Source organism: Triticum aestivum, chromosome 1A (assembly GCF_018294505.1).
Source record: "Triticum aestivum cultivar Chinese Spring chromosome 1A, IWGSC CS RefSeq v2.1, whole genome shotgun sequence".
In the NCBI taxonomy this organism is placed as follows: domain Eukaryota; kingdom Viridiplantae; phylum Streptophyta; class Magnoliopsida; order Poales; family Poaceae; genus Triticum; species Triticum aestivum.
In genome coordinates this window covers 501825253-501897341 of record NC_057794.1, presented here as the reverse complement: position 1 = coordinate 501897341, position 72089 = coordinate 501825253, and the positions used below count along the sequence as shown (strand labels likewise).

General features: G+C 42.3%; 2 protein-coding genes, 1 long non-coding RNA gene and 2 pseudogenes across 4 annotated transcripts; 2 read left to right on the top strand and 3 right to left on the bottom strand.

Moving 5' to 3' along the window:
* The first annotated feature begins 25857 nt into the window (after nucleotides 1-25857).
* LOC123060707 (uncharacterized) lies at nucleotides 25858-46417 on the top strand. 2 transcript variants are annotated; one of them, XR_006428110.1, is made up of 8 exons: nucleotides 25858-26047; nucleotides 26216-26351; nucleotides 27260-27356; nucleotides 42598-42749; nucleotides 42905-42989; nucleotides 43104-43662; nucleotides 43788-44056; nucleotides 45025-46417. It is a non-coding gene; the product is annotated as an uncharacterized lncRNA (long non-coding RNA). The 2 variants fall into 2 exon arrangements; XR_006428109.1 differs by lacking the exon at nucleotides 45025-46417 and having other exon boundaries at nucleotides 43788-44987.
* LOC123060697 (putative disease resistance protein RGA4) lies at nucleotides 26466-30967 on the bottom strand (annotated as a pseudogene).
* Nucleotides 37543-42380, bottom strand: LOC123060688 (disease resistance protein RGA2). Its single transcript, XM_044483510.1, has 2 exons — nucleotides 38847-42380; nucleotides 37543-37966 (listed from the first exon to the last, which is right to left on the bottom strand). The coding sequence occupies exon 1, from the start codon at nucleotides 42264-42266 to the stop codon at nucleotides 38874-38876; it is 3393 nt and encodes a 1130-aa protein (XP_044339445.1). The 5' UTR covers nucleotides 42267-42380; the 3' UTR covers nucleotides 37543-37966; nucleotides 38847-38873.
* A 3662-nt stretch (nucleotides 46418-50079) lies between the features above and the next one.
* On the bottom strand, nucleotides 50080-55208 carry LOC123162046 (putative disease resistance protein RGA3; annotated as a pseudogene).
* A 7138-nt stretch (nucleotides 55209-62346) lies between these two features.
* LOC123161957 (calcium-dependent protein kinase 14) lies at nucleotides 62347-64798 on the top strand. Its single transcript, XM_044579791.1, has 5 exons — nucleotides 62347-63420; nucleotides 63529-63644; nucleotides 63730-63897; nucleotides 63985-64212; nucleotides 64305-64798. The coding sequence occupies exons 1-5, from the start codon at nucleotides 62475-62477 to the stop codon at nucleotides 64398-64400; spliced, it is 1554 nt and encodes a 517-aa protein (XP_044435726.1). The 5' UTR covers nucleotides 62347-62474; the 3' UTR covers nucleotides 64401-64798.
* Nucleotides 64799-72089: the final 7291 nt, after the last annotated feature.

Here is a 72089-nt window from a genome sequence, read left to right as displayed (position 1 = left end):
GAACCAGCCCCTGGTGGGCTGGTGCGCCCCCCTTGGGCCTCCCCCTGCGCCTAGGGTTGGAAACCCTAGGGGTGGGGGCGCCCCACTTGGCTTGGGGGGCAAGCCACCCCCCTTGGACGCCGCCCCCCCTTGAGATCCAATCTCTAGGGCCGGCACCCCCCCTAGGGGCCCTATATATAGTTGGGGGGGAGGGCAGCCGTACCAAGTCCCTGGCCCCTCCCTCTCCCCTCGTAACACCTCTCTCTCTCTCTCGTTGGAGCTTGGCGAAGCCCTGCCGAGATCACCGCTGCTTCCACCACCACGCCATCGTGCTGCTGGATCTCCATCAACTTCTCCTCCCCTTGCTGGATCAAGAAGGAGGAGACGTCTTCCCAATCGTATGTGTGTTGAACGCGGAGGTGCCATCCGTTCGGCGCTCGGTCATCGGTGATTTGGATCACGACGAGTACGACTCCATCAACCCCGTTCTCTTGAACACTTCCGCTCATGATCTACAAGGGTATGTAGATGCACTCCCCTTTCCCTCGTTGCTAGATGACTCCATAGATTGATCTTGGTGATGCCTAGAAAATTTTAAAATTCTGCTACGTTCCCCAACAATAATAGCCATTGCGCCAAAGCGACTTTGAATACCTTATCTGTTGACAAGTAAATCCGGAATTTAAATACCCGGCGGCTCTTGGCCGATGGCGATTTAATATGCCTCCATTGTAAGCCAGAATTTTTATAACCCGGCGGCTTATAGCCTTTGAGAAAATCAAGAATTGATAACCCTTTTGAGACACCAATTTTAATCTTTGATGATGGGCTAGAACTTAATCATTTATGTAAGTCATAGCTCTGTAAATCCTGCACAGAGTTTAAACAACATATGCCCTGGCGACTTAACATCAAAAGCCAGGGCGGGTAACCACTCAAATGTAGTCTTATCCTGCACATAAGTAAATCACAAGATCCCTTGGCGGTTTACCGCAGGGCGGATCATAATATCCCACATATAACCATTGTGATATTTAATTTGTACTGCCGGTTTACATGACCTGTGCAGTAAGGGTGATAACCCAATCCTTAGAAGTCAATACTTCCAAATATATGATGATTGTCACATGCTGGCGACTTATCGTCCAAAGCCAAGCCGGGTTTAAACGAAACCACACTTATATGCTTCAGATATAAGCAAAAAGTCTCAAAACCCAAAAGATTGTTTGCAAAAACTTAAAACAAATAAAAATCAAGGTTTCTGATTCGAATACGATCAGTAAACCGTTCCAAAGGGGTTAAGCTAGGATTCGAATACGATCATGTAGCCCCAGTGGCTTTGGCGTTGCGCCGATCAAGAGGGTACCGACAACTATGTTCTCTTTGGTTCGAATACGACCTATGTTTGAACAGGAAGCCCCCAAATGACCTTGAGAGGTTTTTAACGACCCTGATTCGAATAAGATCCAAGTCGGGCCCAAAAGGGGTTAAGCTATGATTCAGATACGATCAAGAAGCCCCCTAGTGAGTTTGGCTTTGCGCCGATCAAAAGGGTTACGACAGCTATGTTCTCTTTGGTTCGAATACGACCTATGTTTGAACAGGAAGCCCCCAAGTGACCATAATAAGGTAAGCCGTAAGGCAGGATATCCATGTTTGAACCGCACATCATGGCAGCAAGTTCTTTTTGGCAACCTTTAATTTTTTTGAGAACTCGAATCTTGCGAGAGATTAATTCTTTTTGAACCAGAACTTTGAACCGGATTTTAAAGCTTTCAAAACTTTGTGGGGGATAGATTGTCCTTGAGCCGGATGTTTGAACCGGATTTGAGAGCTTAAAAGCTTTGTAAGAGACAAACTTACCTTGAGCCGGATGCTTGAACCGAATTTGAGAGCTTCAAAGCTTTGCAGGAGAGAGATGTCTCTTGAACCGGATTTTAAACCGGAATCTTTATTTTGAACCGACAATTTTCTGACGGTCTTTAAATTTTCATCAATATGGCGGTGTCCTCCGAAACCGGGTTATCATTCCCTCCAATGACCCGGAGTTCCCGAGTCATGTCATTGTAGCCCCCAAGTCCTAAGACTACTCGAGGAGTTGGCTTGAGACTCTCCATATTTGACCGTGATATAAACCGGTATGAGTCCTTCAACAGCGCAATGATATAATAACCTCTTTTTGCAGTAGACAATTTGTCCTGCATTGGAAAACTTGCAAGCCAGAGTAATTGCTCTTTTAAAGAAAGCAATGTATAATGTAAAAATATAATGGATGGATTTCAGCTGATATGCTAGGCCAGAAAATATCCACTGCGGTGTTGATGATCACCATTGTGAAGCTGAAATCAACCACGGTCGAGTCGGCCGCGGGAGCAGATAGATGAATCGACCGCGGTCTTGTAAGCCGGCGCGGATGGGCGAATTAATTGCAGGCGGGATAAGCCACGCGGACGGCGAGTCAATCGCGGGCGCGGTCTCGGCAAGTTGACATAGATCGAGCTACACGGGCGGTGGCTTGCGCACACCCGTTAAACAGCAAGCGGGCGCAGACGCCGGTGCGTGATAACGCTAACGCACTGTCCATAAGCACAGTATGGCACCACCTTTTTGATAATCATTGTCCTGCACAAAATATATTGCAGACAAGAGTAATTGTTCTTGGAAAAAACAATATGTACTAAAAAATATAGTTAGATGGATATCACCTGATTTGTAAGGATGGCAAATGATCCATAAGTAGCGTCCATATATATCCTCCAGTAATCTCAACGGCAATTTTAACCACTTTGTCCAGAGTAGGCCTCCAAGACACCATTCTTTAATTGATTGCTCGTTGACTCCATCTCCCGCAATTTTTGAATAATACTCCCTCCGTTCCGAATTACTTGTCTTGGATTTATCTAGATATCTAGACAAATCCAAGACAAATAATTCGGAACGAAGGGAGTAATCAGTAGGCGATCGCAAAGAAAGCCCTGAAACCACTTATGTTTTCTCCAGCATGTCTACGTACTAACTCACAAAGTCTCTGCGCAACAGCTAGCCTTGCTCATAACAACTGCTGAAGTGACATATTGCTGAAGCGATCTTCCCCTGTAGTAATTTCCTTGTTTTCCAATGGCAGTAGCTTCCCATCAGACCTAGGGAGCCACGCCATAGTGCTTGTTTCTCATACTCTGAGTCCTCACGTCTTGTTGCTAGCAGATCAGTAGATCAGGAAGGAAAAAACTACTTGTATTGATTTTGTAATACATGTCCATGTACTATACTCCTTTTGATCAACTCCACTGTTGGGGCTGGGGCTGGCTTGGTCATCCATCGCGGAGGAAATCAGGCGCGATGGCGACTTGCCGAGGCCTTAAGCGAAAAAACAAACCGGAGCAGCGGCTGAATCCACGGCAGCAGTTGTTTCTCGCGGCTGCAGGTAAGAAAGCGAGGTGGGTCAGGACGCCGCAAGCTCACGGAAACGACGGGTCGATGAGGCTGTGGCAGGCAGAGCCCGGCTCAAAAACGACGGCTTGAACGATGAGGAGTTAGGAGCAGGAACAAGGAGAAGCGAGAACCACTTAAATGGAGGATTCTATTGTATTTCTGCCTTTGTTCCGCATAAGAAAGGTCGCTACAAAGCTGGAGGCAGAGGCATGTTGCCAGAAACTTGAAAGCGGCGGCAAGCAGAATCATGATAACGGAGCGGCTCGACGCGCGGCGAGGTCGCGGGCGGCTCGATAGCTGCCGCGAGGCCACGACGGTGGCTCGGCGCAGGCGGGTCCGCCATGGAGCGGCGGCTGGCTGGTTGAGGCGAGGGAAACTTTGAAACAGAGTCACAGGGACGAGGCCGTGGGCGACTCGGCGTAGGACGAGGAAGGAGGAGTAAGGCGTCGACGGTCTGTGGCGCGGCCAGCGAGGGCGACTCTCTGCAGAAGTCCGACAGGACGGTGACCCACAAGCTGGGGCGGTACGAGGCCGAGATGACAACAGGCGATGTGAGTCCGTGCTCGAGGCCGCTGTGGCTCAGGGTCGAGGCGCCTTGACATGGGTGTGCAGGAGCCGGAGCCAGCGAGGGGCTTAGCAACTCTGGTGGCGCGACAGCGGCCTGAACCTTGGTCAGGGCAGAAGTGGATCAGGGCGGCTGAACGGGGCGTCTCCCACGGCGGCGAGGGAGACCGACCGCAGGCGGAGCAGCACGAGGCCCAGGCGGCGGGGCGTTGTAGCAGTAGCGGTCGACTCGGAGGTAGTCGACAGACTGAGGCCGCACCCGTGTCCACAACGGCCAAGGAGAAACGGGTCTGGTCAGCGCGAGATTGGAGACGGCTCGCAGTCGTCGCGCGCCAGACTGAAAACGGCTCGGAGATCAAATCCTCCTCCGAGCTGCCGTTGGTTTGACTTTTCCTCGTGCTAATGGATCAATGGATGGGTCACTTTTGCCTTCACGTCTGGAACCAGTAGCTATGGCTGATGGAGTAGCAGCAGTATCGCGACCGGTCAATTTCTTGGGAGTTGCATCGAACATGATATCTATGGCTGATGGAGTAGCAGCAGTATCGCGACCGGTCAATTTCTTGGGAGTTGCATCGAATATGAACACAAAAATCAGCAGACGCCTTCAATCGGCAAAACAGGCTGCAGTGATTTGTACAACTAGTAATCGGAGTCTCGGACACGCAGCAGAATCTTCAAATTTGATCTCGGCAGCTAGCAACTTTTACAGGGCCGCGTAGCAGCAAAGATCGATCTTCGGTTGACCTCGGAGTCAAAGCGTCGTAAATACATTGCTCGTATAGTAAACCTTGTCTCAGATTCGGCGTATTGAAACGACGACGGACAAATCGCGTGCAAGAGCGGCAGACAAACCAACCCTAATTCCTTTAAACCTTAAATCTCACAAATTTTCAAATCTGAACCGACAAACTTGACACTGATGCAAATCGGTTCAAACCAGCTTTTCTTCATCCAAAAAATTGTGAGCCCCTCGATCCCTAGGAGAGATCCCTCCAAGAACCCAACACCATCATGCGCAAGCCCCACGGTGGGCGCCAACTGTCGTGAAATTGTCACGACAGATGTCCTAGGTGTCAGGACTTAGTCACGAGGCCAACGCATTTATGTGGTAGCTTGAGAGGGGTTGAGCGGAATCGAGAGACGCAACATAAGACAAGAATTTAGACAGCTTTGGGCCCCGGGAAACATCATCCGGTAATAACCCTACATGCTGTTTGTGGCTAGATCTCATTATGCTCATGAAAGAGTCATCGGTAAGCCGGCTCTTTGTGTCTAGCCCTAGAGATTGTTTCTTCTTGCTTGTCCTTCTTTGGGGAGCCCTGCCCCTCTTTATATATGTTGAAGGGGCGGGTTACATGACTAGTCCTAGTAGGATTATGATTACTCTATTACAAGTGGAGTCCTAGTCTTGCTTCCTTTGTAGGAGAATATTCCTTATGCCTTTCCTCTTAAGCCGGCCCACCATAACATGAGATGGTCTTCTGGGCCTTGGGCCTTGTCATCCATCTGAAACACCCGCCGAGTCACTAATGAGCCGCCAAGATCGGGCGGGTTACCCGTGAGTCGCCAAGCTCCGGGCGGGTCACCAGTGAATCGCTAAGATCCATCCGGGTCATATATACATCCAGCCGGGTTACACCGCGGGGTATATCCCCGACAAGTACCATCTTATAAACCTCAGTGTTTCCCATTGTTTCCCTGCAACACATATAAGGTAGTTAGTCATCGGGTTAAGTAAGGGTTCGCATGCTATCAGTAAAATATGTTGATGATAAATAAGCACATTGCAGATTCATCAGATTAATTCAAGCCACATGGAAACCCATTTATCCAAACAAAGCATGATTAAGAACTAGGAAATATAGCACTTGTATATGTTTCTCATGTATTAAGTGCAGCCAAATTCGATTTATTTCTCACATGGTATACAATAACAGAATGCAGCCACATCAATTGAACATCGCATTGCAGAATTGAACCAATCAGTTAAATAAACACCACAACAAATGAACCAAACGTTAACTAAGCACCACATTGCACAAATATAACATACTCCTAATAGAAGATCAGACAGTTAACCAAACCAAGCATGCTTAACAACTTAGAAAATATAGCAATTGTATTTGTTTCTCATGTATTTAGTACAGCCAAATTCAATTTATTCCTCACACAGTATACAATAACAGAATGCAACCATAACAATTGAACATCGCATTGCAGAATTGAACCAAGCAGTTAACTAAACAGCACAACAAGTGAACCAAGCCACAACAAATGGACCAAGCAGTTAACTAAACACTAATTGAACAATATAACATACTCCTAATAGAAGATCAGACAGTTAACCAAACCAAGCATGCTTAACAACTTGGAAATATTGCACCCTAAAGAATTGAACATCACATTTGCAGAAATGAACCAAGCAGTTAATTGAACACCACATTGCACGACATATAGAACATATACACTATAGTAGAAGATTGCATGGTAAAAGTAGATAGCACAATTCACTAGAATTTGTTAAGGAAAGGCAGTAGCTAGCAAACTGAACATGGGTCCTTATAGTGAGCTAATAAGACAAGCTACTCCTCATTGTCGGAGATATCGACGATGATTGGCTCCTTAGACATGGAAGAGGGCGAGGCATCCGCATCGTGGGTGCCCTCGTTGTAGTGGTGAGTTGCTTGAGCCGCTCCAGGCACCAACCTGCTGGCTCTCGAGATGAAGTAAGCACGTGCACGCTGAGAAAACACCTCGTAGTCTTCATCGAAGGCACCGACAGGGGCCCCGAGAAAACGCCACGAACTGTCGTTTAAAGCATCCAACCGCGTCGCGGCATCTGCGCGCGAGGCGTCAACTGTGGCCTCGACAGCGAGGTGCTCCTCCAAGATCTAGGCGTCGGCACAAATGCCAGCCATCGCGACCTCATCCGTGTGTGCGGCAGCGATTTGCTTCTCCACTGCCAAATGCTCCTTGATGTCCTGGCTATACTGCGTGCACCATGGTTTAGTCCGGCGCTTATTTGGTGGAGGGGTCGGTGATTTGGATGGAAGGTGTCGCGCTCGCGCCGACGGACGGGGCATGTGGGATGTGGAAGGAGGAGGAGGATGGGGGTCGGGTGTGGATTACCTGCCTAGATAAGCGAGGGCGAGCAGTGTGAAGGAGGGTCGCTGATGACCCACAAGTATAGGGGATCTATCGTAGTCCTTTCAATAAGTAAGAGTGTCGAACCCAACGAGGAGCAGAAGGAAATGATAAGCGGTTTTCAGTAAGGTATTCTCTGCAAGTACTGAAATAAGTGGTAACAAATAGTTTTGTGATAGGATAAATTGTAACGAGCAACAAGTAAGAAAAGTAAATAAAGTGCAGCAAGATGGCCCAATCCTTTTGTAGCAAAGGACAAGCCGGAACAAACTCTTATAATAGGAAAAGCGCTCCCGAGGACACATGGGAATATCGCCAAGCTAGTTTTCATCACGTTCATATGATTCGCGTTCGATACTTTGATAATTTGATATGTGGGTGGACCGGTGCTTGGGTGCTGTTCTTACTTGAACAAGCATCCCACTTATGATTAACCTCTATTGCAAGCATCCGCAACTACAACAAAAGTATTAAGGTAAACCTAACCATAGCATGAAACATATGGATCCAAATCAGCCCCTTACGAAGCAACGCATAAACTAGGGTTTAAGCTTCTGTCACTCTAGCAACCCATCATCTACTTATTACTTCCCAATGCCTTTCTCTAGGCCCAAATAATGGTGAAGTGTTATGTAGTCGACGTTCACATAACACCACTAGAGGCTAGACACCATACATCTTATCAAAATATCAAACGAATCCCAAATTCACATGACTACTCATAGCAAGACTTCTCCCTTGTCCTCATGAATGAACGTAATTACTCACAAAGCATATTCATAATCAGAGGGGTAATAATATGCATATAGGATCTGAACATATGATCTTCCACCAAATAAACCAACTAGCATCAACTACAAGGAGTAATCAACACTACTAGCAACCTACTAGCACCAATCCCGGACTTTGAGACAAGAATTGGATGCAAGAGATGAACTAGGGTTTGGAGATGAGATGGTGCTAGTAAGGATGTTGATGGAGATTGCCCTCTCCCGATGAGAGGAGCGTTGGTGATGACGATGGTGATGATTTCCCCCTCCCGGAGGGAAGTTTCCCCGGCAGAACAGCTCTGTCGGATCTCTAGATTGGATCCGCCAAGGTTCCGCCTCGTGGCGGCGGAGTCTCGTCCCGAAAAGTTCTCTCTTATTTTTTTCTCATCGAAAGACTTCATATAGGAGAAGATGGGCATCGGAGAGCCACCAGGGGGCCCACGAGGTAGGGGGGCGCGCCCTAGGAGGGGCCCCCCCTCCCACCCTCGTGAGCAGGGTGTGCGCCCCCTGGCCTTCATCTTTAGCAAGGATTTTTCTTTATTTATTTTAAGATGTTCCATGGAGTTTCAGGACTTTTGGAGTTGCGCAGAATAGGTCTCTAATATTTTCTCCTTTTCCAGCCCAGAATTCCAGCTGTCGGCATTCTCCCTCCTTATGTAAACCTTGTAAAATAAGAGAGAATAGCCATAAGTATTGTGACATAAAGTGAAATAACAGTCCATAATGCAATAAATATCAATATAAAAGCATGATGCAAAATGGACGTATCAACTCCCCCAAGCTTAGACCTCGCTTGTCCTCAAGCGAAAAGCCGATAACAATAAATATGTCTTCATGTTTAGAGGTAGAGGCGTCGATAAAAATAAAATACGGACATGAAGGCATCATGATTATTCTCATAACAGCAACATATATAGATTTTGTCATATGATTACTTATGTTCAAGTGATGATCTATTCACAATGCAAAAGTATAAATCATAAACCTTATTGGGCTCTGACAAACTATAATTTCAGTCATTGAAGCAATTGCAATTTATCATAACATCGGAAAGAGTCTATGTCAGAGCTAAAAAGCAAGTCCACATACTCAACTATCATTTAGTCCTCCATAATTGCTAACACTCATGCGATACTTGTGGTTACGAAGTTTTAATCGGACACAAAGAAAGATAGGGGCTTATAGTTTTGCCCCACAACCTTTTACCTCAAGGGTAATGTCAACAATAATGGGTCATGCTCCCCTACATCCAATTAGATATATATATATATCATGTTCTTTCCAACATGCTGAGCTTGCCAAAGGATAAAATGAAAAAGAAAAGGTGAAGATCACCATGACTCTTGCAGGAGGTAGAAGATAATAATAAAGGATAGGCCCTTTGCAGAGGGAAGCAGAGGTTGCCATGCGCTTTTATGGTTGGATGTATAAAATCTCAATGCGAAAGAACGTCACTTTATATTGCCCCTTGTGATATGAACATTTATTATGCAGTCCGTCGCTTTTATTACTTCCACATCACAAGATCGTATAAAGCTTATTTCTCCCACACCAATCAATCATACATATTTAGAGCAATTTTTATTGCTTTGCACCGATGACAACTTACTTGAAGGATCTTACTCAATCCATAGGTAGATATGGTGGACTCTCATGGCAAAACTGGTTTAAGGATTTTGGAAACACAGGTAGTATTTCTACTTAGTGCTGAGAATTTGGCTAGCATGAGGGGGAAAGGCAAGCTCAACAAGTTAGAGGATCAATGACAACATACTTTATCTCAGATATAAGAAATACATAACTCATTACGTTGTCTTCCTTGTCCAACATCAACTCTTTAGCATGTCATATTTTAATGAGTGCTCCCAATCATAAAAGATGTCAATGATAATATATCTATATGTGAAACCTCTCTTTCCTTATTACTTCCTATTAATTGCAACAATGACCAAAGCTATGTCTGCCAACTCCCAACAACTTTTAATCATCATACTCTTTCTATGTGAAGTCATTACTCTCAATAAGATCAATATGAACTTTTTGTTTCTTTTTATTCTTTTCTCTTTTCTTTTATTCGCCCAAGATCATGGCAAAATAATCAAGCCCTTGACTCAACACTAATCTTTATTATATATAGCTCACGGACTCGATTACATAGAGAGATCATAAAGCAAAACTCAAAACTAGATCATGCCATAAACTTTATTCTACTAGATCAAGATACTACTAATAGGATCGAACTAAGAAAAATGGTAAAGATAAGAGTTGTGATTGTGATACGATATCGGGGCACCTCCCCCAAGCTTGGCAGTTGCCAAGGGGAGTGCCCATACCCATGTGATTATATCTCCTTTGTCGGTGAATAAGGTGGTGGTGATGTTGGCTTAGTTGATGGCTTAGGCTTCTCCCTTAATTTGCGCTTGAGGACGACATTTTGATCCCTCAGATCATCAATCTCCCACTCCAGGGTTAATATCTTTTTGCATAAGTCCTGCTTATTTTCCTGCAAGAGACAAAAAGGGATAAACTCGAACTTGGGTTTCTTTACCCTGTCAGGGAGACTTGACTTTTTGAATTCCACGTGCATGTCCCCAAGTTGAGGTAATGGTGCTTCATCTTCATCTGAGCTCATCTCCTCCTTCCCCTTGGGTTCATAGTCCTCTTCTTCCTCCGTGGTCCATCCATCGTGTTCCACATCTCCATAGACCTTTGGATTTGCTAAGTAATCATCCACATAGCTTTCTCCTTCCGAATCCTAGGAAGACATGTTGATTTAATCTGCAATGGGACAACTCGAAACGAAAACAGAGGATATTTGCGTGATACGGGAGTCAAAACCTTCGGGGGAATATATAATGAATTTTTACCGAGCAAAATACGTAACGTGCAAGAAAATGGAGTCCGGAAGGCACACGAGGTGCTCATGAGGTAGGGGGGCGCCCACCACCCTCGTGGGGCCCTCGTGTCCTTCTCGGATTGCTACTTATTTTTATATTTTTCTAAATATTCCAAAACGGAGAAATATTGCCTTAAAATTGTTTTGGAGTCGGTTTACTTACCGTACCACATACCTATTCCTTTTTGGAGTCTGAGACGTTCCGGAAAGTGTCCCTTATGTATTCCTCCAGGGTTACGGTTTCAATAATATTGGTTTCAACATTTATGGGATTACCTGAGATATAATGTTTAATTCTTTAATCGTTTACCACCTTCGGATTTGTGCCCTTGAAGTTGTTGATTTTTATGGCACTGGAACGATAAACCTCTTCGATAACATAGGGGCCTTCCCATTTAGAGAGAAGTTTGCCTGCAAAAAACCTTAAACGAGAGTTGTGTAGCAATACATAATCACCTACATTAAACTCACGCTTTTGTATCCTTTTGTCATGCCATCTTTTAAATTTTTCTTTAAACAACTTGGCATTTTCATAAGCTTGGGTTCTCCATTCATCAAGTGAGCTAATATCAAATAACCTCTTCTCACTGGCAAGTTTAAAATCATAGTTAAGCTCTTTAATAGCCCAATATGCCTTATGTTCTAGTTCGAGAGGTAAGTGACATGCTTTTCCATAAACCATTTTATACGGAGACATACCCATAGGATTTTTATATGCAGTTCTATAAGCCCATAATGCATCATCAAGTTTCTTGGACCAATTCTTTCTAGACCTATTAACAGTCTTTTGCAAAATTAATTTGAGCTCTCTATTGCTCAACTCTACTTGACCACTAGACTGTGGGTGATAAGGAGATGCAATTCTATGATTAACATCATATTTAGCAAGCATTTTACGGAAAGCACCATGAATAAAGTGTGAACCACCATCAGTCATTAAATATCTAGGGACTCCAAACCTCGGGAAAATAACTTCCTTAAGCATTTTAATAGAAGTGTTATGATCAGCACTACTAGTTGGAATAGCTTCTACCCACTTAGTAACGTAATCAACAGCAACTAAAATATGTGTGTATCCATTAGAGGCAGGAAAAGGTCCCATATAATCAAAGCCCCAAACATCAAATGGTTCAATAACAAGAGAATAATTCATAGGCATTTCTTGACGTCTACTAATATTACCAATTCTTTGACATTCATCACAAGACAAGACAAACTTACGGGCATCCTTGAAGAGAGTAGGCCAATAAAAACCAGATTGCAATACCTTATGTGCAGTTCTATCTCCAGCGTGGTGTCCTCCATAAGACTCGGAATGACACTTGCGTAGGATCTGTTCCTGTTCATGCTCAGGTACACAACGTCTAATAACACCATCTACTCCTTCTTTATAAAGATGTGGGTCATCCCAAAAGTAATGTCTTAAATCATAGAAAACTTTTTCTTTTGCTGGTATGTGAAGCTAGGTGGTATAAACTTAGCAACAATATAATTAGCATAATCAGCATACCATGGAGTACTACGAGAAGTACTTATAACATTTAATTGTTCATCAGGAAAGCTATCATTAATAGGTAGTGGGTCATCAAGAATATTTTCTAACCTAGACAAGTTGTCTGCAACGGGGTTCTCAGCTCCCTTTCTATCAACAATATGCAAATCAAATTCTTGTAGCAAGAGAACCCATCTAATAAGTCTAGGTTTAGCATCTTTCTTTTCCATAAGATATTTAATAGCAGCATGATCAGTTTGAATAGTTACTTTAGAATCAACAATATAAGATCTGAACTTATCACAAGCAAATACAACTGCTAAAAGCTCTTTTTCAGTAGTAGCATAATTTCTTTGAGCATTGTCTAGAGTCTTACTAGCATAATGAATAACATTTAATTTCTTATCAACTCTTTGCCCTAGAACAGCACCTACAGCATAATCACTAGCATCACACATAATTTCAAAGGGTAGGTTCCAATCAGGTGGCTGAACAACAGGTGCAGTGACTAATGCTTTCTTAAGTATTTCAAATGCTTCTACACAATCATCATCAAAGACAAATGGTATATCTTTTTGCAATAAATTAGTCAGAGGCCGAGAAATTTTTGAGAAGTCCTTAATGAACCTCCTATAAAATCCAGCGTGACCAAGGAAACTTCTTATACCTTTGATGTCCTTGGGACATGGCATCTTTTCAATAGCATCAACCTTGGCTTTATCAACTTCAATACCTCTTTCAGAAACTTTGTGCCCCAAGACAATACCTTCATTAACCATAAAGTGGCACTTTTCCCAATTCAAGACAAGATTAGTTTCTTCACATCTCTGCAAAACTCGATCAAGATTGCTCAAGCAATCATCAAAAGAGGAACCATAGACGGAAAAGTCGTCCATGAAAACCTCACAAATCTTTTCACAAAAGTCAGAGAATATAGCCATCATGCATCTTTGAAAGGTAGCAGGTGCATTACATAAACCAAAAGGCATACGTCTATAAGCAAAAGTACCAAAAGGGCATGTAAAAGTAGTCTTTGATTGATCTCTAGCCGACACAGGTATTTGAGAGAAACCAGAATAACCATCTAGAAAGCAATAGTGTGTATGTTTGCATAATCTTTCTAGCATTTGATCAATAAAAGGTAAGGGGTAATGATCTTTCTTAGTAGCTTTATTTAATTTGCGGAAATCAATTACCATCCTATAACCTGTGATAATTCTTTGTGGAATCAATTCATCTTTATCATTAGGAACAACAGTAATACCTCCCTTCTTAGGGACACAATGGACAGGACTTACCCACTCACTATCAGCAACGGGATAGATTATACCTGCCTCCAGAAGCTTTAGTATTTCTTTTCTTACCACTTCTTTCATTTTAGGATTCAGACGTCGTTGAGGATCACGAACTGGTTTGGCATCTGCTTCCAAATTTATTTTATGTTGACATAGAGTGGGACTAATGCCCTTAAGATCATCAAGAGTATATCCAATAGCAGCACGATGCTTCTTCAGAGTTTTCAATAATCTTTCTTCTTCATGCTCTGAAAGGTTAGCACTAATAATAACAGGATATATCTTCTTTTCATCAAGATAAGCATATTTAAGATTATCAGGCAAAGGTTTAAGCTCAAACACGGGATCACCCTTGGGTGGAGGAGGATCCCCTAAAATTTCAACAGGCAAATTATGTTGCAGAATAGGTTCCTGTTTAAAGAATACTTCATCTATTTCCCTTCTTTCATTCATGAACATATCATTTTCATGGTCTAGCAAATAGTGTTCTAAAGGATCACTAGGAGGTACGGCAATAGAAGCAAGACCAATAATTTCATCCTTACTAGGTAATTCTTCCTCACGATGTTGTTTACTAAATTTAGAGAAATTAAACTCATGAACCATATCATCCAAGCCAATAGTAACAACATTCTTTGTGCAGTCTATGGTAGCATTGACAGTATTTAAGAAGGGTCTACCAAATATAATGGGACAAAAGCTATCTTGTGGGGAACCAAGAACAAGAAAATCAGCAGGATATTTAGTTTTCCCACACAAGACTTCAACATCTCTAACAATTCCAATTGGTGCAATAGTATCTCTATTAGCAAGTTTAATAGTAACATCAATATCTTCTAACTCAACAGGTGCAATTTCATTCTTAATTTCTTCGTATAAGTCAATAGGTATTACACTAGCACTAGCACCCATATCACATAAGCCATGATAACAATGATCTCCTATTTTAACAGAAATAACAGGCACGCCTACCACAGGTCTATGTTTATCTTTATCACAAGGTTTAGCAATTCTAGCAGTTTCACCTTCGAACTGAATAACATGCCCATCAATATTATCAGACAAGAGATCTTTAACAATAGCAATATTAGGTTCTACTTTAACTTGCTCAGGAGGTGTATAAGTTCTAATATTGCTTTTACGAACAACAGTTGAAGCTTTAGCATGATCCTTTATTCTAACAGGGAAAGGTGGTTTCTCAATATAAGAAGTAGGAACAATAGGATCATTATAAGTGACAGTCTTTTCTTCAACTTTAATAGGTGCAGCTACTTTTACTTCTATGGGAGGATGATATTTAAACCACTTCTCCTTAGGGAGATCAACATAAGTAGCAAAAGATTCACAGAAAGAAGCTACTATCTCAGAGTCAAGTCCATATTTAGTGCTAAACTTACGGAAAATATCGGTGTCCATAAAAGATTTAACACAATCAAACTTAGGTGTCATACCTGACTCCTTACCTTCGTCGAGGTCCCAATCTTCAGAGTTGCGTTTAATTCTATCCAATAAATTCCATCTGAATTCAATAGTCTTCATCATAAAAGAGCCAGCACAAGAAGTATCGAGCATGGTGCGATTGTTATCAGAAAGCCGAGCATAAAAACTTTGCATAATTATTTCTCTCGAGAGCTCATGATTGGGGCATGAATATAACATTGATTTAAGCCTCCCCCAAGCTTGAGCGATGCTTTCTCCTTCGCGAGGCCAGAAATTATATATATAATTGCGATCACGATGAACAAGATGCATAGGGTAATACTTTTGATGAAATTCCAGCTTCAATCTTTTATAGTCCCATGATCTCATATCATCACATAGCCTATACCATATCAATGCGTCTCCCTTCAAAGATAAAGGGAAGACCTTCTTCTTAGCAACATCATCGGGTATACCTGCAAGCTTAAATAATCCACAAACTTCATCCACATATATTAAGTGCTCATCAGGATGCTTTGTTCCATCTCCTGTAAAAGGGTTAGCTAGCAGTTTTTCCATCATACCCGAAGGAAATTCAAAAGGAGTTTCATTTTCAATAGGTTCAGTAGGTTGAGGAGCAACTCTTTGCTCTACTGGACGGGGTGAAGATACCCCGAACAAGCCCCTCAGAGAATTACTTTCCATAGTAACAAGTGACAGTAAATTTCAGCACACTATATAAATTTTTCCTTACCAAATTCCACCTACCAAAGGCGCTACACTCCCCGGCAACGGCGCCAGAAAAGAGTCTTGATGACCCACAAGTATAGGGGATCTATCGTAGTCCTTTCGATAAGTAAGAGTGTCGAACCCAACGAGGAGCAGAAGGAAATGATAAGCGGTTTTCAGCAAGGTATTCTCTGCAAGTACTGAAATAAGTGGTAACAGATAGTTTTGTGATAGGATAAATTGTAACGAGCAACAAGTAACAAAAGTAAATAAAGTGCAGCAAGGTGGCCCAATCCTTTTGTAGCAAAGGACAAGCCGGAACAAACTCTTATAATAGGAAAAGCGCTCCCGAGGACACATGGGAATATCGTCAAGCTAGTTTTCATCACGTTCATATGATTCGCGTTCGATACTTTGATAATTTGATATGTGGGTGGACCGGTGCTTGGGTGCTGTTCTTACTTGAACAAGCATCCCACTTATGATTAACCTCTATTGCAAGCATCCGCAACTACAACAAAAGTATTAAGGTAAACCTAACCATAGCATGAAACATATGGATCCAAATCAGCCCCTTACGAAGCAACGCATAAACTAGGGTTTAAGCTTCTGTCACTCTAGCAACCCATCATCTACTTATTACTTCCCAATGCCTTCCTCTAGGCCCAAATAATGGTGAAGTGTTATGTAGTCGACGTTCACATAACACCACTAGAGGCTAGACAACATACATCTTATCAAAATATCAAACGAATACCAAATTCACATGACTACTCATAGCAAGACTTCTCCCTTGTCCTTAGGAACGAACGTAATTACTCACAAAGCATATTCATGTTCATAATCAGAGGGGTAATAATATGCATATAGGATCTGAACATATGATCTTCCACCAAATAAACCAACTAGCATCAACTACAAGGAGTAATCAACACTACTAGCACCAATCCCGGACTTTGAGACAAGAATTGGATGCAAGAGATGAACTAGGGTTTGGAGATGAGATGGTGCCCGTGAGGATGTTGATGGAGATTGCCCTCTCCTGATGAGAGGAGCGTTGGTGATGATGATGGTGATGATTTCCCCCTCCCGGAGGGAAGTTTCCCCGGCAGAACAGCTCTGCCGGAGCTCTAGATTGGATCTGCCAAGGTTCCGCCTCATGGCGGCAGAGTCTCGTCCCGAAAAGTTCCCTCTTATTTTTTTCTCATCGAAAGACTTCATATAGGAGAAGATGGGCGTCGGAGAGCCACCAGGGGGCCCACGAGGTAGGGGGGCGCGCCCTAGGGGGGCGCCCCCACCCTCGTGAGCAGGGTGTGGGCCCCCTGGCCTTCATCTTAGGCGAGGATTTTTCTTTATTTATTTTAAGATGTTCCGTGGAGTTTCAGGACTTTTGGAGTTGTGCGGAATAGGTCTCTAATAATTGCTCCTTTTCCAGCCCAGAATTCCAGCTGCCGGCATTCTCCCTCCTTATGTAAACCTTGTAAAATAAGAGAGAATAGCCATAAGTATTATGACATAAAGTGAAATAACTGTCCATAATACAATAAATATCGATATAAAAGCATGATGCAAAATGGACGTATCAGTCGCCGGCGAGGAGGCGGCGGCGCTGCAAGCAAGGAATGAAGGTTTCAACTTGGAAACGAATGCGGAAAGAGGGGAAATGTGGCTTTTGGTAAGGGGGGCAGGGAGGTAGATATTTCCGCAGAAGCCGAAAGTTTGGAATCGCTTTAGACAAAAAACTGGCGCGCAAAGTGTCATCAGACACGGTCCGAAGATATTTTATGCTGCATCTCACACGGTTGGTTATAATAAACTATGTGGGATCTACTTGATTTTTGGTCTTGATTTGAATTACATAATGGGGTCACAGCGGCCATGGACGGTGTTTGAATTGCTAGACCTTTTATCTACAGTGATCATAAAAGAATTGGAATTATTCACGGTTCGTTTGGACATTTTTATGCATTAAGCGAGTTTTCAATGCATTTATGTGCATAATTCAAATTTAAACTACATGCACATGCTCCAGTACATATAAATTCTTTGAAAAATCAAATCTTTGTCCTTGGGTGCATGCTTAGGTCCCATGCAAGAAATGGAAATGAATTTCAAACACCATGGCACTGTTGATTGGCGGCAAAACATTGAGATGCCTAGTTTTGGAATTCTAGTAAATCCAAAACGCGTCTGAAATTCATAAAACTTGGCATGCTATCATGGAGCGTCATCAACATGCCGTGGTAAAAAATTTGTCGCATTTGGGGAAGGTTTGGGTATGTGCTTCTCACAAACCGGAGCTTCTCACAACAAGCATGATGGTTTTCGGTAGGGAACATCCCACCTTTGGGGATGAAACGATATCCATTGCCTCTTATTGCTTTCAAATTTTTTTTCTCGTGTCAACATAGAACAACATGACTATTGTGTGAATTTTTGTGATTTTTCGGGGATCGTTTGGACATATTTATGCATTAACTGAGTTTTCAATGCATTTATGTGCATAATTCAAATTTGAACTACATGTGCATGCTCCAGTGCATATAATCTGGTTGAAAAATCAAATCTGTGTCATTGGGTGCATGCTTAGGTCCCATGCAAGAAATGGGAATGAATTTCAAACACCATGGCATCATTAATTGCCGACAAAACATTGAGATGCCTGGTTTTTAAATTCAAGTAAATCCAAAACTTGTCTAAAATTCATGAAACTTGGCATGCTATCATGGAGCGTCATCAACATGTCGTGGTACAAATTTTGTCCCATTTGGGGCAGGTTTGGGTATATGCTTCTCACAAACTGGAGCTTCTCATAACAAGCATGATGGTTTTCGGTAGGGAACGTCCCACCTTTGGGGACGAAACGATATCCATTGCCTCTTATTGCTTTCATGTTTTTTTCTCGTGTCAACATAGAACAACAGGAGTGTTGTGCGAATTTTTGTGATTTTTCGGGGTTCGTTTGGACAGTTTTATGCATCAACTGAGTTTTCAATGCATTTATGTGCATAATTCAAATTTGAACTACATGTGCATGCTCCATTGCATATAAATTGGTTGAAAAATCAAATGTGTGTCCTTGGGTGCATGCTTAGGTCCCATGCAAGAAATGGGAATGAATTTCAAACACCAGGGCACCATTGATTGCCGGCAAAACATTGAGATGCCTGGTTTTTAAATTCTAGTAAATCCAAAACTCGTCTGAAATTCATGAAACTTGGCATGCTATCATGGAGCGGCATCAACATGCCATTGTACAAATTTTATCCCATTTGGGGTAGGTTTGGGTATATGTTTATCACAAACCAGAGCTTCTCACAACAAGCATGATGGTTGTCTATAGGGAACGTCCCACCTTTGGGGACAAAACGATATCCATTGCCTCTTATTGCTTTCAAGTTTTTTTCTCGTGTCAACATAGAACAACATGAGTGTTGTGTGAATTTTTGTGATTTTTCGGGGTTCGTTTGGACATTTTTATGCATTAACTGAGTTTTCAATGCATTTATGTGCATAATTCAAATTTGAACTACATGCGCATGCTCCAGTGTATATAGATTGGTTGAAAAATCAAATATGTGTCCTTGGCTGCATGCTTAGGTCCCATGCAAGAAATGAGAATGAATTTCAAACACCGTAGCACCGTTGATTGCTGGCAAAACATTGAGATGCTTGCTTTTTAAATTCTAGTAAATTCAAAACTCGTCTGAAAGTCATGAAACTTGGCATGCTATCATGGAGCGGCATCAAGATGACGTGGTACAAATTTTGTCCCATTTGGGGCAGGTTTGGGTATATGCTTATCACAAACCAGAGCTTCTCACAACAAGCATGATGGTTTTCGATAGGGAACGTCCCACCTTTGGGGGAAAAACGATATCCATTGCCTCTTATTGCTTTCAAGTTTTTTTCTCGTGTCAACATAGAACAACAGGAGTGTTGTGTGAATTTTTGTGATTTTTTAGGGTTCGTTTGGACATTTTTATGCATTAACTGAGTTTTCAATGCATTTATGTGCATAACTCAAATTTGAACTACATGCGCATGCTCTAGTGTATATAGATTGGTTGAAAAGTCAAATCCGTGTCCTTGGGTGCATGCTTAGGTCTCATGCAAGAAATGGGAATGAATTTCAAACACCAGGGCACTGTTGATTGCCGGCAAAATATTGAGATGCCTGGTTTTTAAATTCTAATAAATCCAAAACTCGTCTAAAATTTATGAAACTTGGCATGCTATCATGGAGCGGCATCAACATGCCGTGCTACAAATATTGTCCCATTTGGGGCAGGTTTGGGTATATGCTTCTCACAAACCGGAGCTCCTCACAACAAGCATGATGATTTTCGGTAGGGAACGTCCCACCTTTGGGGATGAAACGATATCCATTGCCTCTTATTGCTTTCAAGTTTTTTTCTCGTGTCAACATAGAACAACTGGAGTGTTGTGTGAATTTTTGTGTTTTTTCGGGGTTCATTTAGACATTTTTATGCATTAATTGAGTTTTCAATGCATTTATGTGCATAATTCAAATTTGAACTACATGTGCATGCTCCAGTGCATATAGATTGGTTAAAAAAACAAATCTGTGTTCTTGGGTGCATGCTTAGGTCCGATGCAAGAAATGGGAATGAATTTCAAATACCAGGGCAGCGTTGATTGCCGGCAAAACATTGAGATGCCTGATTTTTAAATTCTAGTAAATCCAAAACTCGTCTGAAATTCATGAAACTTGGCATGCTATCATGGAAGGGCACCCGACATGCTATGGTATTTTTGTGTCCACTTCGAGAGAAGGCGCACTCAAATAATGACAGCCAACAAAGGCGGTGGCGCACCCTATGGCTCCGCACCCCTGTCGACCTCCTCCACGCCCACAAGCTCTGCCATGGCTATCGCCAAAGCTTGGATGTGTTCTCCCAGATCCTCGGCAGTCACCATGGCCCAATCAAAGGCCTTATTGCGGGCAAGTTCCGTTCCAATGGCAAGGAGCGAGCCAAGCTTGACGAGTGGTTCCGATCCTGCGCCATAGATCAGCTCGAGAAGCTAAGTTATAATGATGGGCATATGAGCTTGCTGCCAATGTCCGCGCTCCGCTTCGCGCCCACGCTACGCCTCGCCAAGTTCATGAACTGCCATTCCCCCCTCCCCTTAATGACGCGCCCGCTCTTTTCTACCACGACCGAAGCACCTCGAGCTCGTCGCCGTCCGCATCCCAAAGGATGACATGGAGCGCCTGCTCTGCCGCTGTACTGCACTCGAGTTCCTTCATCTCCAGGCGATGAATTGGTCGAGTACCTTCACATCACCTCCAGGACTCTCCGCACTATTTATGTGTGTTGCTGGTGCTGCAACGAGAGATCACAAAAGGTGGACCACAATATGGTCATCCAGGACACACCTTCACTTGAGAGATTACTTGTAGTTGATCAACAAGGTCCAACAAGAATCAATGTCATTTTTGTGCCGAAATTGAAAGTGGTGGGCTACTCGTCTGTTAAATACTGCAACTTTCAGGTACAACAGTCGCCTTATATACCTATCCTTCTTGATATCAACATTATTTCTAATTTTGAAGATGTATGTTTGTCTGTCATCCAGCGAAGCTTCACCCAGACTTTGGGCACAGTGAAGGTCTTGGAACTAGAATCTGTCGTCCCCAACCTAGACCAAGTTTTCAGTTGCCTGAGATGCTTTCCGTGCCTGAAGAAGCTGTATATCGAGGTGATGTTCCTTTCCTGTTAAATGTTAACCATAAGGGAGTTCAATTTTTTGCACCTTTTCCCAAGTTTACAATGACTATGTACTACGATTTTTGAAGGAATTTTGGAGGATTTTAGGACATACACCCCACCCCATATTGGTTGCTTCATTCATATGGTTACAATCGTCCATAAGAATTTCTCCTTTGGATTCATCTGTACTAGTTTTCTCAGGGAATCTTTCATCCAATCCAACCTCTTGTGAAGAAGGCTACATGTTTCTAGATTGTAACCAAATTAATGCCCATGTTAATCATGACAGATCGAAGATGGCACGTTGGTGCATTTTACAAATCTTGCAAACCAAATGGGCGTGTAGCAGTGTTCAAAACTGCATGTAGGCACTAACACGTTCTCTTCTTTTGCAGTGCATATTAGGCCCGGTGGAAGATATTGATAAAGACAATCACATTGAATGCCTGGATCTGCATCTCTCAAATATTACTTTGAACTCTTACAAAGGGACCCCACCGAAGATTACACTCGCCATGTTCTTTCTTGCCAGAGCAAAGGTGCTGAGGGTACTGAGGTTGAACACGCATTTAGTTAGGAAAAATCAATGGTATGATTATCAGAGGCGGCTGGTACTGCGGAATGGAAGTGCCTCCAAAAATGCCAAACTTCATATTAGAAGAGCATATGGCAAAGCAACTGGAAGTTATTGTGTCAAACCCATACATGACTTGTCAGCGGCTGATCCCTTTTTAGAAATGACGCAGCTTGCAATGTTTGAATTTGGGTGTTGTGATCTTTGAACTTGAACCTTGCAATATTTATGGTATTTGTTATATTGAACCATTTTTGTTCTCTTGTCTCAACGCAAACAGTTCATCCGGGTGAACCGCATGCCGTATATCGCACACACCTTGATCTGGCTGACCGTTTCTTTTGTGTTGCCTAATCACAAACAGTTCATTCGAGTGAACTGTATGCTGTACATCGCACACACCTTGATCTAGCTAACCGTTTCTTTTGTGTTTTGCCTAATCACAAACAGTTCATCCGAATGAACTGTATGATGTACATTGCACACGCCTTCATCAGGCTGCCCGTTTCTTTTGTTCCGCCTCATCGCAAACGTTTCATTGGACTGAACCGTATGCCCTGGATTGCACACGCAACTAAAATCTGAACCGTGTTTGATGCATCCTTCATTGAAAACGTTTTGCACCTTTTTTGACGGGTTTTTACATCCCCGTTTGTGATTAATGCATTGCACACAGTTTCGTGAAAGGGTCTCTAATCGTAGTGTCGTGTTAGCAGCATCCTGCAGTAATGACACTTTGCATCTGGGTAGAACATGCAGGTAACCAAAACACCAGTACCTATGTTGCTAGTTAGCAAGGCTGGAGCAGATGCAAGCGAACACACTAACAGGTATTCACTCAACCTGGCTGAGTCAAGTCACAGATGCAAAATAACGAAAATAGATGAAGATAACCAAACAACCCCTCCGAGAATGCAAGCACGTGTGTGGCTGTGAGCTGTGTAAGAGAAAGAACGAGTTGAAACCTGGCGGTCATGATCATGCCAATCAAGCGGCCGGGGGGGGGGGGTGATCCCCGCGCGAGATCAGTCGGCTGATTCCTAAGAGCATCTCCAGCCGCGCCCCCAATAGGTCTCCCAGGCCACTTTTTCGGCGCCGGCGCCAAAAAATGGCCCAGTCGCGCCCCGAGGAGCCCGTTTTCCACCGGATTGGGCCGAAATTGACGCCGGCATACCCAACTCGAACCCGGCACGCTGGGGGTCGCCTGGGGGCGCCGGACGGGCCGTTTTTGGCGTGAACTGTGATGGGCCCGCCCTGTCAGCGACGCGCCGCTTCATCGTCCACATCGCCTCGTTTCCCGCGGGAATCAATGCCAAAGCTGCCGCGCTGCCGCGCCGTCGCCTCCATTGATGACGCGCCTGCCGCGATGCAGCGCGCCGGTCAGCATGCCCATTGATGCCGCGCAGTGAAGCATCGCGTCGCCCAGCGCCACAGCCGCCCGCCACGCGTCGCCTGGCATGCGCCTCCCGCCGCCCGAGCTCCGGCTATAAAAGTCGCCCGCCTCGCCGGTGAACGCCACACTGCAGCACATCGCATCCCCCCCCCCGCGCCTCGCACACTCCACTCCCCCCCCCCCCGCCGACGAGCAATGGCAGCGCGGTACCCAGGCGATTTCGCGGCGAAGAACGGCTTCGGCCGCCGCCACCTCCACGAGTGGGAGGCGCGCCTCCTTTTTGAGGCCGACTACCCGGCTCCCCCGGACATGAGGGTGCCGGGCGCGTGGCGTTTGAGCGTTGGCGGCGTGCCGGTGCCACCCGCTCCCACCGGGGCGGACCGGCGGGCAGAGATCGCCCGCATTAGGTCGTCGCTGGCGGAGGAGCAGCGGCGAACGCCGGCGTAATCCCCCGACAACAGCGCATTCTGGACGATCTATTTCGACCGCCGCCGCGACGGCCTGATCACCTCCATCAACGGCGTCGTGCCTCGCGGCCGCCACAACGTCGAAGGGCGGCGCGAGTGGTGGGGGGTGCCCGGCCGCACCCTCGAGCACGTCCTCGACTACATCGAGGCCGGCAACACGCCGCGCCTCGAGTACCCCACCCCCACACCCCCGTCCTTCTCTCGCCGCTGTGGCAGCTCGTGGATGCCATGGCGGTTGTCGGACGCGACGACCTCCTCCTCCTCGGGCGGCTCGCCAGCGGCCTTCACCATCAAGGTCGAGCCGCAGGACACGGCGGGGGAGTCCCTGCTAGGGCGCCGCACCCGCAGCGGCGCCCTGACCATCCCCGAGGAAGGCCGCGGCGGTCGCCTGTGCCTCGTCCGGCCGAAAACCGAGCCGGAGCCTCCCCTACTCCTAGTAAAGCCGGAGCACCTCGCGATGGCCGCCACCGACGAGACGGCCATGAGGTGGGCGAGGAAGGACTACGTCCCGCGAGCAGGTGGCTCGCCAGCGTCGCTCCCTCGAGGAACTCAAGGCGCGCCACCGCCGCCCCTTCCGCGAGGTGGACGTCGTCCTCTACCTCGACAGCGACGAGGAGGAGGCCGGGCCATCCCGCGTCGGCGACACTGGACAGAGCTGCGGTAGGGACGACGGCGTGTGGTAGGGCGAGGACGAGGACGAGGACGACGACGACGGCGGTGGAGACTACACCGACTTCTACAAGCGCCTAGGCATGTAGAAGTCGGACGGCAGCGAGGACGGCGTAGCTAGGTCGTGTTTGTTTTTTATTTGTTTTTTGTACAAATTTGAATGAATGTCGCCGAGTTTGGATGAATTTCGACGAGTTTGTGCCAAAAAAACACCGAATTCGTTTTGCCCTGGGGCCGACCCGGGGGCGACGACTGGGAACGCAGTCGCCCCCACGCCGAAAATCTCGCCAGCTCGCCCCCAGGACGCGTTTTTTTGGCGTCCTGGGGGGCCAAACGGCTGGAGATGCTCTAAGGGACCTACACACGTGATGCACTAGCTAACGATCCAGCTTGTATGCCCCCCACCCCGGGGCGCCCCTATTGGGCCGACCCATGAGCGGGCCGGAACGCCCCTCCCATTTTTTTTCTTTTGTTTTTTCCTCTTTAAATTAATTTGGGATTTCAAAAAATGTGAATTTCGGGAAAATGTTTTGGAAATCATAAAATGTTTGTGGATTAAGCAAATGTTCATTATTTTGAAAAAAGTGTTTGTGTTTTACAAAAATGTAAGTGAATTTGAACAATTTTTTGTGACTTCAAAAAAAATTCCTGATCTTTTTCTAAAATGTTCACAAAAAATGATTGTCAATTTTGAAAAATGTTTATCAATTTAAAAAAATGTTCAGCGATCCAAAAAATGTTCAGCGATTCAGAAAATGTTTTCCGATTCAAAAATAATGTTCAAAAGTTTAAAAATGTTAACAATTTCAAAATAAAATGTTCACAAAATATAAAAAAATGTTCGTAATTTCAGAAAAATTTCATCAATTTGAAAAATGTTAACTGTTTCACAAAAAAGTTCGAAAATTCAGAAATTTCTCTTGATTTAGGATTTTTTTTGACAAAATATAAAAAATGTTCATCACTTCAAAAAAATATTCATATTCGAAAAAATGTTCACCAATTTGAAAATTTGTTCAGCAACATGAAAAGAATGACAAAAATAGAAAGATAAAAATGAAAAGAAAAATAATTAAATCCGGGAGAAAAACGATGAAAAAAAGGAGAAAACCGGTTCAGGGAATGTTCCTAGTACTGGCCTTGGCGGGCCTGTTAACTTACAGGTTGATCAGAAGGACCAAATGCTAACTTGGGCTTCATCTCTCTGGAAAAAAGCTCTGGTGCTCATCTCGCTGTTTCTTGCAAAAAATTGCTGGGCTGGAAGCAACCATCTTGTGCCAAATAAAAAAAAACGAAGCTCCCGAACTACTCAAAAAAAAAAGGAAAGCTCCCGGTGCCCCAGCCCACACCTATCGCGTCGCCGGCTCGCCGCCGCGCCGCCCGGCTGGTGCACCGCCTCAGACCAATGGCGCGGGAGGAGGAGAAGAGAGAGGGAGAGAGAGCGCGCGCAGAGCGAAGTGGCAACTCGGCCATTGTTTTTGATACTGTAAGTTCATGGATCTGGACGAATTGTTTCGGATCGATGCTTTTGAACTCCATATGTTTTGGGGATTCGCCCAGTTATAAGTATGTACTAGATGCATGCGGCCGTTCCCATAGCTCTAGTTGCCTTCGCCCCATTGCAAACCAGTAAGTTAACTACTGAAAATTGCAGTGACACTTTTGAGCAACTGAGTACCTTGGAATACCCTGTCTCTGGAATGCAGTGGAGAAGGAAGATGCAATCCGTTGGGTATGCCGGGTTGAGGCACCAGACTTCGATATGATGTTAATTACTGACAGAAGGGAAGGTCAGGTTCCCACCGTTTTTAAACTCCCTTCTTTATTAAATACTCCGTTTGTTACTGACAGAAATCTATCACTACAATGGGATACAGTAACAAGTGGAGTAGGTTTCATTTAACACAACAAACAAGGCATGTATACTCTTGATGACACTCCATTTGTTACCGTATCCCATTGTAGTACATGATCTTGAAAAAATAGACTTTGCTACTGAATGAGAGGGTCATATAGAGGAAGGGGGGGGGGGGGGGGGGGGGAAATCAAGGTGTCCCAAAATCATAGAATGAAATGTATTCTAGAAGGGAGATTACAAAATTACACAAACACAAAGAGCCACACCTATCTTATTTCTCTGAAAATGATAAGGCATATATATAATGAATACAGTAATGTCTTGGCCACTTCCTCCGCTGAAAGTACTAGCTCTGTTTTCTTCAAAATTACTCATTGAGTTTTCGATTCGTTTGAGTTTTGCACATGTGCTAGATTAGTCTTCTGATGGAGGTGGACATAAAGTGTAAGGTGCTCTTGAAATATCACCGTCGTCCAAAATTATTTCCAGAATCCATATGATAATCTGAAAGTAGATAAAAGAAAGTGTACAAGTGAGTACATGATCTTCTTTTGGGTTTTGCTTTGAACTGCATTCTGTAAACATTAGACAGGCACATGCAACAGAGAGCCACACTAACTTTTAATAACCAAGAGTAAGGACATCATTATGTCTATTTTGTGAAAATTGTCACTGGCAGTATAGAATTATTAATCTGGAGTTTGCTACTTAGAAGCTAATGCAACCATATTTTGTAAATGTTGACCAGATAAGCTTGCTACTATGCATGCTCGCACTGTGCATGAACAAACTTGCTTGTATCACAGCTGAAGGTTTGGCTTTTGTTTTCTGAATGGACAGCTATATGACTTGACCATGGTGGATGATCTGTGGCGCACTTGTGGATATGGAACTTTCTGAATACATGAAATACCTAGATGTTTCTAGGATACATGAGGTAGATAATGAATCTTTTGATGGTTTATTTTTTGTTGCATTGTTATTGCTCAGTCTCAAATTGGCAATCCCATTAGTTTTACTTTTCTATTAAAATCTGTTCATGTCTCTTTGAATGCAAGGCTTGACTATACAGTGTTTCAGCTGATGTTTACAGTAATTTCCTAGTGTATGGTTAGTGCTTGCGATTTGGTGTTGCAAGACATTTGAATCGAAGTATGTTTATGTGCTAACATGCAAAATATGTGCAAAAATGAATGCAAAATCACCTATAGAGGATTGGTTCTATTATGCAGTTTACTGTTAGCAGACAATACATGCTTATGCAATACAAGCAGAAAAATATATCTACTAGTTCATTTCATACCATTTGTGTAGCATTGCTGTGAGGCATTCATGATAATCTTCTTCGTATGCTGTTGTTGGGTATGTTGGTATCATCATCGATCTCAATGATTGGTACATGGTCAATTTTACACCAATCTCTTCCACTGTTTTCTTGGCAACTCTCCAATAGAAAGGGGCATTCTTTGATGTACAGTTCTTTCAATGACTTTGTAAGCCGCCCTGGCAAGCATGGTATGAGAGGACATCTCAAGATGGTTATAGCTGTTAGACAGGATGCATCTTCTAGACCAGCAGGCAAGCAGACCAGATTACTGCAATCGAGGATCTCCAGTTTTTGCAGAGTGGCAGGGAGCTTTACTGGAAAAGACTGAAGGCTAGCACAATCAGCGGTGGTGAGATGTGTCAGCGAGGAGAGCTCATTAAGCTCTTGAAGAAGAGGGTTAATAAGGTTGGAGCATGAGCTGATGCGCAAGTCTTCAAGTTTAGAGGGCAGCAAGCTATGCTGTCCTGATGGTGCCAGCCTTGGACAGTCATAGATGTGAAGACTCTTAAGAGCAGTTAGGGATCTGAATCCTTCAACTGGCAGGTCAATTAGGTCTAAACAGTGAGTGATTGTTAACTGCTGGAGAGCCAATAATTGCCGGCTAAGCAGCCCTTCATTTAAGGATGTGAGGTTTGGGCACTGATGAATCTGTAAGCATTCTAATGACGATGGATACTGGGAGTTTGGAATATGGAATTCTGGAAGAACAGCAAACCCCGTTTCAGAAATTTTGAGCTTCACTAGCATTGATGGGAGGGGTGGGAATTCTTTTACTTTCGGGCAGCCCATCACTGCAAGTTCTGTAAGGGACGGAAGAAATTCACCATCTTGTACATAAGCCCACCTTTTGAAATTACTCATGTCTTCAAATACGAGCTCTTTCAGTGCTGGAAACCCCTTAACTTCATTGGTACCTGAAAAACCTTGGCTGATTTGAATAATGGCTGGAGAACCACCAATATTCAAATACTTGAGTTGAGGCAGCTCTCCAAGTGCTGGTAGAATCGAACATTTCGTACAATCAGACAGGTGGAGGGTTTGCAAGTGGGAAAGACTACTAAACCAATTTGGGAAGGAGGAGCCTTGCAAATGACTTGACAGTTAGCTCGTTCAGTTCATGATGTGGCCGGAGGACTTCAAGTATCTCTTTGTCTCGATTTACTTCTTCGGATGTTACATTCCTGTTATCGGACCAGATAAGGTCTAGGATGTTGATGAATGCCTTCTCGCTTAGACAAGCTTCAATTGCTTCCTCTGTGCTTGCCACACACTCGATATTCTTAATACAAATATGCCCTCTGATTTCCTTCATTGCCTTCAATTCACTGATCTTGTATCCTTTATCTGTACGGACCACAAATTCATCCAACTGTTGAAGACAGGTTAAGTTACCTATTCTGGCTATACCCGTGACCAACTCTGTTCTTGCTTCTAGCCACCGAAGATTTACAAGATTTGTTATGCTTTGTGGGAGATAATCTAATCGATGGCAGTTTTTCAACTTAAGTATTTGCAAGCTGAAGAGTCTACCAATTGATGAAGGCAACATTGCTATACCAGTGCCCGAGAGATTCAAATATCGAAGCATTTTTAAGCTTCCAATAGAATCTGGCAACTGAGTAATGTCTCGCCGGTTCAAATCGAGCACATGGAGGTACCTTAACTTGAGGAACAGATCACTGGGGATAGACCTTGTCATTGATTTATATCCACTTAGCTGTAGAAGTGTCCGTGCTCTCTTAAATCCAAGAAAAGCTTCAAATGAAGTCTGGCTTCTATTATTGCAAGAGAATGAGAGGTGCCTGGCACTTCTTGCAGAGGTGCTGTTGTTAGGAAGGTCATCCAGTCTGAGACACTCATGAATTGAGACCGACTGTGCTAGGTCATGCATAGCATCATGCATCACATATCCACCTTTGTGATGTTGGAAGAAGGACCTGCTTAGTAATTCATCAAAATAGCTACTTCCAATCTCTTCCATTCTTCTCCTCCGCTGAGTCTGAATAAACCCAAGGGCCATCCATATCTGGACCAACCTGTCTTTCTCAAACACATAGTCTTTGTGAAAGACTGAGCAAAATGCAAAACATCTCTTCAGTATGGCAGGCAAATGATTATAACTCAATCTCAGAGCTGGTAATATATTGTTCTTATCCGATGGCAGCTCCCATATTTCACTCCTTAATACATTTTTCCAGTCATCCTCAGTATCCTGGGAACACAGTAAGCTTCCTTTTATCTTTTCAGGGTCCTCATTCCATACATCATCAAGTACTAGAAGAAACCTTTTATCTTTTAGCTTTTTCGAGAGGTCTTCTTGGAGCAAGTTCATGTTGGTCGTGACCGATGAGATCCCAATGATGTTTGATTCAAACTCGCTGGCAACTGATTCAATGGTTTCCTTGGTAAGCTTCATCTGATCAAAATGTTCAGAAACACACAGCCAGACCCGTAACTGGAAATGCCCCTTTATTCTTGTATCATTGTAGACAAGCTGTGTTAGGGTTGTCTTCCCTAGTCCACCCATACCCACTATGGGGAGAATAGAAAGGTTGGAATGGTTGGAGTTATTCTGATCAAGCAACATCTTCACAATGGTCTCCTTATCTTCTTCTCTTCCAAACACACTCGAGTCATCGATTATTGAACTGGTCTCAGGCCTCTTTTTTATCTCTTTCCTGTCTGTTGCACTAATCATGTTTGGACCAATGATCTGCCTTTCCTTGACAAGCCTATTGAGCTTCTCATCGACCATCCTTATGTCTTGCAGTATCTTGTGGTTAAATAAACAAGTGTTAAACCAAAAGCAGCAGAAACAGCTCCTAACCTTGTTCAAATGGTTGTAGTTGGATGTGCCTTCTAGTCTGGATCGAAGGGCCTCAGCTGCATAATCATCGAGCAAGTCATCCATCTCATATGCGACATCCTTGAGCTTGGCAAGCCAGGTTTGTGCCGCCTTATCCTTCAGCTGCTGCTCCTCGGCCTCTTCAACGTGAGCTTGAATGGTCGACAGACTGCTGGATAGTTTCTCCAGCTCCGCAGCCACATCTTGAGGTAATTTCAGATCACCAAAAGCGGTAGCAATCACTTTCTCGAAGAGTGCCTGCATGAAGGCAGACAGAACAGCTTCTCCGATCGGCATGGTTTTTGGTTGTTTGCAGTCTCCTAGAGGTGCAAACTGGAAGTCTGGAACGATATGTGTGAGGAGGATTGTGTGTGTGTGTGTGTGTGTGTGTGTGGGTGGGTGGGTGGGTTGGGGGGCACGCTCTGTTATTGCTCTGCCATTGACTCCAAAGTCGTTGCTCTTCATACCAGCTGAAGCTGAGGAGGATATACTTTTCAGAATTCTGTGTTTCCTGCACTGACCTGTTGAATCGAAGCACTTGGCCCTGCCTTGCAGTTATAAAAGCAGTCATCGCTAGAATAGTGGCTTCTGCACATGTGATACTCAATTCGACCACAGTGTCGTAACACTTTTTAAGAATTTATCTACTCGACACATAACTTTCTGTATCTTTACTTGATTGATTTTTCACTTTGATTTTATTAACTGAAGCATGACTACTGATTTCATCTCCTATGCAGCCAAGTCACCAGAGGGACCATTTTGTCTATTCCTCGTAGTTACACATGAAATCTTGTTTCCTTATGTGAACCAAGCGAAGGAACCGGTGGCTGGCAATTTCCTGGAAAGGCCGATGAAGGAAGATATTGGCTTCAGTTGGAAAAAGGGAACACGGTTGGTTATTGTGTGACACTGTAGGAGTAGCATGTCCTTTTCTTTTCGTGTCATTAGTTAACAAATATGTGGCCGTTCTTGCCTGGAAAATTTGGAAGAAATCCACCAAGGAGTTAAGAAATACAGTATGTTTTTTGAAGGGGAAGCTGAGACTGAGTTATCAGGTGCGTCCCAGTGTATTGTATGTAATGGATGAAGGTACGCGCATGATTGAGCTTTTTTTTTTCCTTTTGAAAATACCTAAGCTCAGAGACTATCTCCAGGTGTTCGTTAATTCAGCTCGTTATTTGCTCTGTTATTATTTCAGGGGAGTGATGGGCTGTTGCCTGTTGGGGTGCCAACTGCTGTTCCCGCAAAAAACAAAAAAAACAAAAATACTGCTGCTATTCAAAGATTTAAGATCTGAGTTTGATTATGTAGTCGTTTGTTTTTGTCTTCTGAAGATTCATATCACCGTATGGTGTGTTTGCATGTAAGTATGAAACAGTGGTGTACTTATTGGCTAGATGGGGTGAAGTATAGTGGTAAAACAAATGAAGATGAAAAAAATGTTCTTTTATTTGCATCTGTATTTTTACACACATTGTACAAGTACAACTACATCTAATCGATTGTACATGTACAGTTTTTTTTAGACAATTGTACATATACAAGTACAACAAGGCTGTACAGGGGCAGTATATATATTTATTTATTTTGCGAATGAAGAATCATAGTATGGTGTATTTGCATGTAAGAATGAAGCAGTGGTGTACTTAATGGCCAGATGGAGTACACATGAAGATGAAAAATAATTGTTTTTGTTATTTACATTTGTATTTTTACATACATTGTACAAGTACAAGTACATCTAATCTATTGTACATATACAAGTACAACAAGGCTGTACAGGGGCAGCATATACACTTACTGTACACTCTAACGGGCTTAAGACAAGCCCGTACCCTCACCTAATGTGGGGGCAAGGAGACAGGCCGAATGGCACCTTATAAACTGGCTTCTCCTGTGGTAAGGTTAGCGATACGGTACAACCCAATCTACCACGGTGCGGATTCTAAAACAAATAAAAATATCTTTTTTTGAGGGGTAAAAAAAAGGCGCGTGAGATTGTGGTTGCGTGGGCTCGGCCCACTTTAAAACAGTCTGCGGGACGGGTCTAGTAAGAACAACTAGTCATCCCTCAAAAAAAAAGTAAGAGTAACTAGTTGACAAATGCTCCTTCAGGAACCTCACAATGATAAACGTCACTTGGCGCGCTCTCAACAGCCGCCACGTGTTCCGTTTCTGGGCACTTTCTTTGGATTTTTATTTTTATTTTTCGGCACACGTTTTTGGCTTTTTAAACAGGTTTTTTGGGTTTTTTTACTTTGGTTTTTTTCGGGGTTTTTCGACTTTTGGTTTTCCATCGGTCTTCTTGAGTTTTTGGACGAATTTCTTTTTATGCTTCTTTTTTTTTGCTTTTGTGAGAAGTACGGTTTTGCTTCCGCAAGAGGCACAGTTTTACTTTTGCGAGAGGCACAACCATGCCTTTTGAAAATGAAAAAAATGCGTTTTCTGTTTTTTTTCGCGAGAGGCACGGTTTTGGTTTCGCGAGAGGCATGGTTTTGGTTTCGCGAGAGGCACGACTGTGCTTCTCGAAAACGAAAAAAAATTATGTTGTTTTCTTCTTTCACGAGAGGCACGGTTTTTGCTTTCGTGAGAGACACGCTTGTGTTTTTTCGAGAGGCACGACTGTACCTCTCGGAAACAAAAGAAAAAATATTTTCTGTTTTTTTTTCTTTCGTGAGAGGCATGGTTTGCTTTCACGAGAGGCACAGTTATGCTTTCGCGCGAGGCACGCCCGTGCCTCTCGAAACAGAATATTTTTTTGGTTGTTTGCTTCCGTGAGAGGCACGGTTGTGATTTCGTGAGAGGCACCGCCATGCCTCTTTTGGAAAGGGAAAAAACTCGTGCTCCCGGTTCGATTTTTTCGTTCGGTTTTTTGGCCAGTTTTTCATGACAAAGAAAAGTTCGTCAAAACCTATCAACATGGGATCTAGTTTTGAAGATCTCGACGCGAGGAATCCAATGGTGAAAACAGTTCAAGATTTGGACGCACAATTTAAGAGATAAAACATTTTGAATAAACAGATTTACGAAAAAAAGGGAAAACTCCTAGATTGCGACAAGTGGCGCACATGCACCATGCCACTTGTCACAGCATGAGGAGGTGGAAGTAATCTTTGCAAGGAGTACTCCTATATTAGTGATTTCGGATTATAGCGAGACGTAAGTTGCCCTCATGTCAGGCGCCTCGCTAAATGTGTCGGCCCACCGCAGGAGGCCACAGGCCACTGCCTCGACACTTTACATAAAGCACTTTGTAAAATTGTAAATCAAGCATTTAAAAAAAATGAAATGTGTAAAGAGAAAATGTTTCACATGTATATGAAAAATATACAATATGTATACAAAAATTTGATCATGTATATGAAATGTGTAAAGAGAAAATGTTTCACAAGTATACGAAAAATATACAATATGTATACAAAAATTTGATCATGTATTTAGAAATGTTAATCAAGCATTTAAAAAATTGTTAACAAGTACTTGAAAAATGTTAATCAAGTTTATACAAAACAAAAACAATGTGTACGAAAAAATGTTGATCACGAGTTTATGTTAAATGTGTATAGAGAAAAATGTTTCTCATGTATACGAAAAATGTATAAAAAAATAAATGTATGAAAAATGATCACGTATTTAAAAATGCATATTAACCAAGCATTTGACAAACTGTGAATCACATATTTGAAAAATATTATTCAAGCATTTGAAAAATATTAAATGTATGTAGAAATAATTGTCATGTAAACGAAAAATATATACAAAACAAATACAATTTGTATGCAAAAAATTGATCAGATTTTAGAAATATTAAATGTGTATAAAAATGTTCCTATGTATATAAAAAATGTACATTGTGTGTGAAAAAATAGTTATTGCTATTAAAAATTGTTTACTATGTATTACAAAATGTTGACTGTGTATTAAAAAATGTTAGTCCTGTATTTGCAAAAATTTAACCATGTATATAATTTTTTTAGGTATATAACATAAATGTATAGTGTTTAGGAAAAATATTACCGTAAATTGAAAGGAGCACTCGTCCTCGCATGGTCACGGTATCGCACACTGTCCCACACCTCAAGATTTGGAAAAGGAATAGGCTCATGGGTCAGATGATGCAGCTTTAATGTACGGAGCTGGCCCACATTGTCCTGTCACGTCGTTCCATGGTAACAGCGCCGACGTCCCGCTCCGTCCTGTACTCGCGGCCCGGTTCATTACACTGCCAAGAGCGTAGTCTAATTCAAGGCAACAGTGCGAATGAGTCATCACTCTCTGGTTATCTGGTTCTGGATGGACAATAGAAAAAAACATGGTTCTGCATTGCGACATAAGCAAACAGCTATCTCAAGAAGCCGAGAATATCAGGTTCTATCACACATTAGGTGCTCCCATGCTATCATTTTTCAAAAAAAAAATACGTGTTTCAAAAAATTCTGAAAGTAATTATGAGTGTGCACAAGGCATGTGTCTACAATCTGTAGAAAGTTCAATTTTTTCTTCTGAAATACGCATTGAGAAACAAAAAAGACAAATTTACCATGACAGTATCACTAAAAGACAAAAGGTAAAATGACACTGTTCACATTCGGATTTGCCTTTTTTTCTCCATGTGTATTTCGTATTTTAACTTGAGATTCCTACATATTGTGAACATCCACAATTGTTTTTGATTTTTTTAAAAGATAGATTTTTTTATTGAAAAAATGGCAGCATGAGAGCAACTAATTTTTGGTAGCACAGGATATAAGATTGTTCGGTCGGTGCTCGATCTGAACGTGTACATAGCATCGAAAGCCGCCATAACCTATGAATGTCGAGAGCTGATGAGCTTTTTACTATTTTTCATTGTGCTAGAGAGGCAATTTGTTTATATATGTACTTCAAATGTATTTATATCTCATCCGCAAAAAATAACAAATGTATTTATATCCGAATGGTCATAGGAGTGCATGAGGTATGAAAACAAGTAAAAAAAATAAAAACAATGAAAACAAATAAAAAGTTATCGTTGATTTTGAAGAAAAGTTTATCAATTTGGAAAAAGTTCAATAATTGAGAAAATTTCATCAATTTTGGAAAAAGTTATCAATATTGAAAAATGATTTTTTTAAAGATCATAAATTTTGAAAAACAAATTGATTTAAAAAAAATGATAAATTTTTAAAAAGTTCATTGATGCTGAAAAAGTTCATCAATTCTTAAAAAGTGCACACAAAATTTAAAAATGTTCATCGATTTATAAAAGTTCACAGATTTTTTAAAAAGGGAAAAAAATTAAAAGTAAAGAGAAGTAAAATAGAAAAAAGAAAAGAGGAAAAGGAAAGGAAAAGAAAACAGAAAGAAAGAAAGAACAAAAAGAAGAAAGCTGAGTAAGGAACCACAAGAGGTGTGGTGTTTGCGGTGGTTTCTATAGCTAATCTAGAACAGAGAGGTCGCGGGTTCGAATCCTTCAGGGTTCCCTCACACTCGCAATTGTGCAGTTTAATGGAATAATGGAAGAAAAAAAACTAAACGGGTCAGCCCAGCGCGGAGTGGAGGCGCCTGTTTACAAAATGCACAGTAACAGACGCCTAAAGCGCCAAACAGGAACCAAACAGGAAAGAGCCTCAACAGGAAATGCCGTAGCATTAGCGGGCCTGTTATACATCGAACTGACCAAATGCAAATTTGGGCCTCATCTCTGGAAAAAAACCTGGGGCTCATCTCGCCGTTTCTGAAAAATGTACTGGGCTGGACGCAGCCATCCCGTGCCACCACCGTCCACCGGCGGCGCCGACCTCCCGCTGCCCCCCAGCCCACACCTGCCGCGTCGCCGGATCGCCGCCGTGGCCCGCCGCGCCACCCTCCTGCTGCACCGCCTCAAACCAATGGCGCAGGAGGAGGAGAAGAGAGCCAAACGCGGCCATCGTTATCGATACTGTAAGTCCATGGATCTTACGAATTGATTCGAATCGATGCTTTTGAATTCCATATGTTTTGGGGATTTGCCAATGATATGTGCTAGATGCATGCGGCCGTTCTCACAGCTCAAGTTGCCTTCGCACAATTGCAAACTACTTCAGTGACTTAACTCTTGAAAATTGCCGTTACATTTTGGCAAAGTTTCTTTGTAGCTCGTCTTACATTTTTGAGCAACCGAGTGCCAATCTGGTGCCGGTTCATGGAGATGAACTAGTAGGAGGCATCAACCTGGTGCCGCTTCGCTACTCGGTGCTACACAAGAGGATTTTGACAGTACACAAGTGATGTGCCAACCTGTTGTGCTAGGAGATATATACCACCACCGGATTACTGATGCCTCTCAGTCCTATATACACTCTTACACCACAACATGCATGGATTGATGCTGATGCATATGAATTTGGCAATGCCTTTTTTTTCAGTTCCATTCGTTGGGCTTAGTTTTGTGTTCTTTACTATATATAGTTCCTCAGCCTCTACTGATGTACTTTTGGCTAGGACTGCGCTATTTATCTCAGTCAATTTTCATGATTTGGTTGTACCAGCTGGTAGGTATATGGCAAGATAAACACGACGAGAAGGAAGCTGTGAGTTAATTTATTGATGATGTGCATAAAACACATATCAGCAAAAGAGCAGTAGTTGCTGATAGTGGGGATAGCTTATATAAAACATATATATGTTAGTGTTGAATGATCACATCACTGGTAGAAACATATTTAGGAGGGCTACATAAAATCAAATAATCATGCCTGTGGATATTAAAAGCATCATGTCCCTATACATTGGATTGTCTTGAAACTGAAGTGTTAGGATTACCATATTTATAAGAGCCTGATAATCCAGGTAGAAAAGCAAAAAAGGAGTGGAGAAAGAAGTGAATCTTTTAGGCGGGCAATGCCTGGTGGAGGTACCAGACTTTGATATGATGGTGTTTACTGACAGAAGTGAAGAAAAGGTTCCCACCGTTTTAAACCCCTCCTTTACTGAATAGATTTCAGTTAGGATTTTGCACAAAAAACAAGGCATGTATGTATACTCTTTATGCCATCCAGTTATTACTGTACTCTATTGTAGTATATAATCTTGAAAAAATAGCCTTAGCTATTGAATGAGAGGGTCATACAGAGAAGAAAAATAAATGAAGGCGTCTCAGAATCATAGAATGGAATGTATTCGAGAGCACAGAGCACACAATTACAGAAGCACAAAGAGCTGTCTTGGCAATTTCCTCCGCTGAAAGCCTGAAACTACTAGACCTGTTTATTCAAAATTACTGACTGAGTTTTCTGATCGTTTGAATTTAAGCACATTAGATTAGTCTTCTGATGGCAGGTGGGACTAAACTGCAAGGTGGTCTTGAAATATCACCATCGTCCAAAAATCATTTCCAGAATCGAGACGATATCTGCAAATAGAAAAAAGAAAGTGCACAAGTGAGCACAGTATCTTCTTTTAGGTTTAGCGTTGAACTGCATTCTGTAGACACTAGACAGGCAATGCATATGCAACAGAGAGCCACACTAACTTTTAGTAACCAAGAGTTGGGACATTATTATGTCTATTCTATGAAAAATTTCACTGGCAGTATAGAAGTATTAATCTGGAGTTTGCTAGTCTCCCTCCGTTCCAAAATAGATGACTCAACTTTCTACTAAAGTTAGTATAAAGTTGAGTCATCTATTTTGGAACGGAGGGAGTAGAAGCTAATGCAACCATATTTTGTAAATGTTGACCAGATAAGCTTGCTACTATGCATGCTCGCACTGCGCACGAACAAACTTTCTCGTATCACAGCTGAAGGTTTAGGTTTTGTTTTCTGAACGGAACAGCTATATGACTTGACCATGGTCAATGATCTCCGTGGCGCACCTGTTGATATGAAACTTTTTTAATACATCAAACACTTAGATGATTCTAGGATACATGAGGTAGATAATGAATCTTTTGATGGTTTATTTTTGTTGAATTGTTATTACTGAGTCTTAAATTGGCAATCCCATTAGTTTTACTTTTCTATTAAAATATGTTCATTTTTCTTTGAATGCAAGGCTCTATACAGTGTTGCAGCTGATGTTTACAGTAGTTTCCTAGTGTATGGTTATTTCTAGCGGTTAGGTGTTACAAGACATTTGAACCTAAGTGTGTTTATGTGCTAAGATGCAAAATAGGTGCAATAACGAATGCAAAATCACCTATAGAGGATTTTGGTTCTACTATGAAAGTTTACAATTAGTAGACAAAACATGTTTATGCAAGACAAGCAGAAAAATATATCTAGGTCATACCATTTGTGTAGCACTGCTGTGAGGCACTCATGATAATCTTCTTCGTGTGCTCTTGTTGGTTATGTTGGTATCATCACTGATCTCAATGATTGGTACATGAGCAATATTACACCAATCTCTTCCACTGTTTTCCTGGCAACTCTCCAATAGAAACGGGCATTCTTTGATGTACAGTTCTTTCAATGACCCTGTAAGGCGCCCTGGCAAGCATGGTATGAGAGGACATTTCAAGATGGTTATGGTTGTTAGGCACGATGCATCTTCTAGACCAGCAGGCAAGTAGATCAGATTAATGCAATCGAGGATCTCCAGTTTTTGCAGAGTGGCAGGGAGCTTTACTGGAAAAGACTGAAGGCTAGCACAATCAGCGGTGGTGAGATGTGTCAACGAGGAGAGCTGATTAAGCTCTTGAAGAAGAGGGTTGATAAGGTTGGAGCATGAGCTGATGCGCAAGTCTTCAAGGTTGGAGGGCAGCAAGCTATGCTGTCCTGATGGTGCCAGCCTTGGGCAGTCATAGATGTGAAGACTCTTAAGAGCAGACAGGGATCTGAATCCTTCAACTGGCAGGTCAATTAGGTCTAAACATTGAGTGATGGTTAACTGCTGGAGAGCCAATAATTGCTGGCTAAGCAGTCCTTCTTGTAAGGATGTGAGATTTGGGCACTGATGAATCTGTAAGCATTCTAACGACGATGGAAACTGGGAGTTTGGAATATGGACTTCTGGAAGAATAGTGAACCCCGTTTCAGAAACTTTGAGCTTCACTAGCATTGATGGGAGTAGTGGGAACTCTGTTATTTTGGGGCAGTCCACCACTACAAGTTCTGTGAGGGATGGAAGAAATTCACCATCTTGTACAGAAGCCCACCTTTTGAAATTACTCATGTCTTCGAATACGAGCTCTTTCAGTGCTGGAAACCCATTAACTCCATTGGTACCTGAAAAATCTTGGCTGATTTGAATAATGGCCGGAAAACCACCAATATCTAAATACTTGAGTTGAGGCAGCTCTCCCAGTGCTGGTAGAGTCGAACATTTTGTACAATCAGACAGGTGGAGGGTTTGCAAGTGGGAAAGACTACCAAACCAATTTGGGAAGGAGGAGCCTGCAAATGCCTTGACAGTTAGCTCGTTCAGTTCATGATGTGGCCGGAGAACCTCAAGTATCCTTTTGTCTTGATTTGCTTCTTCTGATGCTATGTGCCTGTTATCGGACCAGATAAGGTCTAGGATGCTGATGAACGCCTTCTCGCTTAGAAAAGCTCCAATTGCTTCCTCTATGCTAGCCACACACTCGATATTCTTAATACAAATATGCCCTCTAATCTCCTTCATTTCCTTCAATTCACTGATCTTATATCCTTTGTCTGTACGGACCACAAATTCATCCAACTGTTGAAGACAGGTTAATTTACCTATTCTGGCTATGCCCGTGACCAACTCTGTTCTTGCTTCTAGCCATCGAAGATTTACAAGATTGGTTATGCTTTGTGGGAGACAATCTAATTGATGGCAGTTTTTCAACTTAAGTATTTGCAAGCTGAAGAGTCTACCAATTGACGAAGGCAACATTGCTATACCAGTGCCCGAGAGATTCAAATACCGAAGCATTTTTAAGCTTCCAATAGAATCTGGCAACTCAGTAATGTCTCGCCGGTTCAAATCGAGTACATGGAGGTACCTTAACTTGAGGAACAGATCACTGGGGACAGACCTTGTCATTGATTTATATCCACTTAGCAGTAGAAGTGTCCGTGCTCTTTTAAATCCAAGAAAGGCTTCAAATGAAGTCTCACTTCTATTTTCACAAGAGAATGAGAGGTGCCTGGCACTTCTTGCAGAGCTGCTGTTGTTTGGAAGGTCATCCAGTCTGAGATATTCATGAATTGAGACCGACTGTGCTAGGTCATGCATAGCATCATGCATCACATATCCACCTTTGTGATGTTGGAAGAAGGACCTGCTTAGTAATTCATCAAAATAGCTACTTCCAATCTCTTCCATTCTTCTCCTCCGCTGAGGCTGAATAAATCCAAGGGCCATCCATATCTGGACCAATTTGTCTTTCTCAAACACATAGTCTTTGTGAAAGACTGAGCAAAATGCAAAACATCTCTTCAGTATGGCAGGCAAATGATTGTAACTCAATCTCAGAGCTGGTAATATATTGTTCTTATCCGATGGCAGTTCCCATATTTCACTCCTTAATACGTTTTTCCAGTCATCCTCAGTATCCTGGGAACACAGTAAGCTGCCTATTGCTTTTGCAGCCAGTGGTAAGCCTTTCAACTTCTTCACAATTTCCATGCCTATCATTTCCAAATTTGGGTGTGCATTGGAGTTACCATCCACAAATGCATAGCTCCTGAACAAAGACCAGCAATCATTGTCGGATAACTGATTTAGATAGTATGGAGTCATCCCACCCATTAGTTTCCCCACATTTTTGTTCCTTGTGGTTACTACTATTCTGCTTCCCTTTCCTCCAGTAAGTAGAGCACGGCGATATGTACCCCACTTTTCAGGGTCCTCATTCCATACATCATCAAGTACTAGAAGAAACCTTTTACCTTTTAGCTTTTTTGAGAGGTCTTCTTGGAGCAAGTTCATGTTGGTCGTGACGGATGAGACCCAACTGATGGTTGATTCAAACTCGCTGGCAACTGATTCAATGGTTTCCTTGGTAAGCTTCATCTGATCAAAATTTTCAGAAACACACAGCCAGACCCTTAACTGGAAATGCTCCTTTATTCTTGTATCATTGTACACAAGCTGTGTTAGAGTCGTCTTCCCTAGTCCACCCATGCCCACTATGGGAAGAATAGAAAGGTTGGCATGGTTGGAGTTATTCTGATCAAGCAACATCTTCACAATGGTCTCCTTATCTTCTTCTCTTCCAAACACACTTGAGTCATCGATTATTGAACTTGTCTGAGGCCTCTCTTTTAGCTCTTTCCTGTCTGTTGCACTAATCATGTTTGGACCAATAATCTCTCTTTCCTGGACAAGCCTATTGAGCTTCTCCTCCACCTTCTTTATGTCTTGCAGAATCTTGTGGTTGAATAAACAGGTGTTGAACCAAAAGCAACAGAAACAGCTTCTAACCTTGCTCAAATGGTTGTCTCTGGACGGGCCTTCTAGTTTGGATCGAAGGGCCTCAGCTGCATAATCATCGAGCAAGTCATCCATCTCATATGCAACATCCTTGAGCTTGGCAAGCCAGCTTCGTGCCGCCTTATCCTTCAGCTGCCGCTCCTCAGCATCTTCAACGTGAGCTTGGATGGTTGACAGACTGCTGGATAGTTTCTCCAGCTCCTCAGCTACATCTTGAGGTAATTTCAGCTCACCAAAAGCGGTAGCGATCACTTTCTCGAAGAGTGCCTGCATGAAGGCAGACAGAACAGCTTCTCCGATCGGCATGGTTTTTGGCTGTTTACAGTCTCCCAGAGATGCAAACTGGAAATCTAGAACAAGGGGTGAGGAGGTTGGTGTGTGTGTGTGGGTGGGGGGAGGCACACTATTATTGCTCTGCCATTGGCTCCAAAGTCGTTTCTCTTGGTACCAGCTGAAGCTGAGGATGTACTTTTCAGAAAAAATGAGTCGTATTCTTTCCTATCATCCACTAACGCGGTACTCAATTTGATCATGGCGTCTAGGCATGACTTGTTTCAGATTAAGAATTATCTACTTGATGTGTAACTTTCTGTACATTGAGTTGTTTACTCCGTTGATTATTTCATATCTTGTGCAGCCAAAACTAACAGACGTAACAAGTTGTCCTATTCTTCACCGTTACATGTAATGATAAAAAAAAGTCACCAAAGCAAAGGGATCTGAGCCTGGCAATTTCCTGGAAAGACTGATGAAGGAACATGTTGAGTCCAGATGGAAAAAGGGAACACGGTTGGTTGGTGTGTGTGTGTGTGACACTATACATGCCCTTCTCTTTTTCTTGTCACTAGTCAACAATCTCTGTCCCTTATTGGATGGAAAATCTGGAAAAAATCCACCATGGATGACCGCTTCAACGTAAATTATGATTTATTTCTTTTTTGAAGGGGAGGAAGAGGCTGAGTTATCAGGTGCATGCACAAAGGTCCCAGTTCAGTTCCTTGACACATGTAGTGTATGTAATGGATGAAGGTACGTGCATGATTGAGCTTTTTTGTAAAATACAAAGTTCAGTTCCTTGACACGCGTAGTGTATGTAATGGTGTTAGTTAATTCAGCTTGTTATTTCCTCTGTTATTATTCCAGGAGAGTGATGGGTGCTGGGGTGTCCATTGCTGCTATTCAATGCATGAAGTTTACAATCTGAGTTCAGTTATGTAGTCCTTTCTTTTTGCCTTCTGATGAAGAATCGTATCACTGTATGGTGTATTTCCATGTAATAAGTATGAAATGGTGGTGTACTTATTGGCTAGATGGAGTATAAAGTATAATGGTAAAACACATGAAGATGAGAAAAAAATGTTTTTATTATTTAACATCTACATATTTTACATATATTGTAAAGTACAACACAACACAACATCCATCTATTGTAGATACAAGTACAACAATACTGTACAAAGGCAGTATATACATGTACTGTATACCCTAACGGGCTCTGCTATCGCTCTGCCATTGACCCAAAAGTCGTTGTTGCTCTTCATACCAGCTGAAGCTGAGGAGGATATACTTTTCAGAATTCTTGTATTTCCTCCCCTGATCTGTTGAATCGAAGCACTTGGCCCCGCCTTGCAGTTTTGAAAGCAATCATCACTAGAATAGTGGCTTCTGCACATGTGATGCTCAATTCGACCACGGTGTCTAGGTAACATTTATTTTTATCAAAAAATTATCTACTCAACACATAACTTTTCTGTAACTAGACTTGTTTGATTCTTCACTTCGATTTTATTGACTGAAGCATGACTTCTGATTTCATCTCCTATGCAGCTTCCTTGTGTGAACCAAGCGAAGGCGGTGGCTGGCAATTTCCTGGAAAGACCGCTGAAAAGGGAACACGGTTGGTTGCTGTGTGACACTGTGTAGGTGTAGCACGTCCTTTTCTTCTCGTGCCACTAGTCAGCAATATCTGGCCGTTCTTGCATGGAAAATTTGGGAGAAATCCACCAAGGATGACCGCTTCAACTTAATAGTAGTACTGTATGATTTTTTTGAAGGGGAAAGTGAGACTAAGTTATCAAAAAAATAAATCGATGAAGGTACGTGCTGCATGATTGAGCTCTTCTTTTTTTCCTTTTTTATACAATATACTCTGAACTAAAACCACGGCGCTTATTATGAAATGGAGGGGCTCAGAGACTATGTGAAGGTGGTTAGTTAATTCAGCTCATTGTTTCCTCTGTTATTATTTCAGCAGAGTGATGGGCTGTTGGGGTGTCAACTTCTGATATTCAAAGATTTATTATGCAGCCGTTTGTTTTTGTCTACTGAAGAATCATGTCATAGTATAGTGTATATTTGCATGTAAGTGTGAAACAGTGGTGTACTTACTGGCTAGATGGGGTAAAGTATAGTGGTAAAACAACTCACACATGAAGATTAAAAAAAATATTTTTATTTACATCTGTATTTCATACATTGTACAACTACATCTAATCTATTGTACATGTACAAGTACAACAAGGCTGTACAGGGGCAGTATATACATTTACTGTACACTCTAACGGGCTTAAGGCAAGCCCGTACCCCCACCTAATGTGGGGGCAAGGAGACGGGCCGAATGCCACCTTATAAAACTGGCCTATCCTGCGGTATGTTAGCAATGCGGTACAAAACCAGTCTACTACGGTGAGAATAATAATATACATTTTTGAGAAACGTGAGGAAAATAATAATACAAGAAACTGTGGTTGCATGGGTCCGGCCCACTCTAAAGCAGGCCTCTGGGCTTCATCTCGCAGTTTCTGACCCCCTAAAAATACAAAACAAATCCCCCAGACGCAGCCTCCCCGTGACACTCCGTCCCTCATCGGCGGCGCTGTGTGCACCGCGACTCCCCTCTCGTTGCCGCCGTCGTATCGTCGCCGCCCCGTCTTGCGCCCCGGCCTGTTCGCACCGCCTCAAACCGATGGCGAGGGTGGAGTAGACGGGATAGGGCAGAGCGAACCTGCAACGCGCCCATCGATTTCGATACTGTAAGCTCAACAATTCTCACTAATTGTTTCAGGTTGATGCTTTTGATCTCCATAGGATTTGGAGTCTGCCCGGTGATATGTACTGGATGCATCTTATCTTGCCTTCGCACAATTGCAATCTGGAGTACTATCTTATTAGTGACTAATGACTTTGATTTGAAGGAGGCTGTTAGCTGTGAGTTGTCAGACTTTGATTTGAGACGATGAACTGCAGGAAGGAAGGTCAGGTTCCCAATGTTTAATACCCCATGCATTCCTACTCCCTCCGTTCCTAAATATAAGTCTTTCTAGAGATTACACTACGACTACATATGGATATATATAGACATATTTTAGAGTGTAGATTCACTCATTTTGCTCCGTATGCAGTCCGCATTGGAATCTCTAAAAAGACTTATATTAAGGAATGGAGGGAGTAGATGCGATTCTGGTTTTGCGAATTAAACAAGGCATGTGTACAACCATAGTATCTTGGTTTGTTGCGTCACTTATACTCTTGATGATATTCCATTCCTAAATACAGTAGATTGTCAAAATATTATTTGCAAAATCCAGACGATAATCTGAAAATAGTGGAAAGTTCACGATTCAGTGTGTGAACCCTTCTTAGGGTTTTGCTTTTATTTTGTTTAAATAAACTGCATTCTGTGGGCACGCAATGCATGTGTACAAAGAACCACGTACACTAACTTCTAGTGGATGTTTTCATGGATATTTTTGTGAAATTTGTTGCCAGCAGTATATAATTATCAGTCTGGAGTTCACAATTCAGGGAGCTTTAGTATTTGCTGGTTAATTTTTGGTACATGAGGCAAATGATGTCGTCTTTGCTGTTTTTTTTTTGTTACATTGTTATTAATCGAATTGGAAATCCAGCTTTTTTTCGTCATTCTTCTTTGAATGCAAGGCTTGAATATGTGTTGTTGCTGCTGATGTTTGCTTTAGTTTCTTAATGTGTAATTTATTGCTTGTTACGTATTTGACACGGAAGACATTCAAACCTTAGTATCTCTGTGTGCTAACATGCAAAATAGGTGAAATAATGAGTACGAAATCTCCTGTAGAGGATTGATTCGAGGTGCATAGTAAAAAAAAGTGTTTAGGCAATAGAAAAGCAGAAAAGTACATCTAGTTTATAAAAGGCAGGGCTGTAACATTTTCCCTAAAAAAAGTACATCCAGTTCGTCCCATTTGCACTGTACTGCTGTGAAGCAATCAGGATGTATGCTTTGGCTGTGTATGTTGGTATCACCATCGATCTCAATGATTGGTACATGAGCAATTTTACGCCAATCTCTTCCACTGTTTTCTTGGCAACTCTCTATTTGAAATGGGCATCCTTTGATGTACCGTTCTTTCAACGACTTCTAATTAAGCAAAGTTCAAAGAAGCACTAGACATTAATTATGTGTTTGGCCACCTACTTGCACTTTTCTAGCTTAGGCGTGATTAGGCACAATTAGGCATTAATACTGTAGCATGAAGAAATAAACCATATGCCCATCTTCCTATTTTTCCACTAAAGCTCTCATATGTGTAGAGTTGATACAGAACCTAGGTTTCCTCCTCATGTCGGGGTCCCGCGTGGAATCGTCCGGAAACCCGGCGGTCCGAAGCTTGTCTCCTTCGTCGGACCGATGTAGCCACGTGGCGCTGCTTCGGCGGGCCGTGTAGTGCCTAGCCCGGCTATTTAAGCCGACCGCCGGCACCGATACCCTACCCCTCCGCATTTCCCTTCGCTCGTCCGCCGTCGCCGCCGCCACTTTCCACTCCCCGTCCGCTACCACTAGTAGCCATGCCCTCATGCCGCCGGATAAGGGGCTATTCATTTCTAATGTCGTAGCGTCGGCTGCAGCTCCTTGAGTAGATCCGGGCAAGGCGCGAAGTTGGAGGAGGAGGATATGGGGACGCTGGGGACGTGGATCTGTAGACGGAGCAGCAGACCATCCTCGATTCTCTCCACTTGGAGTCGGTTGTGGAGGCGAGACGCTGTCGCCGACAAAAGATGGAGCCGCAACACGCCATGAAGGAGGAGGAGATGTTCGCCTACATGGGTGAGGTCGGATAGGAGGAGGAGCCGGAGCCCTCCTACGCACCCGTCCACCCGACACCGACGTCGTGGTCATCTCAGACGACGAAGCTTAGTTAGGGTAGTTCATAGGATTTCTTTTGCATACTTTGTATGAATCTAGGGGTTGAAATATCAGAGACTCGGATGCAAAGTGGCTAATTTGAAGCGTGGCCGGTCACTGTTCGTGGACGTGCTCGGTCGTGTTCGCAGGTGTTTGAGAGATCGGATTTGTCAAGTCCGTCTTTAAACACTCTTAATCAGCAAAGCTGGCCATTATTGGATGGAAAATTGAAAGAAAAAAAATAGAAAGCTACCAAGGATGACCTCTTCAACATCCGACCGTTATGCACAATTTGTGGCATCGAAGATGAATGCACTTTTCATGCTTTGGTGAGTTGCCCAAAGGCACATGCACTTCGTTTGGCTTTGAGAAAAGTGTGGAATTTGCCTGCCGAAGTGCTTTTTAAAAATACTGGGCCAGATTGGTTTCTTATTTTACTGGATCAATTAAGTCCAACAGTGCGTGAGCAAACTATTTTCACGTTATGGAGAGCTTGGCACTTGAGAAATGATTTGATTTTTGCTAAAGGTAAAGAATTCATATCAGCCTCTGTAAATTTTGTTCATAATTACTAGGCTTCCTTTTCGTCTTGCCACTCAAAAACGCAGGGAGTGATAAGTTACAAAGGCAAGGAATTGGGGGAGGGCATTCAGGATTCGAATAATGGGGAGAGGAAGGATGTTAGTTGGAAACCTCCCAACGCGGAGTTTTTCAAAATTAACGTCGATGCAAGTTTTGTGAAGGCAATCAACGCCGCAAGTGTGGGGGTCGTTGTCAGGAATCATATTGGAGAAGTAATCATTTCCTCTTGGGATTATATTGGAGCCTGCTATAGTGCTGAGGAAGCGGAAATTAGAGCGACAATCTCCGGATTGTATATCGGTATCACCCTTCACCAACCCATCATATTAGAAACTGATTGTTCTTTTGTGGCTGGTGTTCTTGAAAATTACAGGTTTGACAGATCTCCCCTTGTTGACATAAAGAAGGAAGCATTCAGTATTTCTAAGATGCTGCCGAATGTGAAGATCTCCAAGATTAGCAGGAAAGCTAATAAGGTGACGCACGAGATAGCTAAGTTTAGTTTTAATAATAAGTCTGATGGTGTTCTTAGTAATAGCGTTCCGGCCTGTGTGGAACATGCTGTAATGAACGATTGTATTAACATTCTAAGTTAATTAATATATGGGTGGGGATTTAAAAAAAAACATCCGGCCGTTATCCGAGCAGGTCCCAGTTCAGTTCCTTACAAGTGTAGTGTATCTGTGTATGTAATGGATGAAGGTACATGCATGATTGAGCTTTTTTTGATGAGATTGTTAACTGGTAGCTGCTCGGTTGACTGACGAGTAGGAGATTAATAGACTAATCGGTTATTTAATTAACTAATCAAATGATTTATCAATTTATCGGCTACTCAATGATCCTACGAGTATGGATTAACCGACAAGTTAAATAAGTAATCGGACAAATTCTTCAATAGGGCAAATACCTATGGTCGTTTGTATTGTCGAGGTGTTGATTGTGCAGTCGTTTGTTTCTGTCTTCTGAAGAATTATATCGTTGTATGCTCCATTTGCATGTAAGTATGTAACGGTGGTGTACTTGGTGGCCAGATGTGGTAAGGTATAGTGATAAAGCACATGAAGATGGAAATTTTTTTTTTTTTAATTTACATCTGTATTTTTACATACATACATTGTACAATGTACAACACAACAGTATGTACATCTATCTACTCCCTCCGTTCCTAAATACTTGTCTTTCTAGGCATTTCAACAAGTGACTACATACGGAGCAAAATGAGTGAATCTACACTCTAAAATATGTCTACATACATTCGTATGTAGTAGTCATTTGAAATGTCTAGAAAGACAAGTATTTAGGAACGGAGGGAGTACAAGACTGTACAAAGGGCTGTATGTACATTTTCTGTAGGCCCGTACCCCCACCTACTGTGGGGCAATGGGACGAGGCGAAGGCCACCTTATAAACCGGCGCATCCTGCGGTAGGCTAGCGATGCGGTACAAACGCTAAAAAAAAAACGGAGTGCTTTTTTTTTAGAACATAGGAGTGCTACGGTGTGGAAAATAAAGGACGTGGGAAACTGTGGTTGCGCGGGCTCGGCCCACTCTATTGATATCAAATTGATCAAACCAACACTTGGGCCTCATCTCCCATGAGCACTCCGTCGCTCGCTCGAACCCATGGCGAGGAAGGAGGAGAAAAGATAGGGCAGAGCGGATCTGCAACGCGCCCACCATTTTGTTTGGACGCTGTAAGCTCACGGGTTCTCGCTAACTGTTTCAGATTGATTCTTTTGGTCTCCATGGAGAATCAGATTGACTTGTACTTGGTGCATGCCGCTGTTCTCGTAGCTCTAACTTGCCATCACATAATTGCAGTCTATCTTATCAATGACTAGTGACCTAACTCTTGACAGTTTCTGTTAAAAAAGAAAACCCTGCCAGTTAGGATTTCAGCAACTGAGTACCATTGGGCATTGGAAGATGGTGGAGGCTGTTAGCCGTGCCTGGAGGAGCTGCCAGACTTTTTGATATGAGACGATGAAGTGCATTGAAAGGTCAGGTTCCCAATGTTTAATACCGTCTCCGTTCCTAAATAGATGCCATTCTGGTTTTGCACAATAAACAAGGCATGTGTAAAACTATTAGTATCTTATTCTGTTAGCTCACTTATAGTACCCTTGATGGTACTACATAGTAGTGCATGATCTTGAAAATAGCCTATCTTAAAATTATGGAATGCCATATATTTGGGAAAGGAGATCTGGCAACTGGCAGTATATGTATTGTTCAATGTCGAGAAAATAATAATGTATTTTCACTTCCTCTGCTTAAACTATAGTTTGTTCAAAAAGTACTGGTTGTGTTTTCTGGTCCTTCGAGTTTTGCACATTCAAATTGGTCTTCTGATGGCAGGTGGGACGTAAACTGTTCTTGAGATATCACCACCGTCCAAACATTATTTGCAGAATCCAGACGATAATCTGGAAATAAAGAAAAGAACTGCACAAGTGAGTACTAGAACCTTTTTTAGTTTTTTTTTATATAATTTGAATGAACTGCATCATGTGGGCAGTCGATGCATATGTACAAAGACCACCAATTTCTAATAGCCCAGCAGTATATAATCATCACTCTGGAATTCGCTACTCAGAATGTAATGCAACACTATTTTGTAACGTTGATTAGAAATACTTACTACTATGTATGCGGGGACAGTGCATGGGCAAACTAAATCTTAGGTTTTATTTTCTGAACAGATGTGGCCTCACCATGGTACATGACTGATCTGTAAAAAATTCTTGTGATCTGGGAACTTTAGTATTTGCTGGTTTATTCTTGGTACATGAGGCAAATGATGTAGTCTTTGCTGTTTTTCTTTTGTTATTACATTCTTATTACTCGAATTGGAGATCCAGTTATTTTTCTTCGTTCTTCTTTGAATATATGATGTTGCTGCAGATGTTTGCTATAGTTTCCTAATGTGTAATTTATTGCTTGCTATTTGACACACGAGAGATTTGAACCTTAGTATCTCTCTTTGCTAACGTGCGAAAATAAGTGAAATAATGAATACGGAATCTCCTGTAGAGGATTGGTTTGAGTACGCAGTTCACAGTTAGTACAAAAACATGTTCAGGCAATAAAAAGGAAGAAAAGTGCATCTAGTTCATACCATTTGTGTTGTAATGCTGTGAAGTATTCAGGATAATCGTTTCCATATGCTCTGGCTGTATATGTTGGTATCATCATCGATCTCCATGATTGGTACATAAGCAATTCTATGCCAATCTCTTCCACTGTTTTCTTGGCAGCTCTCTGTTAGATATGGGCATCCTTTGATATACAGTTCTTTCAACGATTTTGTAAGGCGCCTTGGTAAGCATGGTATGAGAGGACATTTCAAGATGGTTATAGCTGATAGACACGGTGCATCTTCGAGACCACCAGGCAAGTAGATCAGATTACTGCAATTGAGGATCTCCAGTTTTTGCAGAGTGACAGGGAGCTTTACTGGAAAAGAATGAAGGCTAGCACAATTGGTGATCGCGAGATGTGTCAGCGAAGAGAGCTCATTAAGCTCCCGAAGAAGAGGGTTAATAAGATCGGAACAAGAGCTGATGCGCAAGTCTTCAAGATTGGAGGGCAGCAAGCTATGATGTCCTGATGGTGCCAGCCTTGGACAATCATAAATGTGAAGACTCCTAAGAGCAATTAGGGATCTGAATCCTTCAACTGGCATTTCCTTTAGGTCTAAACAGTGAGTGATAGTTAACTGCTGGAGAGCCAATAATTGCTGGTTAAGCAGTCCTTCCTTTAAGGATTTGAGATTTGGACACTGATGAATCTCTAAGCATTCTAACGACGATGGAAACCAAGAATTTGGAATATGGACTTCTGGATGAATAGCGAACCCTGTTTCAGAAATTTTGAACTTCACTAATGTTGATGGGAGGAGTGGGAATTCTGTTACTTGGGGGCAGTCCATAACTGCAAGTTCTGTGAGGGACGGAAGAAATTCACCATCAGTTACAGAGGCCCACTTTTCAAGACTAGTCATGTCTTCAAATAAGAGCTCTTTCAGTGCTGGAAACCCCTTAATTTCATTGGTACCTGAAAATTCATGGTTGATTTGAATAATGGCCGGAAACCCACCAATATCTAAATACTTGAGTTGAGGCAGCTCTCCCAGCGCTGGTAGAATCGAGCATTTCGTGCAATCAGACAAGTGGATGGTTTGCAAGTGGGAAAGACTACTTAACCAATTTGGAAAGGAGGAGCCTGCGGATGCCTTGATAGTTAGCTCCTTCAGTTCATGATTTGGCTGAAGGACTTCAAGTATCTTTTTGTCTGAATTTACTTCTTCTGATGGTAAGTTCCTGTTATCGGACCATACAAGGTCTAGGATGTTGATGAATGTCTTCTCGCTGAGAAAAGCTTGACTTGCCTCCTCTGCACTAGCCACACTCTCGATATTCTTAATACAAATATGACCTCGGATCCCCTTCATTGTCTTCAATCCATTGATCTTGTATCCCTTGTCCGTACGGACCACAAATTCATCCAACTGTTGAAGGCAAGTTAAGTTGCCTATTCCGGATATCTCTGTGACCAACTCTGTTCTTGCTTCTAGCCATCGAAGATTTACAAGATTGGTTATGCTTTGTGGGAGGCAACCTAATTCATGGCAGTTTTTCAACTTAAGTATTTGCAAGCTGAAGAGCCTACCAATTGATGAAGGCAACATTGCAATACCAGTGCCCGAGAGATTCAAATACCGTAGCATTTTTAAGCTTCCAATAGAATCTGGCAACTTGGTAATGTCCCGTCGGTTCAAATCAAGCACATGGAGGTACCTTAACTTGAGGAACAAATCACCGGGGATAAACCTCGTCGTTGATTTATATCCACTTAGCAGTAGAAGTGTCCGTGCTCTCTTAAATCCAAGAAAGGCTTCAAATGAAGTCTCACTTCTATTTTCACAAGAGAATGATAGGTGTCTGGCACTTCTTGCAGGGTTGCTGCTGTTTGGAAGGTCATCCAGTCTGAGGCATTCATCAATTGAGACCGACTGTGCTAGTTCATGCATAGCATCATGCATCACATATCCACCTTTGTGATATCGGAAGAAGGACCTGCTTAGTAATTCATCAAAATAGCTACTTCCAATCTCTTCAATTCTTCTCCTCTGCTGTGGCTGAATAAACCCAAGGGCCATCCATATCTGGACCAACCTGTCTTTCTCAAACACATAATCTTTGTAAAAGACCGAGCAAAATGCAAAACATCTCTTCAGTACGGGCGGCAAATGATTGTAACTCAATCTCAGAGCTGGTAGTATATTGTTCTGATCTGATGGCAATTCCCATATTTCACTCCTCAATACATTTTCCCCGATCATCCTCGGTATCCTTGGAATATAGTAAGCTGCCTATTGCTTTTGCAGCCAGTGGCAGGCCTTTCAACTTCTTTACAATTTCCATGCCTATTCGTACCAAATTTTGGTGTTCAATGGAGTTACCATCTACAAAAGCATAGCTCCTGAACAAATACCAGCAATCATTGTGAGATAACTGATCGAGATAGTATGGAGCCATCCCGCCCATTACTATCCCCACATTTTTGTTCCTTGTGGTTATTACGAATCTGCTTCCCTTTCCCCTAGTAAGTGGAGCACGGCGATATGTATACCACTTTTCAGGATCCTCATTCCATACGTCATCAAGTACTAGAAGAAACCTTTTATCTTTTAGCTTTGTTGAGAGGTCTTCTTGAAGCAAGTTCATGTTGGTTGTTACCGATGAGACCCCACTGTTGACTGATTCAATGGTTTTCCTGGTAAGCTTCATGTGATCAAAATTTTCTGAAACACACAGACAAACCCTTAAGTGAATATGCTCCTTTATTGTAGACCAGCTGTGTTAAGAGTCATCTTCCCTAGTCCGCCCACCAGCTGTGTTAAGAGTCATCTTCCCTAGTCCGCCCATACCCATTATGTGAAGAATAGAAAGGATGGCATGGTTGGAGTTTTTCTGATCGAGCAACATCTTCACAATGATCTCTTTATCTTCTTCTCTTCCATACACACTTTGAGTCATCGATGATTGAACTGCTCTGAGGTCTCTCTTTTATCTCTTTCCTGTCCATAATACAGATCATGCTTGGGCCAATATTCTTTGTTTGACAAGCCTGTCGAGCTTCTCCTCTACCTTCCTTATGTCTTGTAATATCTTTTGGTTGAATAAATAAGTGTTGAACCAAAAGCAGCAGAAACAGCTCCTAACCTTGTTCAAATGGTTGTAGTTGGACGGTCCTTCTAGTTTGGATTGAATGGCCTCAGCTGCATAATCATCGAGCAAGTCATCCATCTCATATGCGACATCCTTGAGCTTGGCAAGCCAGTCTCGTGCCGTCTCATCCTTCAGCTGCCGCTCCTCAGCATCTTCAACGTGAGCTTGAATGGCTGAGAGACTGCTGGATAGTTTCTCCAGCTCCTCGGCTACATCTTGCGGTAATTTCAGCTCACCAAAAGCGACAACAATTACTTTCTTGAAGAGTGCTTGCATGAAGACAGACAGAACAGCTTCTCCAATCGGCATGATTTTGGGTTGTTTACAGTCTCCTAGAGATGCAAACTAGAAGTAGTTGAAGCTGAAGATATTTTTTAAGAAAAACATGTCTTCCCAAACAATTATCATTTAAATGGTGTCATCTGCGAATGTGACACCCATTTGATCATAGCGCTAGGCACGACTAATTTCACGTTAGAAATTATATCTACTTGATGTGTAACTGTCTGTAACATTGGTTGTTTGATTCTTCGCTTTGATTTTGTTGATTATTTCATGTCTTGTGCAGCCAAAGCTAACCGAGGGAACAAGTTGACTATTTCTCGCCTTCACATATAGTTTATGTTTTCTTCACAGACCGAAGGATCCGAGCTTGGCAATATCCTGGGAAGACTGATGAAGACTTCATCAGAGAAGGAAAAAAAAGAACTCAGTTTGTCGTTGTGTGTGACATCGTGTACCACTGATTTACTTTTCTTTACAGCTCTTGTGTGTCAACAATGTCTGGAAGATTCGTTGGAAATTTGGAGGAAAGCCACCAAGGATGACCTCCTCAAGTTAGTATGATTCATTTTAGCGGAAGCTGAGACTGAGTTATCATCAGGTGCGCGTTCAGTTTTTTGTATGTTGAGGTTGATTCTGTGATAGTTTGTTCTTGTCTTCTGAAGGATCGTAGTATCGGTGTATTTGCATGCAGGCGTGTAACGGTGGTGTATAGAGGTGAAAACAAAGAAGATGAAAAAAATATATTTTTTATAATTTATATTTACATCTCTATCTGTATTGTACAAGTACAACAATACTGTACAGTGTAGTATACATACATACATTTGTACAGTTTAACGGGCCTAAGGCCCGTACCCCCACCTAATGTGGGGGCAAGGGGAAGGACCAAAGGCCGCCTAATAAACTGGCATTTCCTGTGCTAGCTCAGCGATGCGGTACAAACTGTTTAGGATGCGCAAAGAGAATTTTGTTTTTTGAGACAATGAGAGAGAGATGGCCCGCCCTACGGCCCACATTTACATAATCAAATGCTCGATCCAACCGTTCCTGTCTGCTGTCCCTGTTGCAAGACATAGCGTACGCTGGCCTCAGCGCAGCCTCTAGTAGCCCGGCCCAGTATGACCTATCTCTTCGTTCGTTCATTTTTTATACATATGTTTTAGAAATTAATTTATTTCAAAAACTAAAAGCATTGAATGCACATATAAAAATGTTCAAGCAGTGTGAAAAAAATATACGTGCAACTTAAAAAAAAGTCAAAAAAATGTTCTCTACACTTAAAACAGTTCACCTGTTTCAAAAATATATGCATGGTATTTAAACAATATTATTAAATGTTTTGAGAAAAAAAATTCCTAACTCACTCCATCTCATATTAATTGACGCTCAAATGGATGTATCCAGCACTGAAATACGTCTAGATACATCCATTTGACGCCAACTAATATGGGACAGAGGGAGTACCATTTATTATTTTTAAAATTTTAAAACAATGTTCAAGTGTTTCGAACAAGTGTTTGTGACATTTTCAAAAAAAATTACAAGGTAACTAAAATGTTTATTTATGTTCAAATAATGGTTAGCATTCAAAAACAATTACGTTACATTTGAAAACAAATGTTCACACATTTCAAAATAATGTTGTGACATTTTTATAAAATATTCATATAATGTACAAAAAATGTTCTTGTAATATAAAAATGTTTCATACTTTTCAAAAAAATGTTTAATGTTTCTTTGAAAATGTTCAACATTTATTTGAAAAAAATGTTTGGACATGTTTAAAATAATGTTCATCGTGTATTTGAAAAATGTTCAATATGTATCAAAAAAGGTTATGCATGTATGTGAAAAATGAACAACATGAATTGAAAAAAATAGACATGTTTCAGAAAAAGAAGGAAAATAGAGAAATGAAATGACGAGAACATGAGGCAATCGAAAGGTTCTAGAACAAGTCCATAGAAACTTGCTAAAATGCTTCGAGTAGTCGGCCGGCTAAGGTGTGAGTGCAGTAATCACAAAGGAGAGATGAATGCTCCTCTCGTTGCTGGCGAGGTATAGCCCTGGCGCACAAATAGAGCACGCTCACGAAGGAGGGTTGATAGGGGGGGGGGGGGGGGGGGGGGGGGGCTTCGTCTCGCCTGCAGCGAGACAAAGAAAGGGCACGGCTCTGGCGCTTCATAAATGGGACCCAGCGCAGGATGAGCGCTAGCACATATTTTTATTTATTTTTGTTATGGTTTTTATTCCTTTTTACTATATTTATGAAATGGAATAATATTTTACTTCAATTCTAAGGAATCGCGTTTAAGAAGTGTACATGTAGTATAAAAAGTATCCGCGAAACTTTAAGAAAAATGTAGATAGCCTTCATATAAAAACTTCACGACATTTTTAAAAATGGTCATGCATTTAAAAAATATATTTTTAACATTCGTAATAAAAGTTAATACAATGGTAGAAAATGTTAGCATAATTTTAGGAAAAAATGTGTTACATAACATTAAAAAAAAGTGACCATGACTATTAAAAAATGTTGGGTTCAAAAACCTATTTGCGGCATTTAAAAAAATTTGAATGAAAATATATAAACACAAATTTTTATTCTAAAAACAGAAGTTAAAGTTTATCAAAAATATGTTCATCAATTTTTTTAAAGTTAATAAAATGTAAAAAAATGTTCCTGTTATTTAAAATACGTTTTGTACCAATCAAAAAATGTTCAACGTGAGTTTGGAAAAAAATAAAAAAAGATATATTCTCTCTATAAAGTAGTGATCTAAATGCTCTTAGGAGTACTATAAAAGTTCATTGGAAAATACAAAGCATCTCGACAAGGCTACCGCCATCATGAAGCTAGTGGCCGACCTTGCCATAACGCCTCTAGCCCAGACGTTGTGCTGCCTGCCGCCCTCACCAGCCTCCATCGTGATGACCTCTTCCATGCACCGATAGCCCTACATAGCGCGTGTTAGATCACACCAGCATTGGGTCACATCATCGACTGATTAAAACCAAAAGGAGGCAAGTATGCTTAGTTTTTATATGCCCCGTCACAAAAGAATATCAGTCCGGTAGTCCATGCAAAAAATGGATTTTCTGTCCTGCCGGATTGGCAATTCGAGCCTCCATGCTCAATCTATCGTCACTGCTATCTCGGCTGCCTCCGCCTCCTTCTCCTCCTTCTCCGCCCTCTCCAGCTCATCCTTCTGCCACTGCAACTTCTTGAAATAGACGGCTTACACAACCATTCTTGCGTCATCATCTAAATCCTCCATCTTCAAGGTTAACATCTTCGCGTCCTCCGCAGTGGCTGTGATCTTCACCTTCTTCTCTTTGAGAATGGCCTTTTTTCTCTTCGAGCTTGAGCTTCTTCTTGATCGCCTCCATCAACAAGTTAAACCTCCTTGCCTTTTTTTCCAACTTGACGTCAGAGTGATTGACATATGCCTCCTCCTTCTTCGTCAAGATGTCTTGGAACCTCTCTATTATCATGGCCGCCACATCTTCTCGCTTCGGCTTATCCTCCTCCCACTTCTTTCCCCAAAACCCTCTTCTAACCTTCTTGGGTGGTTCTTTCGATGGGTCAGTTGGATCACCAGTTTCTTCCTTGATGGCATGGGTGGCGCTCTTAGCAATGTGGAGATTCCACTTGGGTTGTCCATTCAATTTCAACCAACAATGCATGACGGTGAAGTTCTTCTTCTCCAACTTCAAGAACACACTACACACACGGGGAGACTACAAAAAAACATTGGGGGGATTTTGGGTGCTCCTGCGAGTCCAGCGGATCCATGTGTAGGTGGCGGCGAAAAAGGGCATGAATTGGGTGGAGAGCAGGGGTGAAAGATGAGATTTGGGGATTTTACCACGGAAACGGTGTGGCCTTAGTTTTTGGTGGTCCTGGTGTGCCGAAGTCTTATGTGGTTCGTGCCGGGACTCCCGCAAAGCCCCCCTGGTTTGGTTATGGTTTGCGGGAAGGTGGCTGTTCGGACTGCTCTGCAGACCAATGGGGTTGCTGTGGATGGCTTGCGGGTCCGGACAGCTGCGTCCAGACGGATACAGGCGGTCTGGGGGTCGGTGTTAGAGACGCCCTTAATCCTTTCTTATATATATAGGTGCTCCCCCTCCCTGAGATAAAGGGTCATGTGTTTCGGCCTGCACATTCGTTACCTTTGTCTACACACTTATTACTCCCTCTATACCAGTGCATTAGGTACATTAGAAGGTGCAACATGACTTAGGTGGCTACATATTGGACGAGGTTGAGAAACTTGACCCGAAATCGTTCCAATCATAGCGCTAATTTCTTCCTTCCACTCGCGGACTTAATGTCCTGATTTAATCCCATACATTGACATGCAACTCTATGCCCAATCACAGTATATGCCATAGGCATGTAGTGGTCCAGCCTTTAATTACCTAGCATGCACATCGGTTACCGATGGAGAAGGGAGATAAACTAGGATCACTAATTGCTATTTGCGCCTAAGAGTTTTGAGAACTACTGGTTTTCGTAATGTGCCTAATGTACTGGTACAGAGAGAGTACTTTTGCTTAGGATAAGTATAAGAAGGGGCTATAAACTAACCCGCTTATGTAGCTTCTTTGTCTATGTGAGGGAGATGGGTGGAAAAGAAAGAGAGGAGTGGGCACTAATGCAGTAGTACACCTCTACACGTGCTCCTAATAAACTATAATAAAATTGAAGAAAAAGAAGGTAGAAAAAAGAATAGTGCAATAGTCAACCTCATTATATGATCAAGGGTTAAATGCATGGAACCATCACTTTCGTGTCACGGTTAGCGAAAACCACCACTTTACAATCCGTGGCATTTCACACCGAACCGAAAAATTGACAGTGGCAAAAAACACTGATGGGAAATGCTAAGTGCTTTGCTGACGTCACTAATTGATTGGGCCCACCTGTCAGGCTGAGTTGGCAAAAAAATTGACACATGGAAAAAAAAGTGCGACATCTTCTTCCTCTTCCTGTCTCTGGGAATTTTTTTCCTCTCCCTCACTTGCCTCTTTATAGAAAAAAAATCCTAATTTTGGCATTAGCCCATGGAAAATTTCTAAAATTTCCTTCTTATCAAAGAAGAGAATCCCCAAATTTCTCATCTTACCAAAGAGCAAAACCCTAAATTTGAAATCCTTTTTTCGAAGAACAGATGTCCTAAATTCTCCATGTGCCCATGATGAATCCGTAAGTTTGTCATGTTCCCACTACAAAATCCCCAAAAGTCACCATCTTTTCTTAGGAAGAAACTTTCCTAAATTTATATTGTGCAGTTTCATTGCAGGTAGCATGGTACTTTTTATTATTTTAGACCATGACAATTTTATTAGTTAGACTTTGTGCAATTTAACTATAGGCAACATGGCATTCTTATTAGTTAGACTATGGAAATTTTATAAATCATGCCATGGTAGTTTTGTTGTATGTAGTATGGTAATTTCATTTTTTACCATGGCAATCTTAATATGTAGACCATGGCAACTTTATAAATCAGACCATGGTATCTTTATTATATGTAACATGCCACTTTTATTATTTTGAGTATTAAGATTTTATTATTTATAACATGGCAATTTTATTAATTAGACATTAGTAGTTTTATTGTAAGTACCATGACATTTTTACTTTCTAGATCATGGTAGTTTATTTTGTTGGTTGCATGACACTTTTTATTAATTAGACCATAACAATTTTATTAATTACTTTATGGTAGTTTTATTATAGGTAACATGCCAAATATATTAGTTAGACCATGGTAATTTTATAAATCAAAACCATGGTGGTTTTCTATAGGTAGCATGACAATTTCATTATTTAGTCCATGGAAATTTTTTAATTAGACCATGGCAAAAAAAATTAATTAGACCATGGTGTTTTTTTGTAGGTAGCATGGCAAATTAAGTATACACACCATGGAAAATTAGAGTTTTTTACATGAATATTTTCATAATTTTTTTGCCATTACTTTTCTTGAAACCCTTTTTTTGATATATCTACTATCTGATGACAACTACAAATATTTGTCAAAATTTGCCATGTCTACAAAAAAAGTTTCATCTTAATTTCGTTGTGACTATTTACCAAAAAAAAGTCTGTCCATTTTTTTTACTTTCTATGACCATGGCAAGTTATGTATTCAAACTTTTTTGGACTATGGCAATTGCAACTGGACCTTGTCTAGTTACATCCATGAGAAATTTTAGGTACTCACTATTTTCTAGACCCAGACCATGACAAATATTTTACATTACATTGCCAAGAAGTGTATTTCAACATCATGGCATATTATGAACTTAATGTAGTATAACTTTTTCCTACAAGCATGCCATTTTTAATTACTTATCACACACTTGTGTTTTCCTACAAGCATGACAATTTTTCTTTCAATCTTTTTTCCCATCATTTTTATGAAACAATGGCGAATTAGGACATTCCCTTTTGTGTATAAACATCATTGCTACCTTTTATCTGTATAAGATATTTAAATCTAAGACATGCCAAACTTTTGTATGAACATATCCCCACTAACAAATCGTTTTGCATTATCAAGCCATTGCAAACTTAATTTTGAAGGCATTTTTATCCGGTCCATTTTAATATGATGGCATTTTTATTTTAAATGTCATGGCATTTTGTTTTTTCTGAGCTATTCAAAGAAAGGTCCAAATAACATTTTTAGGCTTAGTAATAGTACTGGTAAACTTGCTTTTCTGGCTTAACTGGGCACCTTAGGAGAACATCGTACAGAGAGGGAGGCGGTTCGCCCTGTGGGTTTGGTTCCAGCGAACATAAACATTCGTTCCATCGAACCCTCAAGGGGGCCGAATTGTTCGCTTGAAAAAAGTTCCTAATTCCTACGACTTGGGATAGACAGAAAGTTGAGTCGGTCTTCATGCCAATGGATGCACGTGTAATCCTTGGAATTCCCCTATGCACGACGAACATTGAGGACTTTTGGAGTAGGAGCCATGAGAAGAACGATTTTTTTCGTTAAGTCCCCATACCGTATGCTAGTTGCTACGTGACAGAGGAGAGAGGCTTGGCTGGAAAATAGAGCCGGGTTCTCTACTGTTGCCACTGAAGAAGAATCCTGGGAAAGCCTATGGAAAGTGCATGTCCCAGCCAAGGTTCGGATGTTTCTTTGGAGACAGTCCGAACATTCTATACCGACTAATGACATTAGAGCACATCGGCATATGACAGACTCGGATTCCCGTCGGATGTGCGGTTCACCCAACTCATGGAGGCACTCCCTTCTGGAATGCACGATGTTTAGGTGCACATGGGCCTTGGTGAATGAGGATTTAGCGCAAAACCTGGTGACAACTACACAACCTAATGCAAAACAGTGGCTATTTACCCTCATGGAATTATTATCACATGGTATATTCGTCAAGCTTTTCTGTCACTCTTTGGGCGATATGGGCAGCGCGGCTATTTCGAATGCTAGCAATCAGCGCCCTAGAGCTCCGCCGACGGGTCATGCAAAAATACTGTTGTTGCCGGATGCCGCAAGGGAGTAGGGGGAACGGCCGCAGCTGTTTGCAGAGATGAAAATGGTACATACTTAGGTAGCTCAGCTCTTGTCATTGGAGATGAAAATGGTACATACTTAGGTAGCTTAGCTTGCAGGGAGGCCCTAGCCCTTGCACAAAATCTCAACTTACATCATTTTGTGGTAGCTTCGGATGCAAAGGAGGTAGTCAGAGCCATCCTCAAAGACGGACGTCGCAATTATCAGCGAAATCAAACTTCAAACTTCTTCTTTTACTTGTAAATTTATTTTTGAAAGTCATGTAGTTAATTATGAGGCTCATAGTTTAGCCAAGTTTGCACTTTCTTTAGGTCTAGAACGCCACGTTTGTTTGGCCAATCCCATGATCAAATTTGTATCTCACATTATGTGGATTTTGGTGAATAATAAACTTGGTTTACCCCCAAAAAATTATATAACATACGAAGTATGCAAAGTTTCCAAAGGTGACGACATTTGATCCAAGTGGATATAAGCATACGGAAGCGTCCGTTATTTTTCTGTCCTGGGCAAAAAGGCAAAAACCGAAGCCGACGCACGAAGCCGTTGCCTTCCCGCCATTCCCTCCCCGCCTCCCTTTTAGCGGCGCCCCCCAAATTCCTCGGCGCACGCGCCCAATGCCTACCTGGGAACCATCCCCAAGTTCCCGGCACGTTCCGCTCGCCGGCGAGCACCCCCCGCGCCGGCAATGGCCATGTGCTGCCGGTGGTTCCGGAAGTCCCATCCCGCGGCCTCTGGCTCGTCCCGCCCCGACGGCGGGAGCTCCGGCGGGCCGTCCTCCGCGTCGCCCTCCACCGCGCCGCAGCACGTCAAGCCCCCCGCCCCGATCGGCCCCGTCCTCGGCCGGCCCATGGAGGACGTCAAGAGCATCTACAACGTCGGCAAGGAGCTCGGGCGCGGGCAGTTCGGCGTCACGTCGCTGTGCACGCAGAAGGCGACGGGCCAGAAGCTGGCGTGCAAGACCATCAGCAAGCGGAAGCTGTCCACCAAGGAGGACGTGGAGGACGTCCGGCGGGAGGTGCAGATCATGTACCACCTGGCGGGCCAGCCCGGGGTGGTGGAGCTCAAGGGCGCCTACGAGGACAAGCACGCGGTGCACCTGGTCATGGAGCTCTGCGCCGGCGGCGAGCTCTTCGACCGGATCATCGCCAAGGGCCACTACACGGAGCGCGCCGCCGCGGCGCTCGTCCGCACCATCATGGGGATCATCCACACCTGCCACACCATGGGCGTCATCCACCGCGACCTCAAGCCCGAGAACTTCCTCCTCCTCAGCAAAGAAGAGAACGCGCCGCTCAAGGCCACCGACTTCGGCCTCTCCGTCTTCTTCAAGGAGGGGGAGGTCTTCCGGGACATCGTCGGCAGCGCCTACTACATCGCGCCGGAGGTGCTGAAGCGGAACTACGGGCCCCAGGCCGACATCTGGAGCGTCGGCGTCATGCTCTACATCCTGCTCTGCGGCGTCCCGCCCTTCTGGGCGCAGTCGGAGCACGGCATCTTCAACTCCATCCTGAGAGGGCAGGTGGACTTCAACAGCGACCCGTGGCCGCGCATCTCCGGCGGCGCCAAGGACCTCGTCAGGAAGATGCTCACCTCCGACCCCAGGAGGAGGATTTCCGCGCACGACGTCCTCAGTAAGCGTGTCATCATTTCTGAATTTTCAGCAATGCTCTGCATCTGCAACTCTGCAAGTTGCATCCATACACACATGTTTGCAATATTTCTTTTCCTTTGCTGTTCAGACCATCCATGGATAAAAGAGGACGGCGAGGCGCCCGACACGCTGATCGACAACGCCGTCCTTGGCAGGCTCAAGCAGTTCACAGCTATGAACCAGTTCAAGAAGGCGGCGCTAAGGGTGCTTACTTACTTTGTGATCCTTTTTCAGTCAAGCCAGTTGAGCAAGTCCGAATTCTGAAAGCTCAAGGAATGGTGCTTGGCAGGTGATCGCGGGGTGCTTGTCGGAGGAGGAGATCAGGGGGCTGAAGGAGATGTTCAAGAGCATGGACTCGGACAACAGCGGCACCATCACCGTGGACGAGCTGCGGAAGGGGCTGGCCAAGAAGGGCACCAAGCTCTCCGAAGCGGAGGTCCAGCAGCTGATGGAGGCCGTAAGAAGAGCTCGCGAGATCGGTTTATAGATTTGTTGGCACCTTGGATTGCCGCTTAATAATTAATTAGGCAATGGGTGGTCGCAGGCGGACGCGGACGGGAACGGCATGATCGACTACGACGAGTTCATCACGGCGACGATGCACATGAACAGGATGGACCGGGAGGAGCACCTCTACACCGCCTTCCAGTACTTCGACAAGGACAACAGCGGGTACATCACGATCGAGGAGCTGGAGCAGGCCCTCAAGGAGAAAGGCCTGATGGACGGCCGGGACATCAAGGACATCATATCGGAGGTCGACGCCGACCACGTAAGTTGACTCGCGACGCTTCTCGCCTGCTGCTGCTTCTGCTCTCTTCATGCCGTGACAATGTTGGAAGATGCCTGGCTGATCGTTTGCAGGACGGGCGGATCAACTACACGGAGTTCGTGGCGATGATGAGGAAGGGGGCCCCGGAGGCGGCCAACCCCAAGAAGCGCCGCGACGTCATGCTGTAGCGAGCCGAGCCGCCTCCATCAGGCAGGGAGAACCAACAAGGATTTCAGGATGGCTATGCCGTAGCACGTCCTTGCAGTTGCAAACAAGGACCGGCCGTTTGGCCTGGGCCACTTAAATTATCGATCGTGGTAGGTTAGGCACGCAGCACTGCAGCAGGCGCAAACAAGAATATATGCAGGGCAGGGGAGGAACAACACCAACGTATACGCATGCTTTGGAAGAGAAAACTAGGATGTGCAGATCAGCCAGGAGCGCTGAAATAGTATAGGTTTTCAAATTGACTAGCACAGTTGCCATGGGAACCATCTTTAGTGTATTTTACAAATGTAAATCATGTACTTTTATCTTATACTCCCCTTCGTAAACTAATATAAAAGTGTTTATATCATTATTTTAATTATCTAAACGCTCTTATATTTGTTTACAGAGGAAGCAGTCGTACATAATGCTTTTCTGCGTATTTACCCCATTTATTGCAAAGTACATGGTGTTTAGACATGGTGTATACACGTGGACACATACCAAACTACTCCGCGATCTGATCATCCGCTAGATCAATTGTCCATGATACCCATTTTGTGCATGTTTATGCAAATAATCTCATATGCATGCTCATATCCTTATCACAAAAAGAGTATAGGATTGCGCTGGGATTCTTGGTTGCGTATAAAATTGGCCCCATCACTTACAAATAATTAACTTCTTAACAAATAAACGACCATTACGCCCTTCAGCACTTTACGAAATAAATATCATTTACACATTCCTGTACCGATGCTCATGTTGGTGCCCAATACTCCTCAACCATTTATCTTAGTGTCCACCCCTCGGTAAATCCCTACGTTGTAGATACTCATTTTATATAGGGAATAACTAGCAAAAGAGCACCTGCATTGCAACGGAAGAAAAAAAATACCACACCTCCTAATCAAATAGGCAAGACTCAAGACCCAGTAGGTTCACATTCTTTATTTCAACACATGGCATCTCGTCTGTGTTGCCACTTATCCTCCTTCTTCCCAGCCTCACCGACAGTGGACTTAGTGCTCACAGAATCACAATGGGTTTGAATGTTGGCAATCCTAAGGCGTCTCTCACTCGGCATAAGATGCGAAATCTGTTTTTTCTGTGATGTTTTGCAGAGGCATGCATGCATGGTTATAAATGGTTTGTTTTGTCTCCAATCCTGGTTTTGGTCGGTGTTCATTTTCAATCCGGATTGGCACTAGTATGAAAGAAAAACGGATCATGTGCTATCGATTAAGGTTGCACAATAAATAGCATTTAAAAATGGTTAGCAGGTAAAACAACATCATATTGAGATTCTATACATTTTTGTTATCACATTCCATATATAACATGTTAAATTTGGAGTTAGAGTTTAAAAGCTATGACTATTTTTAAAAGACATTTGATATGTACTGCGGGGTGTTTAACCCAAATAACAAAAGATTTCCTGCAAAAGCGAAAATCTGACTTAAAACTGGTCTGTGAGTTGATTGCCAGAAAGTCAGAAACATCAAGGGTTTTATGCAAAAGCAAGAATCTGACTTAAAACTGAACGACCGGTTAATTTCAGAAACATAAGGAGGTTTTCTGTAAAATAGCATGACGGATTAAGAATTTCTATTTAATTTATTAGCAGGTATAGATATGCTACGAGAATTGGCTATGATATTTGTTAGGGGGGGGGGGTCAAATCGTGTGTCTATACACTTCATTATATTATGAGCAGTGTGTGTGGTGAGAGCTAAGATGTTTAAATCAAGTGCAACATGTACTTGAAGTTTATATTCCAACTAATGATTTACATGTATACATGTGCACGATACATGAGATCTATTTAAGTGGAATGATGATGATCTATCATTTGTGACTTATTTATTTGTTGTAATGAGGATTTACCATTTATGATTTGCTTGCATGTAATTATAAAGATATGGAGAATTCATTCTTGTAAATACTTATTGTTTGGGATCCATCTAAGTGCATCTAATGATGACCTATATGTTATGAAGAATTCATTCATGGGTAAGTCATTCCTTACAATTAATAGTTGAAAATTGGTCGGGGAGTGTGGAAAACACAAAAGGAACCTAGGGCCCATGCCGGAGACTGAATTTCAAATTTTCTATATTTTCTGAGTTTAAAAAAAATCAATAGCTCTTTTTAACTAGTACTCACTGAAGTACTTAACAATGCCCGTACCTTATATCTATTAAAAACCTTGTGACACCTAGTCGCCTCTCTGGCGGCTCGGGGAAGAAACCTTCGCCGCTACCACTACCTCCTCCTGCTCCTTCTTGTCTCGCCGCCGCTGAAGGGCACACTCATTGAAGCCTATGTCGGCCACAAGGAAGGCAATGGCGGGGGACTTCCCTTTCGACACGACACGGGTGAGCGGTAAGGTGTCGAGCGATGCAGAGGCTTCTCCAGGTGTCAAGGCGGTAGATCCACTATTGCTGGAATGCCTAGTAGTGGCGGCTGCAAAAAGCCCGGCAGTGGCGGGCCAGACTCTCAAGGCAGCCCGCCACTGACCTCTCCCACCACTGCTAATATGCCATCAGTGGCGGGCACATGCCCGCCACTGGTACATTACTTCAAGTGGCGGGCATATTTAATGACCGCCAGAGGTCGCTATTGTTGCCCGCCACAGATGTCATGTTTGAAGTGGCGGTTGTTCCTTAGCGCCCGCCACTAGAGGGCTAGGCTCGAAAGAGGACACCAATTGTTGGCATTGTGCGTTGACAAAATATTACTTCCATAAAGTTAATTCACGTAGTGATATGATTCTCAATATAACCGAACCAGACTTAAATTATTTTTTGCAAATAAGCAACAAACTAATTAAGTAACACTTCAAATTTGTTCGACTTAAGAAACAAACATCAATATATCACATCCATCTTAACATACTAACTAATAGTTCATCAGCTAATATATTCATGATTTAGACCTTATTTCTAAACATGGTCAACGACCAACATCATCTGCAAGTCGTTGCGGTTGCTCTTCCTTATGGTGATTATCACAAGTGTGTCGACCCTTAGTTCTCTCATTCCTGTCATGAACTACCGCCAACCGGAATCATAGAAGGATATGCGCCCGTCTGATTCCGTCTTGTACTGAACGTTGGTGACACGCCCTGTTGGTCCAGGGCGTACTCCAGTGGTGCCGACGACGGGGATGTCCACTGCGAAAACATCTTCACATGTAACTTCTGAAATCCCCATCATTAAGAGCAAATAGAGAGCACGCAATGTGAGACATCTCACCATACTTGGTTATGAACAAAAAAAGATGAAAGAGTACAAAACATCTCAGGATGAATTTTTTGAAGATTTAGTTAAACGGTGCACAAAGGGCTTCCCCAAAAAGGCCACACTAGATGGTAACATCGCGATGACATTCATGGTCTCCTCCTGAGTAAGCTTGTTCATTCTTTGAGAGAAAATTGCAGAATTGAATGGACCATCCTCATAATCTTGCTCAACCTCATCATTCTGGCTTCCGTCATCATCCTGACTGTCCTTGTTATCTTGGTTGTTTCGATCATCCTGGTCATCCTGGCTATCTTCATGATCCTGGTCATCGTATCTTCTTCATCAACCTCATCATGGTTGTTGGAGAGATACAATGTCCTTAACCTGTTGACCACTCCTTTCAAGGAAAAAGGCTATGTACTCTCTTCCGATGAAATTATTATGTGCAATGTACTGCTTCCGTCCCTCGCCAAATGTGATGGTTATATCCTTTAGTTTATGCACATCCAGTTCGAATGTGCGTTCCTCATCAACCTCAAAGTACATAACTTTACCGTATAAATTGTTGAAGTCAACCCTTACGTTGCATGGGATACACTATGCAGCGGTCAATAATTAACAATGAAGTCCGTAAAAGAATTATACAAATGGTTAGAATTGAATACTAATTGACGTTAAAGACCATTATCACTAATTTTTTTGAATCCCTTCTTCAAGAAGAGGCCGAATTGTACTACAGTTTCCATACTGTCCATACATGGACATTTGCAGATATGGTAGATCTTACGTCTCATGATCCCTAATAATCATTGTGAAGCACTTATCAATTGTAAATGGTTGACATGAATACTAGCTTATGAAAGTAATATTGAGAAGGGGAACTGTCTAAGAAGGGTCCGAGAAAATTTGGCATGATCTTTGCTCAATATTGAACATACTGAGTGACAGGAATTTGGTGAAACGAAAATGAATCAAGGTTTCTCCAAAACTTTGTCACCTTTTCAAATCCATGTGAATAACATTCTAAGCTCATGCACTTGTCATATGTAAGAAAATTTCGCTCAATTCCATTCATATGTAAGCAAATTAAACACTATTGTCATAGCTAAGCTTACAAAAGTAATATAAAACAATGTGAGATATTACAATGCCACACATATTGAGTGACGGAAATGAAACTCGGCGTGAACTTTGCTTAAAACGTTAACATATTGAGTGACAGAAATTTGGCATAACGGAAATAAATCAACGTTTCACCAAAAACTTTGTCACTCCTTTTCAAATCCCTGTGAATAACATGCTAAGCCCATGTACTTGTCATATGTAAGAAAAATTAACTCAATTTCAATCACATGTAAGCAAAATAAACAATATTGTCATAGCTAAGCTTACAAAGTAATATTGAACAACGTGAGATATTACAATCCCCGCATATTGAGTGACAGAAATGAAATTCGGCATGAACTTTGCTTAAAAAGTTAACATATTGAGTGATGGAAATTTGGTGTAACAAAAATGAATCAACGTTTCACCAAAACTTTGTCACTCTTTTTCAAATCCCTATGACTAACACAAAGCCCATGCACTTCTCATATGAAAGAAAATTCAAACATCATTGTCACTTGTCATATTTAGCAATGTTCCAAATATTCGGACACCTCACTAGTGCAGAACCGGGCAATAGCACCGGTTCATAAGGCCCTTTAGTGCCGGTTCCATAACCGGCACTAAAGTGTGGTCACTAAAGGCCCCCCCTTTAGTACCGGTTCAGCACGAACCGGTGCTAAAGGGAAACCACGTGGCACGAGCCAGCTCCGGGGGCCGGGAGCCCTTTAGTACCGGTTGGTAACACCAACCGGTACTAAATGTTTGTGGGTTTTTATATTTTGTATTTTTCAATTAAATTTGTGTTATCAATTTAATTTAGGATTGTTTTACGTTATAATGAGTTGTAGTCATCATCATCATCATCATCATCATCATCATCATCGCATATTAATAAATAAATAAACTCTAGCTAGCTAAAAATCATCGTAGTCGTCTAATTACCACTATTTAATCATCATAGTCATTACCGCTAGCTATCTAATCATCACCAACACTGGCTAGCTTAAAGAGGAAACATTCACTTTGTAACAGAAGCAAAGATATCATCGAGTTCAACATAATCATCACCAACATCGAAGTTCAGGACACGGACATGAGACACTAATTAAGAGCATGAACTAGTGCTGCTCCCTCTCAGGTAGAATAGCATAGAACATGTATAGCTCTCCTGATTCATCATACTGGAGCATGCAGATGAATCTGTCTCCTAATCTTGGGTTGCGCTTCTCCTTGCTGTCCCCTAGTACTTCTTTACGATCGTTAACAATTTTGCTCCAATCTTTCACTATTAAGCATTCTTCGCTTTCAGAAATCCTGAATGCACTCATGTGCAATGTAGGATATCTCGGCCGTAAGCTAACCATTGACATGCCACCTTTAGTCTCGATCCACTGAGGCACAACTGTCATCGGAAGTCCCTGTTGAAGAACATCGTATAGTAATTAATATACTAAGCAATGAAAGTTTAGCTTCAAAAATAATGTATGCAAAAGATGCACTAATTAAGGACAAATAGTTAAAATCTTACCATCTTTCGATTATAGATGTGACCGTAGTTCAATATGATCACCATTGGTCGCACGTTTTGAGTACTAACATTTCTAAGTTCAGGAATTTTTTTGTCTTGACAGTATTAAGATCCTCAAGCCATGAAACATAATGACTTATTTCCTCGCAGTTTAGTTGAGCCAGGGGCAGTAGTAGGTCCTGTCTACCAAGCGCCGGACATGTTTGCTTAAACCGAAATAAGCTGACAATACAAATTAGTTGTCAACTATTTTTGAATAAACTGTATCAAAGACATAAACATATGCATGCATGGTTGAGAAAAACTCACATAATGGTAGAACTGGAGGCATTTGCACATCAACCCAGATGTCTATATTACCTTCAATATCATCTTCCGGACGAATATCAAAGGTGACAACCATACCAAGCTCAAATGCATAAGCCTTGCATAGTGCTTGCCAAGTTTTGCATTCAAAATGGGTGTATGTGTCTCCATTATATAATTTGACGTTGAAAGTATACCCATGCTCCGTCTTTAAGTAAACTCTCTTTACCTTCATATCATCTATAGCACTAAAACCTATCTTATCCAAAACAAAAATTCTTGCATGGCAGGGGATGCGCTAGTAGAATAGTGAAAATTCAAAATTATAAGTTGAAGCAAATGAAGCATAAGTTTTGCATTCAAATAATAATTGACAAAGTGACTTACTGTATCAACTTCGAATGTCTCATCCAGCTTGATGCTGAAGCGCCTACCATCAACAAGGAAATTTCTGTCGCACAGGCCGCGCTGGTCTTCACAGTGTTCGCACATAATGAAATCTTTTTCATCGTCAGATGACATTTCCTATGTTCATATAGGTGAAACATTAAACACCTATTACTATCTAATATTAATTAATATCTAGCCAAATATATATTCATCTAACATTTGACATTAATATATCTAACTATATTCATCTCTAACAATTGACATTACTATATATTTAACTTTTCTATCTAATTCATCTAACATTCGACATTAATCTAACATTTATATAAACTCAAAATATATAAAAAATTAAATAAACAGAAAAAATCATTAACAAATAATATTTTAATTAGATCATCAAATCTCAGATACCTAAATTTTCTTACTAAAAATAAACTAGTTATATTAATTATTGAACTAGTTCAAATCTCATATACCTAAATAAACTAGTTATATTAATTATTGAACTAGTTCAAATCTCATATACCTAAATAAACTAGTTCGACAATTTTCTTACTAAAAATAAACTAGTTATATTAATTATTGAACTAGTTCAAATCTCATATACCTAAATAAACTAGTTCGATAATTTTCTTAGTAAAAATAAACTAGTTATATTAATTATTCAACTAGTTCAAATCTCTAGTTCGACAATTTTCTATCTAGCTAATTCATCTAACATTCGACATTAATCAAACATTCGATCATCTAATTAAGTTTTCTAAAAAACAGAAAATAAGTAAAAAAAATGTGTGTGTGTATGTGTGTGTGTAGTGTGTACGTATATATGCATGTGTGTGTATGTGTGCGGCCCCGTACGCCGCCTCCCCGTACGTACGAGCGGGGGGCGGCGGCATACGTACAGGCGGGGGCGCCGCCATACGGGCCGGGTGCGACGACAACGGACGGCGGCACGGCGGGTATACGTGAGAGCGAGAGACGTACGGGACCGCGGCGGGACGAGGACGAACGGCGGCACGCGGCGTTCGGGGCGGCGGCGCGAGACGACGACGACGACGGGCGGCGGCGGGGACAGCGACGACGACGACGGACGA

Coding starts and splice junctions, on each gene's coding strand:
- LOC123060688 (XM_044483510.1), bottom strand. CDS start 42,266: ATGCCGATCGGAGAAGCTGTTCTGTCTGCCTTCATGCAGGCACTCTTC.
- LOC123161957 (XM_044579791.1), top strand. CDS start 62,475: ATGGCCATGTGCTGCCGGTGGTTCCGGAAGTCCCATCCCGCGGCCTCT. Junction 63,421..63,528: donor TTCCGCGCACGACGTCCTCA/GTAAGCGTGTCA, acceptor TTTGCTGTTCAG/ACCATCCATGGATAAAAGAG. Junction 64,213..64,304: donor CGGAGGTCGACGCCGACCAC/GTAAGTTGACTC, acceptor GATCGTTTGCAG/GACGGGCGGATCAACTACAC.